At 35.6% G+C, this 72,089-nt stretch overlaps 2 protein-coding genes and 1 long non-coding RNA gene across 3 annotated transcripts; 2 read left to right on the plus strand and 1 right to left on the minus strand.

Annotated features, from left to right (window-relative positions):
* The first annotated feature begins 13,345 nt into the window (after positions 1-13,345).
* On the plus strand, positions 13,346-22,127 carry LOC125674291 (uncharacterized). The gene is made up of 3 exons (XM_048911457.2): positions 13,346-13,783; positions 18,128-18,506; positions 19,700-22,127. Exons 1-3 carry the CDS (start codon positions 13,628-13,630, stop codon positions 21,220-21,222), a joined length of 2,058 nt encoding a protein of 685 aa, XP_048767414.1. The 5' UTR covers positions 13,346-13,627; the 3' UTR covers positions 21,223-22,127.
* Positions 22,128-31,569: 9,442 nt separating this feature from the next.
* LOC125681327 (integrin-linked kinase-associated serine/threonine phosphatase 2C-like) lies at positions 31,570-51,402 on the minus strand. The gene is made up of 10 exons (XM_048921366.2): positions 51,327-51,402; positions 49,238-49,411; positions 48,927-49,044; positions 43,923-44,029; positions 43,614-43,707; positions 40,829-40,916; positions 34,163-34,281; positions 33,869-33,988; positions 33,263-33,344; positions 31,570-32,128 (listed from the first exon to the last, which is right to left on the minus strand). The coding sequence occupies exons 1-10, from the start codon at positions 51,376-51,378 to the stop codon at positions 31,985-31,987; spliced, it is 1,098 nt and encodes a 365-aa protein (XP_048777323.1). The 5' UTR covers positions 51,379-51,402; the 3' UTR covers positions 31,570-31,984.
* Positions 51,403-62,050: 10,648 nt separating this feature from the next.
* Positions 62,051-62,702, plus strand: LOC130053404 (uncharacterized). The gene is made up of 2 exons (XR_008801983.1): positions 62,051-62,309; positions 62,404-62,702. It is a non-coding gene; the product is annotated as an uncharacterized LOC130053404 (long non-coding RNA).
* Positions 62,703-72,089: the final 9,387 nt, after the last annotated feature.

Raw genomic sequence — 72,089 nt, forward strand, 5'->3', positions numbered from 1 at the left:
TACGCAAGCTTCACATACACCTCTGTCAACGCTTGGAATCATGTGACAATATAATCACATGATATAAACAATAATTCTCGGTTTCCTTTCTGTTTAAAAGTTCTGGTAACAGGTGATGACATCAGGTTTTTTTCATATAAATACATATTTACCATTTAGCTGTTTGTCTCTTATTTCACAAGTTTTATGGTATTTTTACAGCCTTTCTTACTTTTGATTCCATGTTTACATTCAAATCTTCACCACGTGGATGCCATACATTCATACGCATATTACGAAGTAGTTCCAAATTTAGGATCAGAAAACGGCGATTTTAAACAATTTACAGTAAGCATCAATTTAATTGCACCAAAAACATTTCATAGTATGACTAAATATTTAGTCGAAAACATAAATGTTGGATATTAGAAACTTTTACAAGATTTCTGTAAAAAGCCGTAGACAGAGGTGTAGTGCAAAGAGCGCACGGAGCTCTGGGTAGAGAACGTCAGATTTCAACACATCCATTTTACCCCGAATTTCCTCATCAAGTTTGAGGATATAATTAAGTCTATTAGCACAGAATTTATAAGCGTAACCACTGCTGTTAATGCGAATTCCATTCAATTAAAACTTATAAACTTTACTTGCTTCTATAAACAGGAATCTGTAGCCCTTTTTGTCAGTTATTACTTGTAAACAAATACTGCAAGTTTTAGTTGTAGGCGTAGACATTAAAGTATCAAAAATCTGTTATTGTGACTGTCATTGGTCAAAGATTATTGCGTCATTTTATCGTGCCACACCTGCTGTAAAACGGGACCTTTGGTTTTTGTGGTTTCATCCGAAGGACCGTCCCATTTAGTCGCCTCTTACGACAAGTTGTAGGCTACTGAGTACCAATTCTCTTTAGAGAAGTCGAGAGGCATAGCCTTCATCGACTTCTCTTCGCAAGCATTCATATTTTGATTCTGGAAAACGTGTAAATGCCGGAGTCGGTGGCGGTTTATGCTTTGACCGACGTTTCGACTCAGATGTGCCTGGATTTATGCTATAGACAAGTTGTTTTCAAACATTTAGCAGTAACGCACAAAACTGTCACAAGGAAATCAACACTTACTTGCTTTCAATCCATTTTCAACATGTTCCCTGTCCCGGGTTTACGTTAACTGGTCTTGGGAGCTGTCACAATAGGGAACCAGTTGAGAGAAAGCAGGCTGACGTAATCAGAGTTGTGATTTAAAACCGGGACAGGGTGCAATGTTGAAAATGTATTAAAAGCAAGTAAGTTTTGATTTCCTTGTTACGGTTTTGTGCATTGCTGTTAAATGTTTGAAAACAAGTTGTCTATTGCGTAAATCCAGGCACATCTGAGTCGATACGTCGGTCGAAGCACAAACCGTCACCGACTCCGGCATTTACACGTTTTCCAGAATCAAAACATGAATCCTTGCGAAGAGAAGTCGATGAAGGCTATGCCGCTCGACTTTTCTAAAGAGAATAATTCTAACCCAGATATCCACAGAATGATCAAGCTTAGATGACAGAGGCAAGCTACTGACAAACAAGTTGATGTCACAGGGGTTTCAACAGTCTCGATTAAAGTCAGCATTTCACAAATTCTATGGTTGTTATAACGATCTACATGTAGTTTGCCAACATTGGGTCAAATGCTGTCAGACGTGTTTCATACCGATTGTTAGACTGTTCTTGGCACACTGATTTTGAATACGGATAAACCCATTTACCTGATCACGGAAGGTGTGACCGGTGCACAGGGGATGCTTACTCCTCCTAGGCACCTGATCCCACCTCTGGTGTGTCCAGGGGTCTGTGTTTGCCCAACTATTTATTTAGTATTGCTTATAGGATTTATGAGATTGATCACTGTTCGTTATCTTCACCTTTCATACTTATCACCTGACATGCAGCATTTATTTCATGATTGTTTCTCACATCCTGCTTAGTACTCGGACCATTACAATATTCAACTATAACTGCAAAGACAATAACCTGAACAAAAACAAATGAAGGTATGTTTACATATTAGAAATATATAAGGAAAGGCCGAAGAATTTATTAAGACTTCAATTTTATCGTACATATCTATAATGAAAATTACCTATGTTTGGTGAGTTGACAAGATACCTTATGACATTAAGTTACCTATGTTTGGTGAGTTGATAAGATACCTTATGACATTAAGTTACCTATGTTTGGTGAGTTGATAAGATACCTTATGACAATAATTTACCTATGTTTGGTGAGTTGATAAGATACCTTATGACATTAAGTTACCTATGTTTGGTGAGTTGACAAGATACCTTATGACATTAAGTTACATATGTTTGTTGAGTTGATTGGAAAACATTAGGGACACTGATAAACTTATAAATACAGGATCAACATACTCATCAACTTTTAATGAACATGCATACATATACAAAATATTTTTTAAAATATATATTCATTAATTGGATTTTAAGTGGGATAACTCATAGTACTATGACAAATGTCTCCCCATGGGCGCCTGTAGCTCCGGTCAAATCTTTTAAAAACTCAGCAGCGCATTACAATTCTGAAGTTGAAATAAAAAATGTGCTACAGTTCCTCATTGACACTATTTTTGTTGACTTTGGTGATCAGGTCTTCCAACATTCTCCCGTAGGGATCCGGGTTAGAATACGTCCTTAGTACCCCTTGCTTGTCGTAGAAGGCGACTAAATGGAGCGGTCCTTCGGATGAGACCGCAAAATCCCGTGTCACAGCAGGTGTGGCACGGTAAAGATCCCTCCCTACTCAAAGGCCATAAGCGCCGAGCATAGGCCTAAATTTTGCAGCCCTTCACCGGCAGTTGTGACGTCTCCTTATGAGTGAAATGTTCTCGAGAGGGACGTTAAACAACATTCACTGATTTTGACTACGGATAACTCCGTTTACCTGAACAGGATATAGGGCTCACGGCGAGTGTGACCGGTTCGACCAGGGATGCTTACTCCTCCTATGCACCTGATCCCACCTCTGGTGTGTCCAGGGGTCCGTGTTTGCCCAACTCTCTATTTTGTATTGCTTGTAGGAGTTATGAGATTGATCGCTGTTCGTTATCTTCACCTTTCATTGCATACAATGCGACTATCTGATGTGTTTCATACCGATTGTTAGGCCGTTCTTGGCACACTGATTTTGACTACGGAAAACTCCGTTTATCTGAACAGGATATAGGGCTCACGGCGGGTTTGACCGGTCGACAGGGAATGCTTACTCCTCCTATGCACCTGAACCCACCTCTGGTGTGTCCAGGGGCCCGTGTTTGCCCAACTATCTATTTTGTATTGCTTATAGGAGTTGTGAGATTGATCACTGTTCGTTATCTTCGCCTTTCATACAGCTTAGGACATTATACTAAAACATATTTTGATAAAATAAGTATAGGTAGTCCGGTTACTTGGAAAGGGTGTATGGGCTTTAAATTCTCTCTTTTCCAGTCCCTGAAGATACGTATACATATAGCCATAAGGCATTACACATAATGGTTTTATATAAGTTACACATTTTAAGATAAGTATTCAGTATAAATTTTTTAAAATAAAAAAACCCCTGAATAAAACACCAGTTTACATAATACACAACTTCTAACGATAAACACAACGCGTTCAATAATCTCCGTACCAACTGTTTATATTAGCTTTAAAGTGGTCATGTTTCTGAATGATTAAGGAAGGGACTTCCAAAGTTTTGTAGACTCGCCTCTGAATTATTTCAAATCATATTTCGTTGTCTTAAGTTTTGGCAGAATTGCAGTTTTTGTATATCTGAACGAGTATGATGTTGCTTTGATTTGAATAAAATTCTGTAGGTAGGTTGGACTTTGATTGTTAAAAATCTTAAAATACTCTAATGCCATTGTTCTTATGCGTCTAAGTTTTAGACAAGGTAACTGATTTTTGAAGAAGGTAACTATATGAGTTGTTATAGTTTTCTTGTTAATTTTGTAATTTAAAGCACCTTAATTTTGCAGTCACAAATTTAACTTGTGTAATAGATATATTAAACTTCGATTGATATCCATTTCTTTTGAAAACTTCGTACACAATAACATACTGCAATCTTTATTTACAAAACAAATAATAAACTCTCTAAAATGAGTTTATCCTTAAGAAACCTTTAAAACATATCAAACAATAGATTTGTAGCATTAAAAGTGAAAAACAAAATTGGGGGGGGGGGGAGTCGTGAATCAGTCCCTTTTTATTAAATACACGAACGAGTATGGTGTTGCTTTGATTTGAATAAAATTATGTAGGTAGGTTGGACTTTTTGGACATTTAGATAAAGTACAAACATTCATCTATTACATAAGACGTTCATACACACATAATAATACTGGGAGTACAATTGTGTACACAACACACATTATACCATAAATTATGTTTACTAACATAAGCATATGTACACTGTACATATATATTGAACATACATTATATCATGGTATGCAATTGATTATGCGCTATGAGCATACACTGTTTCGATGGGCAGTAGCTTTTTGAAGAAATATACAAATATTGTGAAGTTGTTTTCTGTTTCTAGGACTAAGTAAAGGTAGATGACCTATTCATGGAAAATATTATCTATAATGTTTCATGCATATTTAGATTTTTTTTCCCATACATGAATTTTAATTGTGACTAACCTAAAATTGTTTGATTGTAGGTGAGAGTTTTTATCCTATTTTTTTTTTCGATGATTCCCCTATCTGTTTTATGGATGTTTATATTTTACAGTATACAGAAACAAAAATGAATACCATCATCATGAACAGACAATATTGTATTTTGTGCTATAAAGCTGATAATGTCTAAGTATTCAACAATGGTGAAAACTACCGGGGAGACCTACAGAATTCCTAGACAAATTGAATATGTCAAAAACTGTTCCGACTTTCAGAAGTGCATGTGAACAAGCTTCCCTCCAATTAGACAACAAGGCTTCTTCTCATGGTAAGGTTTAGCTGGGTTTGATGGATGTATAGAACTGTTAGATAGAGTGACAATGATGTAGAGGTGACGGGGAACAGAGACCAATGGAGTTTCTTATTTCCAAAAGAAAACAAGGCACCACATTTCCTGGCCTGAATGTAGCTGGACACAAAGAGGAGTTTTGCTGGTTATTAATTTCACTTTGGAATAGTTAAAGCTTTCTCATAAGTCCTTTAAGTACAAAGCGGCTTGTCGGATAGACTGTTTGTCTGTGTATATGCAGTAAAGGTGTCAACAGAAAATATTTACATATACATTGTGAGAAAATATATATCATTATTAATCGCGACCTTGTCAACATATGAATATTTATGAGGTCATTTCTAGAAACCCATAGCTTTATTTGTAACACGATATATATATATATATATATATATATATATATATATATATATATATATGATATTCGTCAATGAATGTGATGAATTTCAATTTTCAAACACCCCCGATTGACAAGTCTTTTTAACCATTGTAGGAAGTTTAGGTCATTTGAATTCCAACATTCTAGGAATAGTCTGTGGTGTAAAATTACATTTAAAATGAATACACAACTGTCTGAGGACCATACATCAAATGTTCTGACGTGAACAAACGTTTTGAGAACATACTTCAGTGATTGTGGATCAGGCGTATGAATATCGATAATCCTGTCAAACAGCGGTCTGACAAATCCGACAGCCTGTTTCCTGGTGACTGCTTATGCATTATGATATAAATCGACATAGAGATGTCCAAAAAAGGTAATAACGAGGCTAGTGTTTCTGATAATGTCAATTATCCTCTGTATGAATGCACGAACACTGACCTGTTTAAGTATGGTGTTGTCACTAGTGCGGTCATCGTAACATTAACACTATCCACGCTTCTCCCTCTCTGATTTGATATATATATATGGATTGTAGGCGTCCTGTGTGTGTTTTGACTGCATTTCTTACTAGCAGCTTTTATTATCGCCACACTTGTAAACAAGAATAAGTCCCCCCCCCCCTGATGTTTATGTATTAGGACTAGGAACACTGATGTCACATGTGTTAATTATATCATTTTGACACTCAGTAAATATTGGAAAATCACCTTGAGGCGGATAGTAATTCACAAAACGCAAATTTAGTACAAGTGGAAAATATTTTATTTTAGCTTTTCGCTCAGGCCTTGAATTAAAAGATAAGGTCGAAAATTAAAATTAACCGTGTTTCCGCTAACCCGACCGACTCTGAAGTATATCACCGTACCCATGAATTTTTTAAATATATTGTTCAAGAGATCATTGAACTCGTGTTAGGAGTGACACCTGTAATTAGATTTTCATTAAATATAACTGTGTGTTTAAAAGTTACATTGTTAGAGAACAATGAGCCCATCATGTTCAATATGTGAATGTACCGTCAATTTAATTAAGTGGATATTGTGATCAGAATATTTCTTTGTGAACTCATATGTACAAAATTAAGTTTGAAAAAAAAATTAATCCCTAACGACGGTCCTACCCTAACTTTTAGGCCTTATATTGGATGCTTATAGATTTTTCTTTTATTTGACAAGTTAATAAAATTCTTGTATCTGCCCATCCATCTATCTACATGTATCTATCTATCTATCTCTCTAGAGATAGATAAAGTTATGGAGAAAGCAATGAAGATCGATTGATTGTTTATTGTTTAAAGTCAATCTCGAGAATTTTTTACTCATGGATATGGCATCATTGTTGAACAAGGGCTGCAAAACTTAGGCTTATGTTCGGCGCGTACGAGCTTTGAGCAGGGAAGGATCTTTATCGTGCCACATCTGCTATGACACGGGACACAGACACTTGTTTCATACATGGGTCACCCCCCCCCCCCCTCTTACTAATGTCGTATAAGTAAGGAGGGGGTGACCCATGTATGAAACAAATGCCTGTGACACGGGACCTCGGTTTTTGTGGACTCCGAATGACCGGCCCATTTAGTCTCCTCTTACGACAAGCAAGAGGTACTGAGGACCTATTCTAACCTGGAAGATTGAAACTAAAACAATACATAAAAAATATAATTTGAAAGGTCCCCGCCCAATAAGAAAAACAGATATTTTGAAATAGCAAGCAGTGTTGTGCGTTTGTACCCCCCCCCCCCCCCCTAGTACGTTGTCTTAAAACAATTCCCTGCACAAGTGATAAAAACAAGGAAAATCTGACATCACAGAGCATGAGGAAGAGAATGACGTCGACGATAAGCTATAAATACATCCCACAGAATGTACAGGTTACGAAGAAAACTGTAACCTTTGCTACCAGGGCGGATATGGCTTTGATATTTCACATATAAATTTCTCATGAACAGGCCTTTCATTTAGTAAGACTTTTGACCTCTTTACCGTGGACTTTGACCTACTTTTCAAAAACTTTGACATTAACTATGTCTTTTGAACTAAAGGGGGTGAGGTAACTGGAGTCGGGCTTTACGGCGAGCAGTGTGGTCTTTTGAAAACTATTGTTAATCATTGTCTTCTAAGTAAGCTATCTTATCATGATAGTAATTTATGTGAAGTTTTCTTAGAATGCCCGTATTACAATGTGCAAAGAGACATGCTCACTGGTGAATCACTTAGACTAATAGTAATTCTCATGATTCTATAGGCTGTCTAAATCAAAGGTACTGAGAAGTTTGTATTTATAATTGTTAATGAATACAAATGTTTATGTATCAGTAAATAATATATATAGAAATATTTATCATGACACATATCAGCCCGTGTGGCCCCATATGAATCCGGGGTCCGATGGCTGATATGGGGTCCGAGGGCTGATATGGGGCCCGAGGGCTGATATGACGTATAAAATGGATTTTAGCATGCAATATTTCATTTATCATATACTGCACTTTTTCATACATATTAATAAATATTGTATACATACAGAATAGTGTGTTTGAGGGGGGTTGGGTTAAACAAAAAATATCTTGCATTGGGTTTGAGGGCTGATTTACATAATAGTATTCTTTTTATCACATATGGCTTAATTTATTGCATTGTAAAGGTAGATCAAGAAATATTTGATTCATTTATGATAATGGTATATATTAACAACGGTAAAAACTTGATTTGACAATGGTAAAAACTTTGATATATGATTTACTACAGTAGAAACTCTCATATATTCATATATACATTGTAAAAAAAAATATTGATACATTGATTGTTACGATCTAATACGTAATTTCCTGATTGATATGCATTTTTGCACACTGGTCTGATACATTATGGGTTTTCGGACCGGTCGTTGATATCGGCATAATTATTACCAAGTATATAATAAATGTGCATGTTTACCTACTCAATATTCCATTGTATAAATGTACATGTATATGTTTCTGAACCTAAACTATTGTATGTATTTTTTTTTCTATTTCATCAGGGCTGACATCCATTCATATTGTTTTTACTCCTTTTTTATTACTATATCTAAAACTATACGTATTTCCCCTGCTTTTCCAATCCTTTTACTTTCTATTGTTTCTTTTTCACGCCCTTTACTAGTCATGCTCCATTATAATTTACCTGTGACCAATGGAGAGGGCTTATGAAGTATTGCGCCTGCTGCCCAATCCCATTGATGCATAATCTATGTATATCATGGACAAAATGCTATTCAAAACAACAAAAAATTCTAAGACAAACATTTTTCCATACTTCAAATTAGGAAGCAATGACTTGATATATATGTGAGAAACATGACTTATAGTTACGAGTGCAAAATAAATATAGATTTAGGAAGGGGGCGGTTACTTTGTACATGTAAAAATAGTTAAAACCCCTTATTTCAGTTGCCAATGTTTTCTATGAAAGTTTTATAAGGATCCAAATTGTCAGACGTTTATTGATGTCCAACAAACCACACATCTGAGCCTTCACTTACATCCCACCGAAAGGGGGCATATATGTATGGGGGAGTGATAACTATGGGAAATCAGAATTGTCATCTATGCTCAGAGTTTTAAGCTACATTATAAAAGTGTCATTGAAAGAGAAATAGATGATTTGGGTCGTATGAATTCTTCTGGTTGACTGGTGTGAGAATAGTTAAGGGACAAACAAGCGAGGACAAAGGAGTAAAATAATATATTGTAATTCTACAGGGACAGTCCGATTGACTCACTTTGGTCTGTATTAGGGCGTTTCTGGAAGAAGGATCGTAGAAATTTAACGTCAACGACTTCAAAACACACTCCGACAACACCAATACATCTACACCAGAGTGCAGACACGCCCACAAACGTGAATACTCCAAAAGGACAACATAAAAAATATGATGACAGAAGAAATGCACAGGGTATAAATCACATCTAAATACTTTCATAGATAACGTATGTAGAGTTATATCTAATGTATTAAACGAATATACTGGTCAAATCAGATCGAAATACCTCTATAGAGTTATCTCCAATATATTCAGTGAATATACCGGTCACTAAGAGACGACAAACCCTGGCTTGCAACTGACAATGCATCGAAGTTTATACAAAGACTTAAAAACTTTGATATCATTGTTCGGTGTTTATAGCAATTACAGTTATGGTATTCACTATCTTCTTCCTCTTACATTTTAAGCAGTAGCCAGTTTATATATATGGATTATAATTTATGGTGTCCTATAGATGTGCGATAAGGATTCGGAGTTTTCATTTCAATCATCGGGGGGGGGGGGGGGGGGGGGGGGCAGCAAATACGGCGTTTTTCTACAAAAGTCATGTTTTCGAACTCCTCTCACACTTAAGCAGTAGTTAATTTAAATCATATTTTGGGGTATGATTGGTGGTGTGCTATAAATGTGGAATAACGTTGTTTTCGAAATTTTCATTTTATCCTGGGGATCAAAAAACGTTTTTCTACAAAAACCCGATACCCAGAGGTCCTCCTGAATTTGATGTAGTAGCCAAATCATAGTTTGGGATATGGTTGGCAGTGCTCTGTAGATGGGCAATAATGTATCGGAGTTTTCATTCTTTTAACTAAATTAGAGAATAATTATTGTCGCTTCTTTGCTAGTTACCCAGGTATGAATGAGAGTACATACAGAGACGAACTCTTACGTGTGCGTGCGAGTATTACTGTCTTAAGGTATTCAATGTATAATGACCATATCTCATATCTAATAAATGGATGGTGGAATATTTGTAATCATGGTATCATTTTGAAGGGTTCATCAAATAAAAATAATCCACCGTAGGAATTTTCAAAATTGTGTTTACTGCTTGATTTATTTCACCTAGAATTTAACATTGAAGTATATGGGAAAAGTATGTTTTATTACAATATTTTAAAAACAAATTATATTTTCATACTAATCTCTTGGTAGAAAGTTACATACACTTTCTTATTATGAAAATATGAAATAAAATTAATCATTGACCACACACATTTTTAGAAAATTAGATTTTTCTTATTCTTACAAAGGGCAGAACACTCTTCCAAAAAGTCTTAAGTGCAAAAAGGTTACCTTCTAATCATTTACCAGTCATGTGAATTTCATCTGCTTCACTTTCATCATTATTTAACAATAAACTTTTATGTTGATCTAAATCCTTCAAAATTGTTCATTATCCTTTCATTATACATGGAATACCTTAAGACAGCATCTCTATTTATAATGTGTGTTCCGCTAAAGCGCTAAAATACTGAAGTTCAACAAAAACTCTTGCACCGGAACAGCTTGTGGTGAATCGGGTCGATTTTCTTTAGAATCACACAGAGTACAAAGGATTTTGAAATATGGGTTAAAACTGATAAAAACCCTTTGATACCGTGCTATTAAGATCTGATTTAAAAAAAAAAAAATGAAGAATGGATCCAAAAATAATAATTAGAAATTGATTCTTTTAATCTTAGTATATTTATATACGGTGACTCAATGAATCAAAATGAATTATATATAATGTGTGATACAAATTGTAATATGAGACGTAGACATATATTTACTGCAGTGCTAATTTATAGTTGTCGGTCTTGTATCAGTTTGTGTAAGTAAACTGATAGAAATAAAATACATAGGAAAGTTTTTACTTGAGAATTACCGCTTTTAATGAGAGCGAGAAGGAGAGCGAATCGTGTGATCTAATAATAATGGCATGTCGATGAAATCGAAGATGAATTTGATTTTGTTCTGTTCAAAATATCGACGTATAAACATCAAAGAACTTCTGTAGACCATGATGGGTATCTAATAATTTTAGTACTGTAGTTTTAGGAAAACATTTCGATTTAGCCAATTGCAATATATTGAGAATTCTAATTTCTAAAAAATACATGGTTACATGTATGTTTGTGAAAACGTAATATATGCAAATTTGTTATAATTGATTGTACGTTTTAACATATATTGTATGTTTTTTAAAACATGGGCAAAATTAAGAACTAAAATTCACACAGGTCACGTAAGAAAAGATCGTAAAACGGCACATAAATCTTAAAATTTGGTGCTGCTATAATTTCGCGGAAAGATCGGTCTATGAATCAACAGATAAGGAGTTAAAACAGATTGTGAATTTAATCCATAACCAGCTTTATAAGTTTGATGTTAAGATAATGTGATAAAAATCACATTACATTGTACATTTACATATCCTTAGGCCTAGCAATGTCACTTTCATGTGTGTATTGATCCTCGTAATGACAGGGCTGTCCATCGTGATGGTCATTTCAATCCTTACCGGATATTCTCTCCATGTTGATTGATTCACAAGAGTTATTAAATAGACTTTTATAACTTCTTCTCTACACAGATTGATGTGAATTACAATTTATAGAGGTTTATCAATATCATGTAAATTTGAAAAATAGAATAGAAAGATAATGTATAAATGTTTTTGAAAAAAATACTTTTATTTGGAATTGATATCAATCACACCAGAAGCATTATAAATGAATGATTGAAAACTTCATTTACTGAATTGAATTGAACATATTTTATTGTCAAGATATTAAAGACGAAAGGATTGGGCACAAGTTCGCAAAACTTAGAAAGCCTTTACAAGATATGGTATATATCTCTAGAAACACACCGTAACATTTCACAAGACTTATAGTATCACGAGCTGCGATTTATCTACATGATGACACGTATCGGGTTAAAATCTACAACTTATTCATTACAGATTTATTATTACACTGATTAACAATATGAATTTGAGACTGGGTAAATATTGATGGAGAGACTCCCCAAACATTGAAAGTAACACAGTTTGTGAAAGATCAAACAATGTGCTTTTAAAAAAATGTCTGGTGTTAATAAAGGAATTCAACAGGGACTCAAAAACTTGTACTAAATGCACATAATTGGTCGAATACGCGATTCCAATTCACCTACTTTCTTTTATAATGCTGTGCATTAAATCGATAAAACAAAATGACACATAATTTGTTGGAAGGGGGTGTCTTTCAAAGCGATTTTCCCCATAAAAGTTATAATTTCAAATTCGCTATGAAAATGTAAATGTTCTCCATTGTAATATATGTTAAAATTGTCAATACATCCGTAACACTGAAGACTGGGCGGGACCGCGTCATGCGTTGGCGACTCGCTTCACCCACTCCACCGCAGAATTTCCTCCCTACGGTGATCGTGATATTTCACCACAGCATTAAAAAGATCATCACATAAATAACAAATGCAGTGTTGTAAGGGTTTTTTGTTGTTGTTAGTATAAAAATCAAGTATCAAATTGAATTACCCTGAAAAAAAATATCTCTACATCAAGACTTTGATATTTCTAAAGTTATGCAGTGTATTTGTAATCAGGGAGTTGCATAGATATTAAATCTGTATTTCTCTCCTTCGTTACATATCTTCTTTGATTTGATTTTTTTTAAGATCATAACGGTGGTGAATCACTTGTAAATGTAAAAATTCTGAATTCAAATACCTTGTTAAATATGTCTTACAGCAAATATAAAATCCTGAAATATATAGATGTTACGGTAATTTAAATCATTTTCTTTTGTTCATTATGATAGATACACATGTTGCTTTCTTTGTTCAACATGATGTATTTTTTTGTACAAAGCCTCATATAACATAAATATTAAGACAGATTTTCGTCTTCCTTTCTATTTCAGAGAACAGCACGACTGTGTACATAATTAGTGGCTAGGTCTAGGTCAAAGTCAAATATATAAGGTCTCCCCTCACACGTAATGGTCAACTTGTCAGACAACAAGTTTTACGACAACGCGCATTCAGACGACCCATTGGAGCGCGTGCAGACTAAATGGCATGACTGTGAAGTCGCGAGCTTCGGACAACCTTAGTGCCGCCTGCATTGCATGCCGGGGACAAAATTGGAATATTGTGTCCCGTTAATAGCAGAATTAGCACGTTTGGTGCATATGGACATAAGAAATCTGTGAGACGATGAAACACGTATTATGAACACGATTTTGATTTTTAATGCTCCATTTGTGACCGTAAGCATAACACTTTTCTGTAAGTCTACGAGGAAAAAATAAGAGTTGCTGATTTCGATATGGTGTTGTCCTCTCTTTTTGAAAAGTACTCTGAACTATAAAATTCACAAACTTTTAAATGGCTCAACCCCCTATTGTGTTTGGAGCTCTCTAGTGATTTACATTATACATTCACCATGTACTCTCTTTGGATTCTTTCATTACTTTGCATCGGGGAGGTTTCGGGACACGGAAAACTGTGGGAGCCCCCTAGCCGCTCCTCCATGTGGCGCCAGGGATTCCATACCCCAATGAATGCCAATGATAATGAATTGAACTGTGGCGGGTATGAGGTAAGGTATTGTGGAGAGAGAGAGTACAGATGAATAGCGCTTTTTTTTCTGTAGGACTATGTTTAAACTGTTTGAATCTTCTATCTAAAAATCTTACTATACTGGTATTAAATAACTCAAACGAAGAAAATAATTAATTCTAGTGTAATGTAGAGTCTGTGATAAAATACCTGTATATATCATTACCACCTTATAAATTACATAAAAATGCTAAATCGTGAATGCTTTAATTAATTATCAATTTTTATTTGGAAGACTCATGATATGGCAAACGTTCTGTAAACAGGTTTTCTTTCCAATTTTTATACTGATAATAAAATCTGAAACATATATGTATGCGGGGAAAAAAAAGAAGACTAAATACACTGTACACAGATTGTGATTTCTACGTACGCACATAAACGGGGAGGGGGGATCTGTTACATTTTGCCCAGTGCATTGTGAAAACTCACTAACCTATTGCACATTATTCGAGTAAAACTTCTAAACTTGGTACATTATTAAAGTTTCAATAAGACTGACGTTCTGACGCTGATGCGGTTGATCGGACTTATTCGGACGAATACAACTGCCGGGTAATTTGACATGCGAGATGTTTCTCTTATGATGAGAAATAAACAGGTGTGACTCGTTTTTTGAATTTTTTTGTTTTTAATATTTTCAGTACCTAAATATATATCAGCTTGATGCCATATCATCAAACATAGGTTTTGATAACCTTTCTGTATCCTTTGATAAACTTTTAAGCACTTCTTGAGTACATGTATCTCGGCCAAAACTCAGGTGGTACTCTACACCCAATCTAATTTGGCCAAAGGTACATGTAGATTATTACCCGCAGAGTGAATATTTCATTTTTGTTGTATTACGTGTATGTCACGATATTCATCTCTAAAGAAAACATATCCTTTACCGTCAACACCGTCCCTTGTTCTTTCCCAAAGGAATTTTTCATTTCCTGTAAGATTTCAAAATCCTGTTGAAAATCTGAATTATTTTTACTATATGATATTTGATTTCCCATAGGAAGTTATTTTTCAATAAGATTTTGGGATTTATTTTCCCATGATTTTTTTCAAATGTAGTTTTTCTCATCTTTTAGGTGAGGGTTCACCACGACAAGGGTGGTTTTTAAGTATGTTGGTATACTGGACGGTGCCGGTGTCACCCTATTGCTCCTGCTCCAACACCCTTTCCCCAATTCTTTCTTCTTTCGTTGTGAGATCCCGTGGGGGTCCGAGTTATAATAAGTCTTCAGTACCCCTTGCTTGTCGTAAGAGGCGACTAAATGGGGGCAGTCCTTCGGATGAGACCGCAATAACCGAAGTCCCTTGTCACAACAGGTGTGGCACGATAAAGATTCCTCCCTGCTCAATAGCCAAAAGCGCCGAGTTTAGGCCTAAATTTTGCACCCCTTCACCGGCAGTAGTGAGTTTTCATATTCATTAGTGAAATATTCTTGAGAGGGACGTTAAAAATTATTCAATCAATCAATCGTTGTGAGAGCCCCTAAACGCTAGGAAAACGTCAGATATTTCGGACTGGAGAGCCCCCAGCATTTATATCGCATTTAAGAATTTGTATACTTACAAGTACGTGCATCACCTGCACCAGAAGTATTGAGAGCTAACAACAAATCATGTGACTGAAGTGTGTACATTCAGAATAAAACGATGTTCCGACTCTCCTATCCATGAGAAATAATGGGTGTTTATTTACTGCATAAGATTTGAAAGATTTGTCCGCGAATATATTCATATAAAATTCTAAAAGTTCTGCTCTGGATCGAGCTCCGGATGAAAAAAGCACATTCATTTCGAACATCTGTGGTTTCTACCACGACACTAATACAAATCAATTCAACCGTTTGTTTACATCATGGTTTTAAAATTAAGATGTGTGCAGATCGAGAAAATTCGAAAATCGCTTAGGTTGCTGTGACGCACAATTATTCCTATTTCACATTAACGCAAATTAGTAGATCAGAATTTTACCAGACTTTCACCGGTCTTGGTGACGTTTCCACATGAGTGAAAAATTCTTGAGAGAGACGTTAAACAAGATACAATCAATCAATCAATAAATCATATGTGATTATAATATACATATATGTATGACACCGGTCGCGATTTTAGAATATGAGCATATCATTCAATCATACGATATTGTATTTTGATTATACGTGGAAAGGATTTCTAGTTTTAAATTTGTAAAGCTTCTGTTCGATGTAGAAATTCTCATTCCTACACTCAATAAAAATTTCCGTCTTATAAACTTGAGCTAAAATGCAATTATTCAAAGTAAAATAATCCTAGTATCGTAATTTAAGATTAAATCACTTGAAAATGTCCTAAGGATTAGCTATACGAGGGAGAGACCTCGCGTGCATGTGGGACCCCTATGATACAGTAAACCTAGTTTGATGAATTCCGCCCTCCGTCACAGACACTGTACATAGAAATATGATAGAATGTATGCAATGACCACATTAAAGAATTAAACAGGTGTTGAGGAGATTTCCTGCCAGCGCGAGCATTTTTATGACCAAACGGTCAGTGGAGTTTTTCGTCTTCACAGAATTGTTTGACTATATGTCAAACTCTGTACTCTCTAGTGCCACTGTGTGATCTCTGCTTGTAACCCAAAACAGAGACTAACAAAGAATATCAGTTATCGCCACAAACCACCAAAACCGCTAATTGTTAAAGCCAACACATAAATCACTGTGTGCTTCAGTTTGATTACCACGACATGGAGGATTTCAACTCCATCTGAACTCATAATCTATGAATGTTTCATGAAGTTGTATCTGAACTCATAATCTATGAATGTTTCATGAAGTTGTATCTGAACTCATAATCTATGAATGTTTCATGAAGTTGTCATATGAAAAACCAATCGTGCAGAGGAAGAGTGAATATTTTTACTAAGTTACTATTACTTTCCTAAGATGTGTTATAGTGACATCGAAAAATTCCATATTTTATCTGCAAACTGATATCAACTCACCAAGTTGGGCCCCCGCAGGATTACTTATATTTTTGGCATACTGTAAAATGATTAATTCTGACTTTTACGATGCAATGACTTCTTTTTACTACATAAGTTCTGTAAATAATTACCAAAAACCAATTACCTATCAGAGACACAAATGACAATTCCCCTTGAGCAAAGTGTGGCATGTCACAAGATTTAAAATGACAGGGGGTGTTTATTTAGACCTCGGATATTCAATGTATAACGGATATTTCATAAGATGTTATTTCTGTGTCTCCTTATGGTTTGCATACGTGGGAGAACTTTTCCAGACAATTTCATCAACCAGCGGTCTTCAAAATATTTTACATTTTGTTTAAATGAACACTTCGGAGCTTATGCACTTATGTCACTGTGTAAATATAAGGGACCATCAACTATTTTGCTTTTACAGGATTTGTACAATGTACATAGTATTCTGTAATCAAATACTGAAGAAATAGAGACTTGAAAAAACACAAAACAACATTGCTAAGAAAGATGTAAAACTAATTTTAATTACCTGGTAGATGGATTTATCTTTTTAAATATCAAAATCAAACATATCTCGAAGGCAAAATAAATTAATTGCATAAAAAATTAAATGTACTGAATATCTTTAAAATGCAGGCAATGTGTGTGAAAAATTTTTTTTCGCACATTAACAATATATATGTAAAATTAACAAGATTTACTGACAAAATTTTAAAAGTAAAAATAAAACCTCCCAAAATAATAGAAAATAAATTTCAAAGCAAACCTTTAACACCCCAATATGATATATCTGCGTCCTTCATTGATGAATTGGGTGCTCTAAGCGTCACCTACGCTGACCCGATCCGAATTTCCGATGAGTGGGTCCAATACTACCTCTAACTGACGTTGTGACTGGATGTGTTTTAACGCTGATTTACTGTATATGGCAAACTTCTTTTAAAAAGCCACAATATGGTGGTCTCCAAACTGATGTGAAATGAGGTCTTTTCTTCCAATCCCTGATTTTTTCTCTCCAGAAAGCATATTCTTACACACTTCTGATAATGTGTATCAGTTGTGTGACCCAGTTTCCCCCTGTAGTGAAACTAAAATTTATATTTTCCTATGTTCTTCACAACATGGTTTCATCAAAACAGTTTACAGGTACACGTCGTGTGCTGGGTAATACACATGTAGTTTGGAAACGTTCCTCGTTTTTTTCTCGCAATTTGTCCAAATCTAGACGTGTTTCTATAACATCCTCAACAATAACACATACTTTACTTTAAGGTAATTAAGCCTATGTAATTATATGAAAAAGATGCTTACGAACATGCCTTATGTTACTTTTAGAATCAATGGATTCATCAAGGAGGACGTTGCGGAGTTTGTGGAGACCCATATCAAGAAAATCCCAGATCAAACGAGGCCGGCGGCAGGTACGTGACAGGGGTCATCACTAGGAGTTACAAGGCTGGTGACGTCATAGAACTAGCAGCAGACCTCACGGCCAACCATGTTGGATTTTTCGAGTACCGTGTGTGTCCTATTCGTGATTTAAACATTCCAGCTACACAGGAGTGTTTTGACAAATACCCTGTGTTGATTACGGAGTCAATGGATGGCCGTTACCATGTAAACGCGACAGAAAATGGCGTGATTCACATGCAGGGACGCCTCCCTCCAAATCTGGCATGTGAGCATTGTGTGCTTCAGTGGCGTTATAATACAGGTATTTCTTACTTTTCATTATTGATAGCTTATCTTATATTAGGATCAACCCATTCATCGCATCTAAAGGTGGAATTTATGTATCTTTAAATTATACATAAACAGTGTCCATATTATGTTTGAATAATTCTGAGCTTTCTGATTGGCTGAGATCTAAGAAACGATATAGTTTGCCAATACAACCTACCACTGCCTCAAATGCTGTCTGACGTGTTTCATGCCGATTGTTAGGCCGTTCTTGGTACACTGATTTTGACTACGGATAACTTGCGTTTACCTGATCAAGATATAGGGCTCACGGCGGGTGTGACCGGTCGACAGGGGATGCTTACTCCTCCTCGGCACCTGATCCCACCTCTGGTATATCCAAGGGTCCGTGTTTGCCCAAAACTCTATTTTATATTGCTTATAGGAGTTATGAGATAGATCACTGTTCGTTATCTTCGTCTTTCATCCAACAAACTAGAAAAAAAAAAACCCGGTATGTTCACCTCCAAGTGCCTTCAATGTGAATACATGTATAGCTGTTACATTTAATTTTTCCACCATCGGACAAAAAAGAAATTGCAGTTTCCGAATTGATGCGATTAGTTGTTTTTTCTATCATTATTTTTGCCGTCCAGTGAGCATTTGCGTCTTTAATGACTTACGACGAAGTCTTGCACTCTAGCTGTAAACAAAATATGGCTGACTAGGTATCGTTTCGTAGGCTATTTTTAGCCGGTTTAAATTTTTTAAATTATTCAGTCATATAATGAAACAAGTATCCACATTTTCATGGTCAGTACGGTGATTTAGCTGCATCCGAAGTGCATTAAACAAAATCGCTGAATATATATCTTCTCAGATAGATAAAGCATCGTATTAACTAAGAGATGTCAATATCAGTACCATATTTACCCCTAAATTAACCAATATTTCAACACCATAAGACAGCTTGTTCGAGTTAGGTCCTTTTCTTTTCAATCTTACCTGAAAACTGGTTAATTCAATTTCATTGTTAATATACATGTAATGGTTGGAATTGAGATATCAATGTTTCTTATGTTATAAACATGTAATCGTTGGAATTGCGATATCAAAGTTTCAGATGTCATAAACATGTAATTGTTGGAATTGAGATATCAATGTTTCTTATGACATAAACATGTAATCGTTGGAATTAAGATATCTGTTTCTGATGTCAATATACAGGTAATCGTTGGAATTGCGACATCAACGACAAGTGTGGTCATGGTACAGGTCCACAAGAAGAATTTTACGGCTGCGCGGATATCTCGATCATGGAGAATCCGGACTTATCAAAGCACTACACTGAGAGACCTAAGCATCACTTTGAACCACTAGAATATCAACTTAGATATACATTGGAATATTTTCGATCAATTTCAAGAGATGACTTTAATTATTACCCTACAGAAAAGAAATCGGATTCCACTGATATTTATCAGACGTCTATCGTCACACATGCGTTTCCGGAAGTGACCACAGAGTTTCCGGTTAGATTTACAGAATCTAAAGTTTCGGCATTAACTGATGTTTCTGTGCCTGTTGAAATTCAGCCAGTGACTGTGAAATCTGCCATTCAGTCTTTATTGGCTGCTGAGAGTGCAAATTTGAATTATAAAAAGTCATCAAACATAGATCTCGATGCATTAGACATCAAAACAACAAAGCACAATGGGCAAAAAGTTGCCATTCTAGAGAAGATGTCCGACATGTTGTGGTCGATGATGAAATCACTCCTTGTACAATCAAACAAACGAAATGGACAAAACATGGCATCTGTAAAATGGGATCCCTTGAAGTCTTTAGGAAAATCACCGATTCCAAACACTAGCAGAAGGAACCGCTATCAATTTGAACTTAAATCAAAATGGCCGCCTACTCATCCTATGATTGTGAAAGCAGATTACGGCATTGATGACATCATAGAAGGTAATCCAATAACGCTCAGTGAAATTTCTCCCGAGGAATATATGGAAAGTCCAGTGATGTTAAATAACAATTTCAGATCGCCTTTTCAGAGAAGATTAAGCGAATTGGATAAATACCGAAAACATACGCAAAACCTTGATGCAAGGCTGTTGGAACTGAAGCATAAAAGAGACAAAATTACCACAACAGAAGAAATGGCAACATTAAAGACCTTGGTATGCTCAGGTGCAGAGAGTTTTATGTATGTAAACGGCATCAACACATGGTGCACACGGAATTGCAAGGCAGGGAATTGTCCGCGACATATGTGCAGATGTGTAAACAAAAGAGTCAAGCCCACTACTAGTTCAGTGTTCACAACGACTACCAGCACAACAACACCACAACCTTACGATGCGACAAAACCTCCAACACTACCGATATTATCAGAATTCACCCGACAAAAAACTTTGAAAGAAAAAATTTCGAAACAACCTACCAACGTAAATTTCTTGTCCAAAAAAGTATACATGGACCTTTACAAGCAAAATCCAGAGATATTTGGACAGAAAATAAAATATATTAATACCAAGAACAGAAGAAATCAGTCAAGAAATTCAAGACGCGGTGGTACCTCTTTTAGGACAATGCGCGCCAAAAAACCCGAAAGTCCCAAAAAATCTATCATTTGTCATGGTGCAGACCAATATGGACAACAGAGTGCTATCAAGGGCTGGTGTACCGAAAACTGCCGAAAAGGGTTCTGTCCCAAACGAGTATGTGTTTGTAAATATGGATAAACATCTCGAAAATAAAAAAAAGTGCTAAAACGAACAGTGACTTCTTGACATAAAGTAATTCACTACTGAAAAAGGTAGATCAGTACGCTTAGTTCATGCAGGGAATGGAGTAAAACATTTTCAGTAAGTTTCTTTGTATACGCTTAGTTTTCAGGGCAGTGATAAAGCCCACAAGGGGGCGGATATATTCCTTTGGGTTTATAGAAAATACGTTTTTATAACAGGATAGCATGCATGTCCGTCCGTATAGTTAAACATTTTCGTACTAAACATATGCTTTCAGCCTCACTTTCGCCACAAAAAAGTGTTTGATCTTACGCGTACCAAATCTCCCATTTGGTTGAAAGTTTACAGTACTGTATTAGAGGTAGTCCGTTCCACCCTAAAACGAAACCTTTCCTGAGGTTAGTTCGAAAGTACTTCATATTGATATACGGAATACTATGATTGTATTTTATCATTGTAATGTATATTCAACATTTGTTTGCACTGACACATTTGACCCAAACCCTATACCCTCGTTCACTTCATCACTTGGCAAAATCAAGTGCAGAATTTATTTTAAGGAATACGATAGGGGGAAAAGCCAGTAGAGAGAACAAGCGTTTTCTTGCTTTAGCAATATATTTTCGCGAGTCTCCCGTACTGGTGCGCCTGTTGTTCTTATGAGTCCATAATCAACAGAGTTGTGAAATTCACGATTTGATGCCATCAATTCCCTGAAGTTGTATTGTCGCAAAAAGATCCAAACTATACAGTACATGTCTCCAACAAACGCGTGTCATTTTTGACAATCTTACATTGATACGTACTGTGCTTTTTCTTGAACAATTGTTTGACCTTTTTATGAAGAATGGATTACATATGTAGATCTAATAAAAACGATGATTATCCAAGTTTCTAAATGATGTGTTATGTTGGCTGTATCATCCGTCTAGAAGCTTCAACTGTTACTTATTAGGTTTATTACTGACTGTCTACGATAATTAATATATTGGATTGATCAAGCCCATAGACGGCTAGGCGAAAGCTTCATCAACACGATATACAAATATATTTGTAGACGGTCAGTAACAAACTTAATAAGTTTTATTATGTGGAGAGTCATACTACAACGGAAGTAAAGAACACAAACCTTTTCGTACATGCCATTTTCTTATTCAGCAGACTCAATATAAAATGACATCAGAAATATTGATTGATTGTATGTTGTTTAACGTCGAGAATTTTTCACTCATACGGAGACGTTACCATTACCGGTGAAAGGCTGCAAAATTTAGGCCTATGCTCGGCGCTTACGGCTATTGAGCAGGGATGAATCTTTATCGTTATTGTTGGAGTGAAAACTTCTCGAAGGGACATAAAACACACAGAGAGAAACACACACAAAACACACATTTTGAGAAGTTGCCAGCTTGAGTTTTCACCAATCTTCACCTATAGATGTTTGGCGTTCAGGGCTGTAACAGTAACGGTTCTTTTTGAAATATGTCAACGGCTTCCGTTTAAATATGGTCATATCTGAAAGACCTGCGACTCTCACTTGTAAATGGCGAGCGTTTGGCCAAGGACAAGAGCTATCTATTTTTATATAAAATTTATGCGGCCATGGCATGAGCGGGGCTTGAACTCACGACCTCTTTGTGACGAAGCGAATACTCTAACCATTGAGCTACAATGACAGCGTGGTTCAATTATCCGATAGGTAACTACGAAACTATTATTCTGCAAAGGACGAAGCACCTCCTCTAGCCAAGTGTTCGAATGTCTTACTCCCGTCGGACACCTAGTCTGTGAAGAAGAGGATGGACATGCGAGTAACAGAACGGAACTACTATATATAGAAGTGAAGCTGAAATCGACATCCATCTTGATATAGGGGGGAAAAACCAACCCAAGTTAGTATTGCAATTTATTTCTTTAGTTTCCTCCCCGGAGTACTAATTCGGGATTTCTTTCCAATTGGCATTTCAATTCCATAAAAAATAAATGCATACCTATATCATCTAAAGCTTAAATATTTGTATTTTAAAAACATACAAGGGAGTCCTAATCAGGATGGCGCGATAGATGAGTCTCTTATTCCAATACATATGAATTTCCTTAGAGACGACTTAATTGAGCAGAGCAACCTGATATCCCCAGCTTAAACGATCACACGATGCAAGGGTATTTGCAAACTCGGAGATATACTGTACAGGAGGTAATGGCACACAGGTGACAGCGTGCCACTTCCCTTGATCGAGCGTGCAAATTTCAATCACTAATTGACCCTGTTGTTTCAATAAAAGTGAGTTTGGATGACCACGCTATGCCATTCTTTTAGAGTGATTGGTCACTGAGAACAAAAGTAAAACATGCTTTATTGAAATCTATGAGAAAGGTTAAGATAACGAACAGCGATCAATCTCATAACTCCTACAAGCAATACAAAATAGATAGTTGGGCAAACACGGACCCCTGGACACAACAGAGGTGGGATCAGGTGCCGAGGAGGAGTAAACATCCCCTGTCGACCGGTCACACCCACCGTGAGCCCTATATCCTGTTCAGGTAAACGGAGTTATCCGCAGTCAAAATCAGTGTGCCAAGAACGGCTTAACAATCGGTATGAAACACGTCAGACAGCATTTGACCCAATGTTAGGTTGTATTGACAAACTAGATCGTTATAACGACCATAGAATTTGCGAAATGCTGACTTCAATTGAAACTGTTGAAACCCCTGTTCCATCAACGTTTTTGTCAGTAGCTTACCTCGATTTAAAAACTGACTATACGCAGAACAAGCTCTTGCATATCGAATCAGTTGAGATATATAAACACCATATGCAGGTGATAATGGAATATTGCTACATAAATATGGGAAGTTGACGATGGAGAAGCTGAAATCATCCCGTTTGTCATACAGTTGAGTTGTCAGTTTGCTGTTAATGTCTACTTTCAATAAAATATCTAAGTATGAAGCAGAAGTGGACGACTTTGTGGTGTCCTTTATTTCGAGCTCACAGGGATATATCAAATCGACAGATGAATGAAAGTTCTTATTGTTAATAGACAAAACGTCATCGATATATCGAAATGTCGAATTGAAGGCCACAGCGAAAGATTTTTTCTTCTCACGTACAAGTTTTTAAATAAATTCTGCTTCATATGAATATAGAAACAGGTCAGCTAACAAAGGAACACAATTCGTGCCCATGGGAATTCCAACAGACTGTTGGAAGACCTGATCACCAAAGGTCACGGAGATATTGTCAATGAGAAACTCTAGCATATTTTTTATTTCAACTTCAGAGTACTTGTGCGTGGAATCAGAGTGGTGTTTAACAAAGTAAGTTTTTGAATGACTGATCACTAGATATGAATATTTCCGTTTTCCATTTTTGTTGAGGAAGCAACTGAGAAGCCTCGCCCAAACATTTTGCACTCCTGATCAAGTGAAGTGTCATGCTGTTATTGAGATGATAGTATTTCCAAACTGAGCCAGACAAAGAAACAAGGATGGCCATGCTAGCGTTTGGATAATGTTAATTATAGTGTTTTCAGCATATCTACAGAAAATACACATCAAGTAAATCCACACAGGTGTACGTAGTCCTTATATCAAATACTTTATCGGACAGTGTATGGAATGCCGATCCTTTGTGCGTAATAGATGCATGCTCTCCTATTGGATATATAAACTTTGCAATTCATTGATAAGTGTATTTGTGATTAGTCTGTCTTATAATGAAGGTATATAGGTCGTTTTATCATCGTACCTATTTGCTTTAAAGAACAACAACCGAAGACACACGACTCTGCACTCGTGTTCCATGTTACAGTACAATCACCCTATGATTTAACCGCAGTTAATAGCAGAACTTGTCGGAGTGGCAAATTGCACGATCATTTACATTATTTACGGAAAGAAAACACTGAGTCATATTTGATGAATATGAAGAACATTCACGAGATTTCATGTGCAATAGGTATTACGTATCGTGTTATAACAATAGAATTGGTCAGGTGCGATTTGGTTTTAACACTTCATCGAAACATTTTTTTAACATAGATTGGATCAAAAGTTATAATGAGCTACCAGATTCTAAAACGCATCACCCATAGAGCAATGCTTTCGGCTCCATAGCGGATTAAATGATATTGAAAATGCCTTAAATATTTACACAGCGTCTTTATTTTTTTAACAGACAGCATAAAAAGTGCATGGGTGCATAGTAAAAATAAATTTATAAGATTCTGCCAGGAACTGTGAAATTCAAGCCCTCTTGACGATTTCTTTGTATGTTCTACGTCCCATTCTAGAATTTTTTTTCGTTCACCAATAAGTGATGTGTATACATGCGTATGTATCAATATACACAGTAGAATCAACAATGTTTGTGGTAACTCAATGACTCATGAAAATTGGCCCCCATAAAAATCGATTACTCCCGATTAAAATCCACCTATGACGTCATCCTTTTGTTCGAACACTCCATTATTTTTCAGGAATGGAGTGTTCGGAAAGTAGGTCAACCTTTATACAAGTAGATATAAATGCATGCAACAAAAGAATGAAAAACGTAAGACATGATTAAAATGCACAAAGTTTAGTTTTTATTAATGTTTACATTACATTACAGTAGCTGCAAAGGTGGATTTTAAGTGGGTCAATGTACTTGTATCACTCCATTCCTTAAAAGCAACAGACCTCGGCCCCTTCGGGGCCTCGGTCCATTACTTTTAAGGAATGGAGCGATACTCGTACATTAACCCTTACGTATACTAGTACATGTATATTCTTTACATTATCAATACAAGCATTTGACATGCGCTTGTTCTTTAGAAATGTCGTACCCCGTGGATATCCAGGTTAGAATAGGTCCTCAATACCCCTTGCTTGTCGAAAGAGGCGACTAAATGGGGTGACTCTTTGGATAAGACCGGGAAAAACCGAGGCCCCGTCTCACAACAGGTGTGGCACGATAAAGATCCATCCCTGCTCAAAGGTCGTACGCGCCGAGCATACCTTCACCGGCAATAGTGACGTCTCCATAAGATTGATTGGTTGCTTTTACGTCCGTTCCTGAATTTTTCACTCATATCGAGAGGTACCACAAATGTAGACCCGGTCTCTGCTTAGCGCTCAGCGCCGTAATAGTGAGGGTTCTTTATCGTGCCAACGCATGCCGCGGCACAGAACCTCCGTTTTTAAGGTCATACCCGAACGACCCGTGATTCTCACTTCTAAATGCCGAGCGTTTGGCGAAGAAGCAACCATTACCTATTTTAACGTCTTAGTTTTGCCATATGAGTGAAACATTTTCGAGAGGGACGTTAAACAATATATACAACAACTGAATACGGTAAAGTCTTTGAATTTTGCAAATACCACTCCCAAATTTTCATATCAGTAGTTTGCCCCTTTAAATTGTTAAAATCACCGTCAATTATAAAAGTAAGCCTCTTCGTAAAACTCCTTAACTGTCATTTTGAGAAACGCACTAAAAACCTCAAATGCCTAAAACTTAAAAAAAAAAAGAAGGTAAAATGATATAAATGAAATAAAATAAACCAAAAAAATTAAGAAAGCCAAACAAAAATGTTCAATTTCCTTCTCTAGGTGTAATATCATAAGAATAATGTATTGATCAATCTTAAGGTATTTGAGATTGTAAGTATATCGGGTATTTGGTGCTTTCATTTAAAATGGCAGATCTTGTCAACATGCAGTTGATGCTGCTGAGGGAAAAAAATTAGTCGTGTAACATCTAAACGAAGAACAATATTAAAGTATGAGGAAGTACATGCAAGTAGCGTACATTTGATGTGAAATTTTAATTGATAGGTCCGAAATATTTCACACTAGTCTGAATTTCGCTGCTGTCATAAGCATAAACAGGTGAAATCGAGAGAACGATGACGTATATCTCTGTTATTCTAAGAACCCATGACTTGAAATTTGGCTTGCAAGTAGTTCAAACAATAATCTATAGAGAGATCGGCAAATTACGCATACCGCGCCTAGTTTTTTATTTTTTAGGTATTTGAAGTGAGTGGGTAGTTTTTTTTTTATTATCTTGGTCAGAGTTAGACCCCTTTCTATATTTATGGTATCACAGAGTTCTGGCCCAAAACGGGCTTAGCCCCTGTGAGGAAACACATTTGGACGGTGTTGTCGTAACGACTGACGGGACGGTTACAATTGATGGGCATTCTTAAAGTAACGCGACGCTTGATCAATGCCATTGTAGCGGAGACCTTCAGTAAAGTTACAGTATCTCGGTTTAGTCTTGTGGTATGCGTCCCTGTGGTCTCATTGCAGTCTTCTGTGCAGCTCTAAACCAGTTTCGTAAATGCTGCTACTTCATGAAACGATCATGACGAGGCGTCGTCACCCTCGGTCGGTCAGTTTGAGGACGGTCGTCATGCAGTTGTACCAGCCAGTGTATGGCGTTTGAAGAGAAGAGATATTGTGCCTTTGAGGACACCCAGTGCTCTTTTTACAGCATTTAAAAAAAAATGTTTCCAGCCAATATGCACAGCCCCATTGCATGCTTTGTTACATAGTCTAGGATATATTTTACGCAATATGAGAGACCACTATCTGACTATTCTTAATAGATACACGAAGAATAACAAACAGATCCGAGACGCATGAAATGAGGTTGCGTGCACGTGCTAATCGGGGTATGCATTGATGTATCGCAAACTCCAGCACGCATGAATTGCTAGAATTGTATATATCATGCTATTCAAATCTGATTGAAATTGAAAGTATTGATTTTTATATTAGGGTTGCGTTTCTTTTCTGTGTCAGTATACAAGAGGATTAAAACATTTTGTATAACAACTTAAACTGTAATGTACATATTCTCATTAAACATTTTGTATAGTAACTAAACTGTAACGTAATGTATTTTCTCATTAAACATTTTAATTTTCATACTAGAAATTGACCGTGGTTCACGTTGAAAATGGATTCCCTTTCCATTGGATGACAATACATGTCGATGCAACCCCAACCCTGACAAAATATTCAATGTTGAAATACTCTTGCACCTAGCATTGTGCCACTTTACAGCGGTCCTCGGTAATCCAGTTTGTCTCGGTGAACTTTACATCTTAAAAAAAAATAGCAGCACATCTGAAGGAATTACAGTTCTAATTAATTAAGCAAGTAATTAAGTACAGTCCTAATTAATTAAGCAAGTAATTCAGTGGAAATGGAGATCGACAGTCAGCTCTTCTACCCCATTATCTTATTTTGCAAACATAACTCTAACCTGGTCGAAAACAGAGCTCGCCATGGCTTTGTGTCACTAGGTAAATCCATTACACCCCGAATACCTATACAAAAGACCGATATTCAATACAAGAGAAGTGAAATGCATTTCCTCACTACCTAGGAAGTGAAAATCGAAAAATTGAATACTGCAAGTTACATGCTACTTTTGATGCAATTCTGTTTGAAACTGCACTACTAACAAACCCTACTTAGCATTTCGGCAATAATCAATAACCTTTATAGTCACGTAGAGCAGTGAAGATTTTAACAAGCGATAAATTTTGCAACTGTTAAATAACAACCCTGAAAGTCAATTTTTGATAAACTAAAGTAAAACGAGACATTTCGTAATTCATAAACTCTATCCAATAAGCAGAGGAAAGAAACACCGTCATTGGAACGCGTCTAATCTTCCCAAGCTCCTCCACATTTTGTGAGAAAATGTGGTGGACCACAAAATCTTGACTTGCGGAAAATAACCGCTTGGAGAACCACGTGAAAACCATGACAACGAAGAAATAAATAATGTACTTAAACTTAACCAAACAAAGTTTGCTTTACAACTGAAACTGAAACTGAATTGTTGGAAAATGTGTTTAAAAAGTTCTGTTTTACAGTTCCACTCTCACTTACAAGGTTTATATTTGATAGTACGTAAACAATCACTGTACATCTGTCGTATTAACGAAGGTGATTAACTGAAAACTGACTATGTCACTGTTTGAAAGTTTATTCTTATACAAAATTATTTAAACAAAAATTTAATTGAAGAAAAAAACACACTCGTCATTTAAACTAATACAGATGCGCAAGGATATCATCTGCACAAAATCGACTATGTTGCATCCGAGTTAGTCATCATCCAATGAAGACTCTCCATCCAGTCTACTCCACGTACATTGAACCATCTATTATAATGAAGTAAAAATAAATCTTTATATGCTTCAATATCGGTTATATTGAACTTTGGATAAGTGAATAATTCGGGTCGGTCCCCTGAATTTCAGTATATCCGGAGTAGACTGTATATACTTTGATCAATGAATCTACATGTATATATCGACCATATACAACCCAAAATATCGAATTCTATATGTAAACCCCCCACCCCCACCCCCTCAGTTTTCTCTTTTCATGAAGGGATTCTTTTACCTTGTGTTACACATGTTCCAGAAAATGACGATATATTTCTGCCTATAATAAATGTGACGATATATTTCTGCCTATAATAAGTGACGATATATTTCTGTATTTTCTGTTTACAATAAAAGTGACGATATATTTCTGTATTTTCTGCTTATATATATTTTTAGCATGTTTCGTAATATTGACTAAACAGAGAAAAATGTTACATGTACATTCACATCTAGACTTGGTCGGCTTAATTATTCTGACCCATGACGTGGACCCGTGCCAAAGCATTCATTCTTCCATTCAATCCACTGCATAACACGGGACCCCAGTTTATGGTCTCATTCGAAAGATCCGCGAGTTTCATGCATGTTGAGGAACGTGCAAGTCACCTCAAAGAATGTGGCAACATACTCTTGGGCATTTTTTCTCCATTTACTATTTGGATTTTAAAAACATTTCCAAAAAGTGTGGGGGTGGGTGGGGATCGAAACCTTATTTTGTTCCAGAGTACAACCACAATCTTAACCTTTCCATGAAAACCTTCGGCTTAAGAATACTTTATGAAACTCGCATGATCAAATACAATCATTATAGAAATGATTTTGGAAATACAATGTATATGCATCATAAATACAATTCATTAATTTGAATACATGATAACATTTCACCACCTTTATGGTGATTCTTGGTAAACTGTAATATTTTCTTCGATGTACATATTGCGTGTTACTACTTACAGTAGAAAATGAAGAAACCATGAATATGAAACTAGAATTAAGTGATGACAAATAATGTATATTTGACCGCATGATTTTGTTTTACAATTATCATAAAAAAGTTCTTTGATTGAAAACAGGCACCATCATAAACTTGTTCACGAGTTAAAACCAGTTCACTATTTGTTTGCAAACGTTTTTAAATCCGTACATTACAAGTTTGAAATCTGTGAAAAGTTTAGCAAGTGATGTATTTCAGAAACAGATAAAAAGACCAAAAACAAAAAAATAATGAATGAATGAAACAATGTGCATGTATGATGAGTTGGTGTCGAACATGGCATATACTGAAGAATAATTTAGTTTTATATAAGGGTCCATACAATATAATCAGGATTCCATAAACGAATACACACTTTGTGCTTCCACATCTCATTCAGTATAAAAAAAATTAGCTGTTGGTCTTTCGATTTTATCTTTCATTCAAAATAAAGAAAATATATCAGCTGTTGATGATTTGATCTTATCTTCAAACAAAATCATGAAAAAATATTCCTCATTCAAAATAATACCAGAATTAGTACCAAACGGCTGTATGTCTCGGATTTCCTTGAAGTCTGTTTACTAATGCTAGTATTAATCACTGCTCGTAAGTCACTTCCATACACATGACAGACCGGACATAAGTTATGTGGTCAGAGACCTGTTTTATATCAAATGTGTTAAAAGGTCACAGCATCAAAATATACCTGTCAGGGCTCAGCTGTTAAAACTACAGATATAAAGCAAATTCATTCACTGTGACCCTCTACTGTCAATCAACAATGTTTTCATTTTTGAAGATTTTTCAGAATTAGGTTAACATAATTTGCTTTACATAAACATAAAAATCATATATAGATCTACCAGGTATCTTTAAATAGTTATCTGATTTCAAAGTTAGGCATCATTTTTACACATAAATCATATACGATAAAAGTATGCTGAAATTAACAGTTATCATTTGCTCATTTGATTTTGGCATCCAATTTTTACAATACAAATTGTATACATATTTTTTTCCAGTTCTGAAAATATTTCTGAATTAAGCATTCTAATGCAACTGTTTTATTATCTGCATTTTGATTGGCTAATGCATTGTCAGAGGTTTGAGGCAGTGGAACAAGCATCAATGGGACAGAAAGTTTCTGATTCTGATGTCACAATAGAGTAACACAAAAACATATCATTTTGTGACATATTTTATAAAACAAACACATTTCAATGAAATGTGACATAAACATCAAGCAAATACGAAATTCCATTTGAATGGGAACAAGTATCTTCTCATTTGTTTAATGTTATCTAGCTGCTACCCACTAAGCAGATAAAACGATCACAAACATCCATCATGATTTTTATCGGCTCTGCTAACACATTGCAGGTAAAACTCAGCTTGTGAACAAGGAATCAGCATTAACCATTGCAAATAACAAATGAGAAAATAGTCATTTCCTAATTTTGCATGTTTTCTCTTCAATACAATTCTCCTAGGTTATGCTGCATTCATTCAACATTTGGGCCTCCCTGCATTTCCAAATGAACAAAATATGTCAAAAGCTGCATCAATCGAAATCCTGAAACACTTTCCTAAAGCTGCCTCATGTTTTGGCAATTGAGATTAAAACCACAGTCACATTATCTGCACTGAGTCGAAGCACAGCTTCGTTAGCCAATTTCTGACAGGCTGCCACACAACGAATCTCTGTTGCAGTCTTCTCATCTGTCTCCTGAATGCTCTCATCCTGTTAATTTAGTGTCATAATTAATTACTTTATTCATTCATCATCAAGCTGAAATGATTATTGTAGTGAAATATAAAATACAGGACCCAGTAGTCCCAGTTGCACAAAGGTTAGTTAAGTTTAACTGACAGTTATATTCAAGCTAACACTATATAAATGTTCAATTTAATGGCAGGTTAACTGTCACTTAAAGTTGACTAAACTTCATCAAAACTGGGTCCAGATCTTCTGCATTTCTGATTTTTCAACGGTCTGCTTGTGAATATGAAGAGGTTTATTTGGGATACACTTTTATGAAAGTAAACCAATACTGGACAAGAATTAAAGTAAATTTAATTTTCTCCCTACTTAGGGCTTAAGGGGTGGGTGCCAGAAGTAATTTTTAAATATTCTCCACCTTACCTCTCTACATCTAGCAAGCAAACGATGTGTGTATGTGTAGTATTAATCAATTTAGGGACCTCAACAAAAAATAAGTAATTGATGTCCTAAACAAAATCTTTAAGTTCATCACCTCAACCAAAATTATGTTATTCATGACCTCAATCAAAATTATGTTATTCATGACCTCAACCAAAATTATGTTATTCATGACCTCAATCAAAATTATGCTATTCATCACCTCAACCAAAATTATGCAATAATCCATGACCTAGTATTGCAAGGTTCAGATACCAAATGGGTTATATGGATTAAATACTGATAATGCATATAATTATTATGTCTTTCCAATCTAATATCTTTTAGACAAAGTAAATACATGTAGTTGTATTGAGCAAGGAGGTCTTTATCCAAATTATGAAATTCAGGACCCATTAGTCGAGAGTTTGGGGCCCCAGATGGGGCTATATAAATAATGTATTGAAAATGTATTAAAATGTATCTTCACTGAAGCCTTAGATTAAAAAAAAAAAGGGTAGTCATGTCTGTAACATTGAAAATTTCTAGCAAAGAAGAGTTTTAAAAAAAAATCTGATAGTACATATACCATAGGATTGAGTTACCAAATGCAAAAAATCAAAATGTCTACTTTAGATTCCTTGTTAAATGGTACTCAGGACGCAGTTATGACCCACTGGCCTCTTGAATATTTATCATATTTTCAAAGTTATCAAACATTGTAAAATTTCATACCTCTAAAATGCTGTTCGTGAAACGGGTGCATTCGCTGAATGAAAAACACTTCCACAGTCCGTCGCATGCCAAAACAATAAACCTGAGGAAATAAATCATGCACGGTAAATTGCTCATATTTTGCGAGCCTTTTATACTTGCCTTGATGTATTTATCTGTAAGACATAATTTCAGTGAACATCCAATTTTTTCATTACTACATGCATATACATTGTATACACAAAATTATTTACAAGTACGTTATTTTCGCATCCTGAAAACCTCGTAAATTTATGTGAAAATGAAATTTCTTGTGAATATAGTAATTTACATTATGGTGGGTACAATATGATTATAACATGTGACCACTTTGAAAAGTATGCACTAAAATGTAATACAGGGGCATCAGAGTTTCACAAACACATCTTGTTGGTGTAACAGAGATCACACCCTTTAACCCCAGACAAGCTTTTGATGACAACTCATGGTGTAAATATTAACATCCATTTCCTAGTTATTACTGCAAAAAAAAAATATCTAGTTTTGGTAACCTTTCACCCCCATGACCCCAGAGTCAATAAAAGCCAAGCTTTTCATTAGATCTACCCAGTACACAGTAATAGTTACCTATCTTGGTCCGTCAACTGACATTTCTTCACATCAGGTATACACGACACGCCAAGTTTCTTATACTGACCATCTCCAATGGAGCGTGACACCTCCAGCACCCCCAGCACTCGACCATCCCTATCAAACAAGATTTTGAGCTAATTTCTGTCTTATCATCACTTCTGTGAAAAGTTGAACACACATAAAGCTACATTCTAGATAAGATTCTGTATGGGAAAAAAATCAAGAAAGAAAAATTTAAGTAAAATTCAGAATGAAGATATTGATAAGTTGGTGTTAGAATTTTCTTACTTTACATGACCGCCCGCTTTCTGTATTCTGATTCTCTCCTCATACACAGAGGGACTGTGCTCTGTTGTCAAGGGAATTGGAATGTAGGAGTTATCTTCCTTTCCTCTACACAGTACCGCCTACAGTGTGTACAATGTACATGTGAAAATTTAAAACCATTCAAAGCAATAAAAACAACATTATGTTTGAAGATGTCCATAAAAAATGCCTTTTTTAAAAATAAGTTCAACTGTCCAGATATATTTCAATATACCCTTCTAAAAGAAAGTAGCTAAGTATGCAATGGCCCCTGCTTGCAACCCCCCCCCCCCCCCCTCCCCAACAAAAATATTTAAGATAAATCATGATCACTTGTTTAGACCAAAAAAAAAAACAAAAAAAAAACGATAAGAGAAGCAATCATTTTTACCACTCTCAGAGAAATAAATGACAAAATCTTTTGATTTATTAATTGTTACTTTTATTGGGAGAACGTATTTTTTATTTTTAAAAAACCCTTAAAATTTGTATCAATTTATTAATTTTGCCTCATTAAAAATGTTAATTAATTTAGCCTCATTAAAAATGACAGAAAATAATAAAAATGACTATATAGAAAATATATTTCAAGCTCTGTGAATTCCAGGAGCTTCGCCCCCCTTGGGCCCATCCAGGGCAAAGCCTTGATCCCACTAGTGGCCCTCACACTCCCTGCCTGATGAAGTTGTGCATCCCCTAATTTAAATTCCTGGATCTGCTCCTGGAACACTGTACAGGTGTCTAGTATGACTCTTTGAATTATAACAAGAGGCCTACAGGCTTTATTAGTCACCTGAGTACTAGTGAATTGTATCACTAGTCCCAAGGGCTATGAAATCTAGAAAAAAAATCCTGTTCTGAATACCTATTAAAGCTGAATTCTAATATTCAGCAACGGAGTAAACATGATGAAACAAGATGTATTCTTAAAACTTTAAAAATATTCTCAAAAGTGCATATTCTGATGAAAAGCTAAATTACATAATATATGAATAACATTAAACAATATTATTAGTTTGGACCCACCCTAGAGTTGGGTTGCAAGATTTTATACTGTATCAGCAAACTTAAAGAAGTCTTTCAAATGATAAAGACAATAATCACTATAATAATTTTGGTTCCACCTTAAAACCAAACTCTTACCCACTAGGATCATGAAATTTACAATTTTGGTAAAGGACTACCTACTGGTACTCCTTTTAAATTTCCATTTAGTTTCAATTTAGTATCAATAGCATTAAAGCAGATATCATTTGCATGTTTTATACATATACACTATATATACCAAGTTTGGCTCTGCCCTGGAGTCAGAACCTATACCACGGGGATCATGAAATTTACAATTTTGGTAGAGGCCTTCCTGCTATAAACCGGTAAGCAATTAGTTTTTATTAAAGATATACAGTTGTAGAGAAGATGTTTGAGAATTTGTCAATTTTTGAGTCTTTGCCCCAAACCTAGGGCTCCAGGAGTGCAAAAGTACTAAAAACAATTTATGTCACTTTTGTTTCAAAGATGCTTCATACCAAATCTGACAAGAATTGGAATGATAGTTATCAAGAAGAATTAGAAATGTTCACTTCTTAACACATTTAGTCACTGACAATTTTGGCCCCACCCTGACACCAAAACCCTCACCCCTGGGATCATGAAATTTAGTACTGAGATTTAAAATTTATGTCCCCCTTGTCCCAAAGATGCTTCATGCCAGATTTGAAAAGAATTGTATTAATTGTAGTTATCAAGAAGTAAAAAATGTTCAATTTTTTACGCTCACCGGATGATGCAGACCAATAGCAATATGTTACCTAAGGGACTTGGGTGACCTAATAATAAAGTTCTCACTTGAACAACAGAATTTACTCAGTCCAAAAAAGGCAAATGAAGAATGAATGCACAATGGAAATGTCATAACATCACCAATCAATTCTCTTTCTACTAATAATGAAGATCCACTGACATCCTAATGCAGAATCCATTAGCAAAGCAGATAGTTTTTTCCTGGATTCTTTTAAGTGAGAAAAACAGCACTGATGCAACATATCCACTGTAAACCAAAATAATGTAAAACCAATGATTAAAATAAAAGGCTTTCAGTCGCACTGAACAATGGCTGTATAGGTGAATTTCTATTTAGTCATCAAGGACACAACTTATCAAGTGACATTAGACATACTGACACGGAGCTGAATTGATTTACAATCATTTATCTCTTCAAGTGCAATGGACTCTGTTAGAGATGATAGATACTATCTATGGCTGCCTTTTAAAAATTATCAGGATAAATTTCCAACAAATCTGAAGTCATGAAGGCCATGTTGAATTACAAGATATGCAGTTGTTTGATGAATAGACAATGGTGATACACATGATAAATAAACCTGAAATAGAAACACTCATGCATTGAGCATGTAGCATTTAATTTAGAAATTAAATTGAAACACTTTTCCAACCTCTCAATGTTACCTGTTCTACAGGAGTAACTGAATCATAGTGTGAAATTTCATTGAGAGGACAAGATTTACGGCCCAGGATGAGGTGTTTTGCTTCACCATGTAATGTAAATCATAGAAAATATATGATGTCACAATCGATGACAATGTAGCAGTGCAAGACCGCAGGCAATCCTATCACACAAGTTCAAATTTACTAATAAAGAATACTCATTAATCGTGAGTACGAACCCAAGCGATGTAATTACCAGTGTGTACGACAGAACAGGAAATGTTACAGAAACATGCCCCACCATCCAGGATCAACATTAACCGTTTGTCCGATTGTCTGAAGCAAATGAAAACCCAGTTCAGACAAGTGGAACTCAATACACATCAGCCCGATGGGGCAGGTTATTATTTCAGTAGGACATGTGATTATTTTGATTGCATTAAGGTTGATAAATAAAAAAATATTAGAAAATAAAGTCCAGCTCTGTATTTTTTGTTTTCTTTACAGAATCATCAATTTATTTACGGTTGATCGATCCTCATGTGATATCATAGGTTTTTGCAAAAATATTTATTAAATTAAAATGAGCGCATACTAGAAATACATCATTCAGAGGAATTCTATTCACTGCATAAAATAAAAAATCTGGTAAACTATTGATACTGAAAAGGTTTATATTTTCCATAGATAATCAAGTATCTATGATTTAAAAAATGTTGTCAAGGGCAATAACTCCTATGCTGGTATTTCTTTTACAGCATGTTTATTATACATGATTTCCTCAAAATCCACAAATAGTTTATACATATTTATGAATTAGCAGTTTTTTTTATAAACTGTTGACATTTAAAATTTGTCATTTCAACAAGTTTTTATCTATTATAAATATTCTTTATAACGAAAATGTGTGATTTCCTGATGTTAACATATACTTCTGTTTCTGTATGTCTGACAGCTTTAAAAATGTGGCAACATACACATTTTCTTTGGTTATTAATTAAATTTAACTATATTGAGTGGAAATTAATACAGTTTGTCCACATTCAATCATTAATATTGATAAAAGCTGTAAGAGGAGTTGATTGCAAAAAATGTCTGATCACTTTTAAAAAGACACATGCACATCTTCAATGTGTCATCAGGGTGTGACATACTTTCTTTGCATTGAAAAAAACAAGACAAATCATGTACTCTCTATGTAATATTTTCACTTGGCATAAGATGTACATGTATGTGTACCAAGTTTAATGGTCCTTGCACCAACGAATCGGTCTGCATCCTGCTACTACGACCTTGACCTTAAGAAACAATAGGCATCCTCCACTTGGCATAAAGTGTATGTGTACAAAGTTTGATGGTCCTATCCCTAACAGTTCGGTTTGTATACTGCCTTACAGTTCAGTTTGTATACTGCCTTCAAGGTTTTCCTACTAAGTGATACTGTGACCTTGACCTTTAACCTTGAAAAATAATAGGCATCTTCCTCTCATCATGGTGATCAAATGTACCAAGTTTCAATATCCTGGAGCTTATGGTTCGGTTTGTATCCTGCCTACAAGGTTTTCTAACTAAGTGATACAGTGACCTTGACCTTTGACCTATAACATTGAAAAACAATAGGCATCTTCCTCTCATCATAGTGATCGAAGGTACCAATTTGCAATATCCTGGAGCTTACGGTTCAGTTTGTATCCTGCCTACAAGGTTTTCCTACTAATTAATACTATGACCTTGACCTTTGACTTCGACCTTGAAAAATAATAGACATCTTCCCCTCATCATGGTGATCAATAAAACAAGTTGTAATATCCTGGAGCTTACAATTGGGTTTGTATCCTGCCTACAAGGGTTTCCTACTAGGTTTTCCTACTAAGTGATACAACCTTGACTTTTGACCTCAAAAAACAATAGGCATCTTCCTCCCATCATGGTGATCAAATGTACAAGTTGAAAAATCCTGGAGCTTACGGTTCGGTCTATATCCTGCCCACAAGGTTTGGACGGACGGACGCCGCCATATCATAATACGTCCTGTCTTCGACGGGCGTATAAAAATGTATATACACAAGACATTTAGTAATATACTTCATTTGGCGGTAGCTGCTTCCTACGAAAGGCATTGAATAGAATACACAGCTAAATGTAATACGTTTACAGTTATACTCTGGACAATGAAAACAAATGCCCCTTTCTCAAAATGAAACAAGATTGCTATGCGTAGACATGTCCCCTACTTCCACAAAACAAGTTGAAGCACAAAAGTCCCATAACTCCTGTAAAATTTGTAGAATCAAAATTGCGGTGGACTATGATCAACTACATATTGTGACTAACAATCCTACAAAACTTGAATACAATCTGTGCAGTGGCCTCTGAGGAGTTGCGTCCACAGTGTTCCTATAGTGTAGCATGTACAAATTCAACAAAGTCCCATAACTCCAGTAAAAGTGATCAAATCAAAATGGTGGTGCAATATGATCAACTTCACACGGTGGCTAACAATCCTACAAAATTTGAACAAAATCCATTGAGCTGTTTCTTAGGAGTTACATCCACAAAGTGTTCCTTTAGTGTAGCATGTACAAATTCAATAAAGTCCCATAACTCCTGTAAAATTTATCAAATCAAAATGGCAGCGCAATATGATCAACTACATATTCTGCGTTGCGGTACAAAAATATTTATAACTTCCTTGAATGTTAAAAAGTCTCAATCAAAACAGCAGGTGCACAACTTCATTATTGATATAAAATATACACAAAGGTTTTAATTAATCAAATTATGTCTACATACAAACAGACTCACGAACAATGTGATTCCAGCATAACCTCCTAAAGTTTGTTTATGGAGGTATAATCAAAGTATTATAATACGAGTTAGTATGGCTAACACATTCATCACTATGACTATGCCATTCTCTGTGGTCGTATTGATATAGAACTATTAATTCGATATAATGAATCATCCTTATAATGAATTACAATAACCTGTCCCTTTGCTATAACTGTGTTTCACTGTAGGGAGTTTGCTATAACTGTGTTTTACTATAGGGAGTTTGCTATAACTGTATTTTACTGTAGGAAGTTTGCTATAACCGTGTTTTACCGTAGGAGTTTGCTATAACTGTGTTTTACTGTAAGGAGTTTGCTATAACCGTGTTTTACTGTAGGGAGTTTGCTATAACTGTGTTTTACTGTAGGGAGTTTGCTATAACCGTGTTTTACTGTAGGGAGTTTGCTATAACCGTGTTTTACCGTAGGAGTTTGCTACAACTGTGTTTTCCCTTCAGTAAGACACAGTTATAGCAAACTCCCTACAGTAAAACACGGTTTTAACTGTGTCTTACTGTAGGGAGTTTGCTATAACCGTGTTTTATTGTAGGGAGATTGCTATAACCGTGTTTTACTGTAGGGAGTTTGGTATAACTGTGTTTTACTGTAAGGAGTTTGCTATAACCGTGTTTTACTGTAGGGAGTTTGCTATAACTGTGTCTTACTGTAGGAAGTTTGCTATAACCGTGTTTTATTGTAGGGAAATTGCTATAACTGTGTTTTACTGTAGGGAGATTGCTATAACCGTGTTTTACTGTAGGGAGACTGTAATAACTGTGTTTTACTGTAGGGAGTTTGCTATAACTGTGTTTTACTGAAGGGAGTTTGCTATAACCGTGTTTTACTGTAGGGAGATTGCAATAACTGTGTTATACTGTAGGGAGATTGTAATAACTGTGTTTTACTGTAGGGAGTTTGCTATAACTGTGTTTTACTGAAGGGAGTTTGCTATAACCGTGTTTTACTGTAGGGAGATTGCAATAACTGTGTTATACTGTAGGGAGTTTGCTATAACCGTGTTTTACTGTAGGGAGTTTGCTATAACTGTGTTTTACTGTAGGGAATTTGCTATAACTGTGTTTTACTGTAGGGAGTTTGCTATAACCGTGTTTTACCGTAGGGAGTTTGCTATAACCGTGTTTTACCATAGGAGTTTGCTATAACTGTGTTTTACTGTAGGGAGTTTGCTATAACCGTGTTTTACCGTAGGGAGTTTGCTATAACCGTGTTTTACTGTAGGGAGTTTGCTATAACTGTGTGTTACTGAAGGGAGTTTGCTATAACTGTGTTTTACTGTAGGGAGTTTGCTACAACTGTGTTTTACTGTAGGGAGTTTGCTATAACTGTGTTTTACTGTAGGGAGTTGCCTTACCTGGCTGTCCCCGAGACAGGCTATGAAGGCGGTCTCATTGACAATAACTATAACTGTAGCTGTTGTTCCATCCTTCCAGGAAGGCTTTCTGAAAGAACATAAAACTTCCTCAGTCAAATTGACAACTTTCTTAATACATATACTGATAGAAAAAAGCATGGGACAATTTCTTAAGACATGAGAAATACTGTATTTAATTGATTTATTGATAACACAAAATTATGTAAACAATGGGCAGTCTATGCGAATGTTTTTTTGACCAAACAGGACATTCGGTCCTGTGTAATCAATGAACACATTGGACTGAACCAAATTTTGTCAGACCGAAAAACCTAATGTAAAAAAGCGAAACATGTGAAAATGCAAAACCAAGGAAATCTTATTTATCATACTAGTAATACTATACCAGGGATCCCTCCCGCATAATACTTTAGACAGTCCATGCGGTTTTAATCACATTCATTTACGTATTTGGATTTGTGTGATATTTTTACTTAAAACAAACATTTAAATGACCATGCGTCAAAATAGTAAAGCTCAAAACCGGACACTGAGACATCGGACATTCCGGTCTGGTGTAAAAAATGACGCATCGGACCTGCGGCACTGTACATTGGTCAGGTCCGATGGTCCGATGTCTTTCGCATAGACTGAATGGGTTAACAATCAAAGAATCACACCACTAATGATAATTACAGACATTAACAAAATCAAGGTCAATCCAAGTTCAATATCTAGTGTGCCCCCCATAAGCACCAATGACTGCCTGACAATGCCTTCCCATGGACACAATTAAGTCTCTAAAAACTATCTAAGGATGTTGTTCCACTCGAACTGCAGAGTATGGGCCAGTTGTTACACAGTCTGAGGCTGCGGTTGTCTTTGGCAGATGTGACTATCCAGTTCGTCCCATGCATGTTCAATAGGGTTTAAATCTGGTGATTTGGATGAACAAGAAAGAACCTGGATATTGTATCTTTGGAGAACATCACGTACATGAGCAGAGTGTGGTCTAACATTGTTATATTGGAATACTGCTCCAGTGTGCTGCATTATTGGAACCACGCGTGGCTGTACGACTTCATCAATACACCGTTGAGCTGTCAAAGTACCCTGTATGTGAATAAATGCTGTCCTGCCTGTATAGGATATTGCTGCCCGCATCCTAACACTACCCCTTCCAAACCTGTCAGAATTCTGGATGCAGTTTTGCACAACACGTTTATTTGGCGCCTATACACTCTGAGTCTTCCATCAGGCCTCTGCAGTCAAAATTGAATTTTATTGCTGAACCAGACTGTCTGTCAGTGTTGCTGTAGTCCCATAGTCCATTGCAAACAGTCTGATCTGATATTCTGTAAATCCCAGGAATGGCAGGTGTTCTAGTTGATGCTGTTTAGAATTGTTGTGGCAATCACATGAAGCAATCCCGTGCTGCTGACATCACACGTGGTCTACCTGCTCTATGACGATCATTTGTTGAACCATGCTATTAATATCTGGGGAGATGAGGTACTTTGTGTAACATCTCTTTCAACTGTAAATTGTGACACACCTGCTTCCAGTCTTCCAGTTGCAATGTGCACCATTCAGATGATGCATTTCTCAAAAAATGGTTACATTCAAGGACGATGCAATCAAATATCGAGAACCTGTGCATTTGATAGACTGCTGGTGCCTGAATCACATGTGATAGACTACTGGTGCCTGAATCATGTGTGATAAACTACTGGTGCCTGAATCACATGTGATAGACTACTGGTGACTGAATCACATGTGAAAGACTACTGGTGACTGAATCACATGTGATAGACTACTACTGGTGTCTGAATCATGTGTGATAAACTACTGGTGTCTGAATCACGTGTGATAGACTACTGGTGCCTGAATCATGTGTGATAGATTACTGCTGCCTGAATCACGTGTGATAGACTACTGATGCCTGAATCACATGTGATAGATTAATGATTCTTAAATCACACGTGATAGACTACTGGTACCTGAATCACATGTGATAGAATACTGCTGCCTGAATCACATGTGATAGACTACTTGTGCCTGAATCACATGTGATAGACTACTGGTGCCTGAATCACATGTGATAGACTACTGGTGTCTGAATCACGTGCATTTGGAACTTATAACATTCACGAGTAACAGAGACTGATTTTAGGATTTTATGAAAACTTGTCTTATTGTCCTTAAATTATAATACAATATCTATCCAGTAAACAATAGCGTTAGCTGTAACAAGGAGTAATCAGGCAATTCATTCTACACCAAAGCAAAAGCATAAAAATACTATTTGAAAAGATTCAGCAAAAATTACTCCTATGCATTTCTTTTTATTGATCAGATAATTAAAGAATATTCCACATTTCTTTTCATTGATCAGATAAGTATAGAATATTCCACATTTCTTTTCATTGATCAGATAAGTATAGAATATTCCACATTTCTTTTTATTGATCAGATAAGTATAGAATATTCTACATTTCTTTTCATTGATCAGATAAGTATAGAATATTCCACATTTCTTTTCATTGATCAGATAAGTATAGAATATTCCACATTTCTGCAAAACAAAATTTCTTTTCCTAGATTTTTACAAATGGAGCATTTGTATACTGCATCTCTAAAACACTCAGGAAAATTTAAATCTTAAAATGACAGATTAAACAATATGGCTTACATGAATGAATTAGCAAAGAAATATTAAACATTTGATTTAATTCATGCATCGTAACCAACGATTAATGAAGGTGAGGAGTCTGACTGTACATACATTTTTGTTGCCTCTTTCAAAAATTCATCATCTGTCTTCTTGAATGTTTCCACTAAAGTTTTCTTCATTTCTTTTTCAACTTGTGATACTTCACCTATAAATCAAAGCCACAAGTGAATGAAAACAAAGGAATAGTTCTGGGATTCAAACAGTTTTACAATATGATAATCCAACTGTTCTGATAAGTCCATGATAGAAAGCAGAAGGGTATAAGGTACAGTATCTGATTATTAATGAATTCCTACTGATATTGCATTCATGAAGACTAGTACAGAACATAAGATTGAACACGGGGGTGGGGAACATTACCCTTTGGGAACTTATCCAGAAGAAATTTATGCAAATTCTTGGATGCAAACCTAGAAGCCCTTGCCCCACCATGTCCATCGTAGACTGCAAAAAAGGCAACCCGATACCTGTGGATATCAAAACCATCAGTCAATACATTCTGTGTAAATATTAAGATAGTTATACCATATATAGAGTAGGTATGCATTGATGCACTTAGCCTAAAATCTGACAAAGGTATTCTTTTAAATAAATGAACAATATTATTTCTTAGATAAGAATACTAAACAGGATGTGTTCGTGAAACACTATGCCCTAATGGCGACAACTAAACAAATGAATTGTCTTCTTATAGGGAATCTTCATTCAAAAAGAGATATTGCCTACATCATCTTTATTGAAAGTACAACTAACTCCAAGGTCAAAAACTTTGGTACCAAAAGAAGAACAGATGAAATATGAGAACCATATCACTCAAATTCGAAAGTTCTGAGCAATGCTACAGTTCTGATATTTGAGCTAAACCTCAAGGTCACAAGGTGAAAGATCTTCGTATCACAAGAAAGGCTGTCTTAAAGAAATCTATATACCAAATATGAAAGCCCTACCCTAAATAAGTAGATATTGCTTTGATTAACTCTTCTTAAAAGTTGGTCAAACTCCAAGGTCAAGATCACTTGATCAAAAACTTTGGTACCAAAAGAAAGTTCTTATCACAAGGCATATCACTTACCCTTCAAAAGATTAAAGTTATACTTAAATTTTTAAAATTTGAGTCAAACTTCAAAGTTATGAGCAAGGTTATAAAGCTTTGGACAGAATGACAAACATATGGCAAAAAAAATATGCCCCCCCCTCCCCCCAAATCTTCGATCTAGGGAATAAATTTTTTTATAAACAAGCATTCTGTATGACCCCTGCACCCGAAGTCAAGTCATTTGTATAATATTTTGGATGCAGTCCCCTTGAAATGTCAATGCTATTGCTTTTTGCATTTTCATTAATTTTAATATTCCAAACATGTCAAGGATATCTGCAAACAAAGATGTCTTTGTCGTAACATAAAACAATTCGTTATTTTCTCCTCAGCCTCTAGTTTTGTTGCTGTGAGGGGAACTTCACTGTATCGTCCTCCAGTATTCTGTACAATGAAGCATATAAAGATCCGCATTTTCAATTCTACCCAATGTCTTCATTCACAACTTTCTACCCGCATTGTTGTCGGCACATGATGTCTAGATCTCTCGTGTGTTTAAAAATAAAATTGAAAAATCTATAATTTAAAAGTTTTGCCCATCAAGCATTTTTGATATCAGAATAAATATATCATTAATTCGATCTCCTGTAATACAGACACGGCGAATCAGGCGATATGGATTACATATTGGTATGCCATTGATTATACAGATCTCACACAATAAAACGAAAATCAAAGAGAACTAAGCAGAGTACAAAAATTAATTCTGTCAACCATTAGACTACGTTTTACAGTTGTTGTTAAAGGCCGGCAATTTGGTATAAAAGCAGCCAATCGGTGAAAATGGTGGAATATATGAATTTTCTGGTCACATTCAGGTTGCAGCACTTATTTTGCAAAAATAAAGATTAAGCTGTTGTACTGAAATTTTAAAATGGGTATGCTTGTTCCCTTCATAACTGTGCATATATTGGCCATATCTATTTTAGATATAAATTCTCATGAAGTTTTAATTTTGGCCTAAAAAATCTGAAGCAGGGCTAAATTTGTATTTCAAACTAGAGATTGGCAGTTTGTGGGTGTGATTATCTTTTGTTATTGTTTACACCGGATGTTGACTCACATATTGCACGAGCATGCTTGTCTAGTTCTAGATAAGAGGGGTTGCACCAAAGGAAACATGTAATCAAATCACTGTATAACGTGGAAAAAAAGTACTTACTCATATATCATTGGTAAATCCAGATTTTATTTTTTAATTATATATAATCACATTCCTTTAAAAAATTTGTTAACTTTATAAAAATAACTCATTAGGACTGTTCAGTCTGATCGCTGTTTCAGAGTTTAGCAGGATTGCTGGTACCTTTTCTAGAATAATGTCAAGCATGATGTTTGTCTGATTAAGCAACAATCTCCTAGGCCAGTTGTGTAACTCCCATTGTCTCTCACCAATGATGACAAATGTCCAATTGATCAACCATCACTTTAAAATTACTCTCAATCTGGACTCTTATGTGTGAACATTACAATGTCAAAAGAGACAATCACAGATAGTAGGTCTCCAAATATCATAATGGACAAAGTGTTTCTTAATAATCCTTCAATGCACATGTCCTCCATTGCACAGTTACAATTTCCCTCCAAATTCTTCTCATAATTGAAAGGTACCAAGAGGAAAATCATAAGTATTATTATATCATATATACCAATATTTTGTGTATATTATCGAAAAACTACATGTTTTAAAAGACATGGATAAAACAATGATGAATTCATTTTGTAATTCCTAGGGTGAAGTTTTGTTAAAGTAAAAACCTATCTTTTCAGTGCCTCACAGATCCAGCAGAGTGGTAGAAAAATGCGGGAAAACTTTAGTTTATTTTGATAAATCATGCCAGTCTCCCTGTTCAAAATATCGTCTGCTATAGAGCACGTGTAGAGTCAAGCATCAAACTGCTGCTTATTCTGATAACACTGCTAAGCCCTGCCCTCTTGCCATATATGCTTAATTGCTGTAGGGGTGTAAATTTTTCTAGGTTACTCCCGGCCTTTAAAATAATTCAACTGTAGCAAAAGTGAAACCTAATTTACATGGCAGCTTCCTGACATAGTGCAGATTCGAGGTTGTTAAAACCATGGCTCCCAGGAATAGGGTGGGACAACAGTACTAAGGGGATCAAAGTTTTACATGCGGATACACAGGGAAGATCTTTAAATATGGGCCAAGGTGACTCAAATGAGTGATGTGGCCCATGGGCCTCTTCTTAAAAAACAATTCTGGTCTGAATGATGAAAATCATTCAATATTTCATAACAGGAGGGGCAGATTCTGGCAACAGGATATATAGACACGATTACTTTCTATTGGAAGTTTAAGCACAGGATACTATTTGAACTAATCAAATGTATACTCATCTGATATTTACTCAAAATACTAATGACGCAATATAAGAGGCCCATGGGCCACATCGTTCACCTGAGAAGCAGTGCCTAGCAATAAACAAGCTTGAGCAAAACTATCATTATACAAGCAGCTTGGTTCAGAAAAAACTTTTCAAAAATAATGACTAAAAATTTACCAATTTTCAAACTTAATTATTGAACTTGACTACAAATTCATCAATTATCATATGCCCTTGTAGACAGATATTGCCTTTCATATTAACAAATTTCATCTAAGGATGCTTTGTGCTAAGTTTGTTTCCCTATACATTCGCATGTAAAACTTTAATCACTTATTGAGGCTCTTTCCTACACTCAGCCTAGTAGTCAGGGGTCATGATTTCTACAAACTTAAATCTGTACATGTCGGGAAGCTTTCATGTGATTTTCAGCTCTTCTGGCCCAGTGGTTCAGATTGCTGCTGAGAAATTGTCACATTTTGTAATGTTTATGGGCATAAATTGTTGTTGTGAAAAGTGTTTTGTAATTCATTTTTATGGTATACCTTCCCACCATCATGTCAATGCAGTTTGCAAAAGTTTCCATTATGATATGATTGTGATTTCTTATTGGCATTTTGAAATTTGTAACAGGAAGGACATATTATGATAAGTGGTGTCTTTTTCATATTATAGTATCCCAAAATTATGCTGTTTCTAGGTCATAGTTGTGTTTTTTACAGTCATTATTGTGTTTTTTAAAGCATTCAACCTAAAAAAAAAAAAAAACAAGATTTAGGAAACATAAAAATGTAGTTTATCAGAAAGGTAAAAGTCTACGGATTTTGATAATGACTCAGATATGTTTTTTTTTACTAGAATCAATCAAAAAAGAACATTAGATGATGGGAATGAGATACAAGCTGGTACACAGTATATATTTTCATACTGGAATATTGTTACTAAAAGTTAGTCATTGCATAATATTTTAGAAAGTTTTAGCACAACAACTGTACAAGGATCAGTCTGACAAGCCCTGTACCCTGTATGCACTTTTTATTAAATTGAAGAAAATTAATTAACATTACATTGTATGATATAATGAAAATTTCTAGAGAAAAATAAAAAAAATTAAGTCAATACATTTTTTAAGGTCCTTGTCAAACAAAGAAAGGTAATTCATGTGGCATCCTGCTTACAGCTAGGTAAAAATAAATACAAATACATGCAATATGTTTAAGAAATCAAAACCTGTTTCCACATCAAATATTGAAAAATTTGGACGAAGAATCAAAATATTACTTTTTCCAAGGAAAAATATCGTCTGTTCTAATTTTTTTTAAAATGTCATTATGAAATAAACACTATATAGTGTTTCATGAATATAACATCCATATACATGTATTAATCTTTTGAGCCAAGAAATTTAATAAGAACTAGTTTTTCTCACATAGTGAAGAATACGAGCCCAATATCACCCATGTGAGATTTTTCTGTCTTATACTGCTATAACATCATTGATATGACATCATATTTTCTCCGATTTACGTTAAATGATGATGAAAAATATATACTATTCTCTTGATGCAGCTTTCTGGGAGACAGTCTTGGGGTTTTCTTTGTTTACATGTGAAATGTTAACCATTTTTGAGCTATGCTTTTTCTGACTGTCCAATTAATTTTGAAATTAAGTTTAAAAGTGGAGTTTAATATACTTTGAATTTTCTCAAAGATCCAAAATTAATGCACTAAACTATGGATAAAATATGAGAAAAATAATCCTTCATTAATTACTTATGTGGAACGGAAATTCCACCTCTAGGACAACCTTTAGCTGTCGAGGACTCGACAAAGCATAAAGCATCGTCCAACACTGAATCTTTGTCCCCCTCAGTGGAATTTCCCACACTATTATCAATGAAGGCGATTCTGATCTTGACTTACACAGACGGATGAAGGTTTGGAATCTGCTGTGTCATGTCTTCTATCAATACATGCTCATCCTGCATCTCATCTCTCTCGCCTTGTCGCTCAGCAAAGAAGGGAGACAATCTATATCTAACTGCAATGGAAAAGACATTTGTGAAGTACTCCAATATTCTATCATGCAGTAAAATCAAATAAATTTTAAACCTATGGGTTTTACACTGCATATCAACTAAAAACAAAACATTTAAAATGTATTTGCAAATGCACTCTTATCAATGCGAATATCAAATAAAAATTGAACTGCTATTAAAAGGTGTACATCTCACCAGAAGTTTTTAACTTTGCATGTTTCTCTTCAGAAAGCTTGGGGTCTCCCTCCACTTTTCTTTTGTGATCATTCTCAGTCTCTGTTCTCTTTAACACTGGAGCACAAGTGCAGTCATTTTTATCAGGAACATCGTCATAGAGACTTACTGTAGAAGTTTTACTGGGTGTGGTTTCTGCAATATTTTAAAACTTCGTTATGCTAATTGGTAAATTGTGGAAAGAATTAATATTGTTAACAACAATAAAGAATTATAAAAATTTTAATCTTTCTCGTTTACAAAACTTTAAAGCAATTTTACTCGACATAAAAATTAATATCATCCAGCTTCTCCCTTCTGACTTGTCCAATATTGAAACTTCATAATTTTGTTTAGAGTGTACCTTTAACCATTTCTTCGGAGCACCTATGAGGTATTCGAACCTTTACTGCAAACTAATATATTAAGAGAAAACAGTTCATTGGTTGTCTATTTTTATTCACACAACTCGAGTTGCAATCGAATGGAGTAAGTTTCAACTCTCATGACATATTGTGACATTTGAACTCTACCCAACTAACCCTGCCTTCTATGAGGTTTAGTGTAGTAGCAATGTGGCAGTTTTTTTTAATGATACTCTGCATTTGTAGATGATCAGATGGATGCAATATTGGTTGGAGTATTGTACATAGAAGTACAAAAGAACATTGGAGTATCTACCCTACTAACTAGGTAAGTACCTGGGTATGACCCAAAGTCACCCCAATATGAAAGACGATTATACAAGTCATGTTCAATGTATTTCCAATGAACCATAACTTGTTGCAGGAGAATAATTGAAAAATTTATTTAATGCACCACTTTCAACTTCCATCTGATTGTGGTGCAGTCACTTCCCAATCACTGATGCTGGGTAATGTCTCTGTGAGTGAAAACTTCTAAAATGGGACATAAAACATGCAACAATACAAAAACCATTTTGTAAAATACGAAAGATCTTAGTATGTTGAAAACTTTTTGTGTCACATAGTAAATTTAAAGATTGACGGTCTAATCTAAAGTTGTCTTTCTTTAATGATCAACTAACTTAGTAAATATTGTACAGTATAAAAGCTTAACGTTAAACTATTCAAGATACATGTATCATCTCACAATGAAAGTGATGGACAATGTGATTATTAGACTTCCCCCTATAGCGAGACATTCCCGCAAAAACACGATTATCCCTCTTTAGCAAGAGTAAATATATCCTGTAATATATCCTGTACAACCAAGAAAAACACTCATGGAGTACATTTCTCCGTGTTTCACACTAAAATGTCCGATACTTCTGCAAATAATTTATATATTAATAAAAACCAAAAACATCCATGATCTGCATTGGATTTCAGCCCCCTTCCCTCTTATGCAGCAACACTGATACGAACTTTCTTGACTGTGTTGTAAAATCGTGTCATGTTGAGTGTTTTTTGCTCTTATTCAGCATTGCACGGAATTTGCCATTATTTTCAATAAAGACACCAAAACACCTGTTTGGTAATGTTTACTTTCTCCCTAAAGATGGATAATCACGTTTTAGTAAGGAGATCTCACTATAGGGGAAGTGTTCCCAACCTGTCAGAGGGCTCCCAAATTTTTTGATTTATTTTCTATAAAATAGAAGCAACCCACGGCATATCCAAGGTAAATTATTTACCATTCAGCATTCATTTAAGATATTATTATCTTGAAATTCACTTTCATTTGTGTTGTTAGTTTGATCTGATCTTGGAAAATGTATTTGGTCTTCAATACAAACAAGTTCTCTTGCATCATGTGCCTTGACTTATGTTCTTCCCATTTTAACCCCTTAGTAACTAAGCAAAAAAAATATTTAAAATTATTGTAGCGAAGGTGAGCTGATAAGACATCTAATAGATGCAATTATTGGCAAATTTCTCCACGAGTCATTGAAGTTAAAGGATATAGGCCTAGATAGATCTACCATGGTGGCGATTCAAACCTTGTATTTGTAACCTATATGCACGATTAACATTTAACATAACGAAGTACTTGTTTGAATTTGTTTTAAATCAGGAGCAATATTGTAGCAATTATTTTTTTCATCAACCTGGTTCAGGTAAGTCGCCAAACAAATCCATCTTCGAGCGCTCCGTGAGCATACAAATCAACACCGGATATATTAATTTGAAATGGCATTAATAAAACGGACTGGATAACATAGAAATGTCCGGAAAGAAAACCAAAATTTTAAACACAGGTGCTTGGGTCATAATATATGAATACACATATAACTTTACACATCTGTAAATAATATTCATAATATGCGAATACACATCTTACCTTATACATGTGTAAATATGTGTAAGGTTAGATGTGCATTCATATGATTATTATGACCCAAGCACCTGTGGATAGGGCCACATTGTTCACGCAGGGTTTGTCAGATATTTAAAAGATTTGTATTATTTGTTCTCGAATAATAAATTGAAGTTTTGTATTATTTGTTCCCGAATAATAAATTTAATTTTTTTAATTATTTGTTCCCGAATAAAAGATTGAAGTTTTGTATTATTTGTTCCCAAACCACCAAATTCCGCTTTTATCAGAGTTTTAAAAAATGGTGTATCAGATGTATATTTTTAAAAAAAAAATTAATGTACATCTGGTACACCTATTTTAAAACGCCGGAAAAAGTGGATTTTGGTGGTGGATTTTCTTCCTGTAATTCATTAATACAAAACTTCAATTTATTATTCGCTATGCATTCCGTGCAAACCGTTCACATATCGTGCAAGAATCAAAATAAAAAACACCACAGAGTCGTCTACTTCTGCTTCATACTTAGATATTTTATCATAAATAGATATTTACGGCAAAATAACAACTGTATGACAAACGGGATGATTTCAGCTTCTACATCGGACGTCACTTTCCCATATCTACATGTATGTAGCAAAATTTCATTATCACTTACATATGGTGTTTATATCTCTTAACTGATTCAATACGCAAGAGCTTGTTCTGCTTATTATAAGTTGTTGTTTTTTAAACATCGAGGCAGGCTACTGACAAACAAGTTAATTAATGATGCAGGGGTTTCAACAGTCTCGTTTGGAGTCAGCATTTCAAAAATTCTGTTGTCGTTATAACGATCTAGTTCGTCAATACGCCCTATCATTGGGTCAAATGCTGTCTGATGTGTTTCATACCGATTGTTAGGGCGTTCCTGTCACACTAATTTTGACTACGGATTACTCCGTTTACCTGATCAAGATAAAAGGTTCACGGCGAGTGTGACAGGTCGACAGGGGATGCTTACTCCTTCTAGACACCTGATTCCAACACTGCTATATCCTGTGCTCCGTGTTTTCCCAACTCACTATTTTGTATTGCTTATAGGTTAATAGAGATTGATGATGTCAGATGATCTAACGCTGTATATGTATACTCGATTGGGAAATTCCCAAACGTCTACCAATCAAACTGTGAGACAGAACGTCCATTAGCCATGCCAAAGCACACACCCTCTCCTCATTTCCGTCGCGGCGTGTGAATGAGGGATGCATTTCCGTCGTGACATGTGAGTGAGGGATGCATTTCGGAAAGTAATCTGAACACGCTAACACCAAGTTGAAAACGTATAGTAAATTGTAATGTTTTAGCTGTAATGAGTGTGTTCGACCCCCCCCCCCCCCTCTACATTTCTTCACGAAAATAAAATATACAAATAAAGAATACAGTACCAGGAAAGTTACGGATGGTTGATTTTTGTGGCCAGTATTAATACAGAGTTACGGATGGTTGATTTTTGTGGCCAGTATCAATACAGTTACGGATGGTTGATTTTTGTGGCCAGCATCAATACAGAGTTACGGATGGTTAATTTTTGTGGTCAGTATCAATGGTTACGGATGGTTGATTTTTGTGGCCAGTATCAATACAGTTACGGATGGTTGATTTTTGTGGCCAGTATCAATACTGAGTTACGGATGGTTGATTTTTGTGGTCAGTATCAATAGTTACGAATGGTTGATTTTTGTGGCCAGTATCAATACAGAGACCATAGTAGACGCACGCCTTAATTTTATCAAAAGTTAATTTGTATGCTTCAATTGATTTCTACCGATAATTAAGAACATGCGTTTCTTTATCCATTCAGTATAAATGATATTTTTTTTGGAGAAATCAAAACCCGATGCCAGATTTTTGTTCAACTTACTTCTGCGTTGGTTGGGGGGGGGGGGGGTACATAAATTCATCATGCAAGGTGAAGATGACGAACAGTGATCAATCTCATAACTCCTATAAGCAATATAAAATAGATAGTTGGGCAAACACAGACCCCTGGACACATCTAAAGCCTTCAGCTTAAACTGGGGCAAGTGCACAAAGTATCAAAGAAATAATCTGTGACTACGTACATCTATGGGCAATTTATTTTCTATGTCCAATCTAAAGATCTAGACAAATTGAAAAATGTGTGAATGTTGGAGTTCACAACAAAATATTACAAGTTCTAGTCATGTCGAGGCCTCCAAACCTATGAAACCATTTCTTTTCATGTGATGTCATAAGTTTTGCAAAAATCTTGATCATGTATGAAACTTTGCGCATGGTAGAAATATACCATTCAGGGGAATTTTATTTACTGGATAAGATAAAAAAAAATTGGTAAACTATTGATAGTGAAAAAGGTTATATTTTCCATGGATGATAAAAAAAAAAAATGTTATCAAAGGAAATAACTTTATGCTGGTATTTCCTCTACTGTATGTCTATTATACAATGATTTCCCTATACTAATGTACTAATATTCACAAATGATTTACACATATCCATAATTAAGCAGTTTTTCTAAAATAGTTTTTATCTATTTTTGTTATTCTGTTTTGATAAAATGTGTGATTTTCTGATGTTGACCTATACTTTTGTTTTGGTATGTCTGACATCTTAAGAAAGGTGGCTACATACACATTTTCTTTGGTTATCAATTAAATCAAACTATATTCAGTGGAAATTAATACAGTTTTTCCACTTTCAACCATTGATATTGATAAGTCACATGAGGATGGAACTACCCTAAATCTTTTCAAATGGCATTCGCCCTTTAAAGGGGCATGGATACAATTTGTGCTGAAATTTTTCAAATTCAATTTTTTAATTTTTAATGTTTAAAATGCTTCAATAAGGTATTTTAAATGGTCAGCAAAATTTTGAATGTCATTTGTTGAGGTACACAGGAGATACGGAGCTCATAGTTCTTTGTTATGTAAACAAGGCTCGTGTCTTGCTTTTGTTTACATAGGTTAAATATACTAATAAAAGTTTCGTTTAAAGCAGATATTTTCCATTCTGAACACAATTAAATAGTTCTAATGTTTGAACATCTCATTTTGTTTCAAACATGCTATTCTCTATTAATCAATCTATATGTAAACAAAAACATGACTCGAGTCTTGCTTACATAACAAAGAATTGCGAGTGCTGTATCTCACTTGTAACTCAACAACTAATATCAAAATTTTGGTTGACCATTAGAAAGGTTTTAGTTAAGCTTTGGAAACAGTAACAATGAAAACAAGAGGTATTGTGAGCAATACTCACTAAGAATACCCCCCGCTTACCCCAATCTCCCAAAGGGTGTTGTTAATAGGTATAAATTACCTCTTTCCTGAGTGTAAAAATATCGTATGCCTTTGTAGAAGAAAATGGAAGATATAGTCCGAACACAAATCCATGGTATAAACCTATAATTTTGACCTTGAGATCAAATGTCAAGGTCATAAAGAGGTCATGAAAGTACATGACACACAGTTTCATGGTGATACACCCATGTCTTATGGTATGACTATGTCAAAACCCAATAATCAATTTTGACCTTGAGGTCAAAGTTCAAGGTCATATAGAGGTCATGAAGGTACCCGACACATCGTCTCATGGTGATACACTCATGTGTCAAATATGGTATGCCTATGTCAAAGAACAAAGAAGTCATGGCCCTGACACGAATCCATTGTAAAAAAACCCTTTAATTTTGACCTTGAGGTCAAGGTCATATGGAAGTCATGAAGGTACCCGACACATTGTCTCATGATGATACACTCATGTGTCAAATATGGTATGCCTATGTCAAAGAACAAAGAAGTTAAGGCCCGGATACGAATCCATTGTATAAAAAAAAAACAAAAAAAAACCCTTTAATTTTGACCTTGAGGTCAAGGGTTAATGTCATATAGAGGTCATGAAGGTACTCGACACATCGTCTCATGGTGATTCACCTGTGTGCCAAATATGGTATGCCAATGTCAAAGAACAAAGAAGTTATGGCCCGGACACGAATCTGCAGACAGACAGACAGGGTGATTATACCCCCCTGAACTTCGTTCGCAGGGGTATAAAAATAGAATTTGAACATTTTCATCCCAAATCGTGTCCATGCCCCTTTAAATAATATCTTCTTTAATTTTGGGGGGCAATATTTTTTCATAGACGTACGTCTTTAATGGCACTATCCAATGTGCATCGGCGTTAGGGCTGAAAATCGTTTTTCATGCCGCGCATATTTAGCCTTTAATTTGTGTCAGATCCAGAAAAGTTCTCTCCGCCTCACTAGAAATAACCGATAACGTATAACTAATATGAAGGACTGCCTTAATAAAGTCTGGAGAAAACGTCTTCATCTACAAGTTTGTTTGTTTCCAATAAAGTAATAGGGTTGCAACCTCTTTCCGATCATGTTAATTCAGCCATTGATTCGCCTGATGGTAAAATTATTATTATTTTTTTGCCTGTGAACAATCGAGACCAATGTATTACACGTACCACCTGTAAATGTATTAGCGAGCAAACTCAATACGCAGCTGCTCCATCTTCTTGCAATCTTATAGTCAATTCTTCCAGCAAATAACCATGGAAGGGTGATGTAGTGTTGACTTGAAATAACCTTAAGAATTGGGACGTAGCGTTGGCTCTTTGTGTTTTCCTCTAATTGCAAGTTCTTGAAGTTCTTATACATTTATCTATATGTATAATTTTCAAACCAAACATTGAAATATGTTTCTGTTTCAGTTCGCATTTTTTTTTAAACTTAAGTTGTTCATTTCGACCACTCCATGCTCTGTTTTCTTTGTCACATCAAGGCTGGGATCTAGAATGCTTGCAATCATTTAACAATGGCAGCATACATATACTGTAATATTTACATTTCCATTTTTCTTTACCTTTTCAAATTGTACTGGTAGCCATTTTCTCATTAATAGACTGCAGTTGTGAACATAGTGCGAGTAAATCCTGATAAATACGATACGTCTATTCTAACAATTGGGAATTCCGACAGAAATGAAAGTAAGCTATACATATGATACTTGTGGGTATACACTACAACCTTCACACTGGCATACTTCATGAAGCGACATAGTTCACACCTTCATGTATTTTCAGAATTCTGAAGAAAGTGTTGTACACACACATACTTTCTGCCCACCGTGTTTTACACAACCCAAGTATGCGCAGTATGTACTTGCCTCTAGACGACTCATCCAGGAAAATATGTGTTGCACCATCGATCATTTTTTTTTCTGACTGCAAGGAGTTTACATTTATGTGCAATACTTAGATTTGAGAACGTGGCTTTTACAACAAGTATAAACCACTGCCTTGTCGAGAGTTTTCATTTTGTTCTGGTGTCCATTTCCCCCCAGATAAATAGCCTTCTCATTAAATCAATGTGTATATCACTACTACTAGTACTTCTACGATTTTCTCTTGTATTGCTATACCGGTACCCATCGTTAGTTCTAAGTGAATGAAGAAAAATATTCATCACGAATGGTCATCTCATTTTTGTGATATCAAGGACTCTCATTTGTCGGTCACTGAGTTTGGGGTTGGAGATTTGTCATCAAAAGCCCGTTGTTCCTCTACCAAGTTTTCGAAGTTGTGACTTGAAACAAACTGGTTTGGACTGAAAGGTGAAGATAATGAACAACGACCAATCTCATACTAATACAAAATAAAGATTTGGGCAAACATGACCCCCCCCCCCTCCCCCATGTACCAGAGGTGGGATCGGTTGCCGAGGAGGAGTAAGAATTCCTCGTCGACTGGTCACACTCCAGTACTATGAATCAGCATTCACTGTGTGGGTCCATACAATGTACTTAATAGGAGCGCAATTTGCAATGAAGATGAAAAACGAAAGTTTGATTGCACACTTGTCGTTGATTGCAACATGTTGACTTCATGGATAGATCTGATATCTGCTTATCTGGTATCATCATACCTAACATACATTTATAACAATATTGCATATTTTTTATTCCGTGGGGATCCGCGTCAGAATAGGTCCTCAGTACCTCTTGCTTGTCGTAAGAGGCGACTAAATGGGGAAGTCCTTCGGATGAGACCGCAAAAACTGAGGTCCCGTGTCACAGCAGGTGTGGCACGATAAAGATTCCTCCCTGCTCAATGGCCATAAGCGCCGAGCATATACCTAGATTTCACAGCCCTTCACCAGGAATGGTAACGTCTCCATAGAAGTGAAATATTCTCGAGAGGGACGTTAAACAATATACAATCAATCGATCATACTTTTTATAGGCGCACATACGAATAAGTGAAGACAAATAACCACTACTTATTAGCTTCGATATTTCATTTTGCTGAGATTGTAATTTGTCGTTAGAAATAGAATGATGCATTGCTAGTTAGATGTGATGACAAAAAAGCAATCCCAATCAGCTTATATGGATGCGTGGAATGAAATCCTAAGTGAGACTATTCAACAACACCTACGTTTGGTAGATTCCACGGACTGAAGTCCAGAGTCCACGAGATGAAATATGAAATGAAAAAATTTAAACTGCACGTGACACAACACTCTGACGACACTTCTATGTTTAACCTGCCCCGATACTAAGATTCACAGCTTTGTAACAATTGTAAATCTATCTACAATTCCTTCCCTCCGGTTTTGATCAAAATACTTGTCCAGAATATCAACTTATCCTAAACTAGCCTGCGGACATTATGATATAGTTAACAAATACCTATAGAATAAACATTACCATTTTTATTTAATTACTCTTTCTTCTATGCGTATGTAGTTTGATATTTTTTGAAATACCTATATATTGAATAATGAATTGATTTCTATAAGGATTTTAAACACTAGTATCATGAGTATGATGCTATTAACAAAAATAGAGCGATTGAGTACATTTGATAGAGTTCTGTGTCCGACATCCCAAATCTGTAATAGCAACAATATGAGGGAAAAGTCATTGTCCTCGAATACCATCCCAGTCTGAATATAGATGAAATGTCTACTGCTTTCTTCTTCAAAGACTTGTTCTTCAAGAAAGCCATATTCGCCTGTAGATTGACAGCTATTTTTATTTTGTTGAAAGCAGAATCAAATCGACAGAAGCTATTCAACACTACAACCTTTTCTGTAAGTGATATTTGTCTTATAGAAGTTCTGAATGCAAAATATTATATATTGTTATGATCTTTATGGAATACATAGGAGATCACATGAATGGTTTTGGTATGAACTATGGAAGGAATGTGACGAGGGCCCATAAAAGTATTGCCCAAGCTGTTTGGAAGATTCTGCTTTCCAGCTTTTTGTTATACATCACTAACAAAACTAACCCCCATTCACAAATATTGAACGTCATAACAAACAAACATATATACAGTACATAAACTCCAGTTTAGGGCACCTGTAGGGTCTTGAGTTCCATGAATAGTTGACAAATTCCAGGAAAGAAATGGGTAAAATCAGATTGAAGTATACACCCTGTATTTCCTACAAATATACATGTACTTCTACTATTGCATCCAAACTTTTTAATTGCAAAGAAACTTTTCAATGCATAGATATAGACCATCTTATACTTAATCCACCTACGTGTTCTTGTTCTTAACCTCTTACAACTATAGTCCACTTGAACATGTCATTACTGTTGATGTTGATATAGATGAAAATGAGGACCTCAAATCACTTATTCGAAAAGGTCCTAAATACAGAGAACCTCGGTCTTCCAATTAGCTATAGAACTTATGAGATTGACCACTGCTCGTTATCTTCACCGTTCATGATGCCAGACGATGGGCTAAATATAAAAAAAGAGGAACTCGATACATTGTCAGAATGGATTAAAAGTATAAGAAGAATATCAAAATCCCGTATTAGACATTGTAAAACAAAAGTACGTACCATCTATCCTTCTGTGTTTAGTAAACCAGAAGTGATAAAATAATTAGATAGGTTATATGAAGAGTATGTTGTGCATGGTTCCAGCTGACAAAGCTTGTAACAACATTGTCTTTGTTTGTAAGGCTCATTATTACAACTGTATTCTAAACGAACTTTGCATTAATTCCACTTCTTATACTCTAACGGCCCTTCCAAAAGATGAAATTCTTTAAAACCATGTTTCAGTTTTAGACATATTTAATATCCCAGTCAATGGGTCGGATGAATATGAGTTACCGTACCTATACTGGATTCCTAAACTTCATAAAAACCCTTACAAAGATACATTGCTGGATCCAGTAAGTGTTCTACCAAGCCCCTATCTTTGCTCCTCACGAAAATATTAACAGCTGTGAAGGAGAAACTTCAAACGTAGCGTGTCACTACATATGCCAGAAGTGGTGTAAATCATATGTGGATTCTAAAAAAAAAATGAAATCGCAAAACTTTTCTCAAATCAACAACATAAAAACGTATGACTTTTCAACACTTTACACGACCATTCCTCATGATAAATTAAAAACTAGATTTTTATGACATCATAGACAGTTGCTTCTTCAACAAAAATGAAAAACGCAAATATTCATATCTAGTGATCAGTCAACCAAAAAATTACTTTGTTAAACACAACTCTGATTCCACGCTCGAGTACTCTGAAGTTGAAATAAAAAATATGCTGGAGTTCCTCATTGACAATATCTTCGTGGTCTTTGGTGATCAGGTCTTCTGAAAGTCTGTTGGAATTCCCATGGGGACGAATTGTGCTCCTCCTTTGTTGGCTGACCTGTTTTTATATTCCTATTAAGCAGAATTTATTAAAAAACTTCTACGTGAGAAGAAAAATCTCATGCTATGGCCTTCAATTCGACAATATCGACGACGTTTTATCTATTAGCAATAATAATTTTCACCCATATGTCGATTCGATATATCCCTGTTAACTCGAAATAAAACACCACAGAGTCGTTCACTTCTGCTTCATACTTAGATATTTTATTGAAAGTCGATATTAACGGCAAACTAACAATTCAACTTCATGACAAATGGAGTTCCGTGGGGATCCGGGTCAGAATAGGTCCTCAGTACCCCTTGCTTGTCGTAAAAGGCGACTAAATGGGAAGGTCCTTCGAATGAGACCGCAAAAACCGAGGTCCCGTGTCACAGCAGGTGTGACACGATAAAGATCCCTCCCTGCTCAAAGGCCATAAGCGCCGAGCAAGGCCTAAATTTTGCAGTCCTTCACCGGCAATGGTGACGTCTCCATATGAGTGAAATATTCTCGAGATGGACGTTAAAAATATTCAATCAATCAATCGTGACAAATGGGATGATTTCAGCTTCTCCATCGTCAAAATCCCATATTTATGTACATGTAGCACTATTCCATTATCACCTGCATATGGGGTTTACATCTCTCAACTGATTCTATACGCAAGAGGATGTTCTGCGTATGGTCAGAGACAGGCTACTAACAAATAAGTTGATGGTACAGGAGTTTCAACAGTCTCGTTTAAAATCAGCATTTCGCAAATTCTATGGTCGTTATAACGATTTAGTTGGCAATACAACCTATCATTGGGTCAAATTCTGTCTGACGTTTCATACCGATTGTTTGGCCGTTCTTGGCACACTGATTTTGACTACGGATAACTCCGTTTGCCCAATTAAGATATAGGGCTCGCGGCGGGTGTGACCGGTCGACAGGGGATGCTTACCCCTCCTAGGCACCTAATCTCACCTCTGATATGTCCAGGGGTCCGTGTTTGCCCAACTCTCTATTCTGTATTGCTTATAGAAGTTGAGATTGATCACTGTTCGTTATCTTCACCTTGCATTGATCACTGTCCGTTATCTTCACCTTTCAATTACCCTTTTGGTGGTCATATAATATGGATTTTTTCTCCATTCTTTAGACAAAATTAAGATAGGTTATGCGAGTTATATTTAAATACTCTATGTTCGATGTTTCCATGTTTGTTTTTATAAGATCATACAAACTGTGTTATATGTGTAGTGTGTGGTCGGGCTGTTAAAGGGGCATGAACACAATTGTGTTGAAAATTTTATTTTTCCATTTTTATTGTTAACAGTGCTTAACTAACGTTTTCCTATTGGTCAACCAAAATTTGAATATCAGTTGTTGAGTTACTTAAGAAATAAGATATCATTTTTGAATGTTGTTGGGATATGACATGAATTTGGTCACGTGATCAAATCCTATAACGCCCGAAGGGCGTTATAGTAGATTTGATCACGTACCAACTTCATGTCATATCCCAATAACATTCAAAAATGATATTTTATTTCTTATATTTATATTTTCTATTTTGATTTGTGTTCTTACCGAGCTTCCATGATTATGTAGCAGATGACCAAAATAACGATCGTAGAACACAAAATATAGTTCGTTAGAGTTTTATCGAATAAAAAATTAGGAACAATATAAAAGAGAATATAAAATAGAGATATTTAATTGAAAATGTTAAAAAAAGACGAAACATGTGTAAAATAAAGGTAATTTAGAGCGTAAAGTTAACTGAAATGACGACAAGAAGAGCGGAGTAAACTACATCCGTGATGTGATTTGGTCGCGAACTGCTGTCGACCGGTCTAGCTTACTAAGTTGAAAACGCTTGTTGATCACAGATTTCGACAGAAATTCAAAGGATCTGAGAGAATTGATGGTGGATATGATGGGTCAAGTTAACGTTAAGATCTTAGTCGGGTTTTTGGAAAGAAACAACGGTATGTTCATCGTTAGGACTCGCGGTAAACGTAGCCATGCAGGAGACGATTCAAGACAGTAGGACAGATTTAGACAAAGTGCAGGTAGGTTGCGTCTTTTATTTACCTTCAATGTGTGTAAAAGAAAATTAAAACGAACTGATGGAGTTTTTGTTCACTTGAGAAATTTCTGTTGTAGGATTTTAATGAAGACTCGCACCGGTACCCTGACATGAACATGAGTCATAGCCGTGATGGAAGTTGCCAGGAAACAACAGGTTAACTTATCATCATAAAGTAAATAGGCTTATAACTCTGTCTACATGTCTTCGCTTCCAATATCATAGAACTTTATAAAATCGCCATGCAGAAGTTGAAGACGGTACAGTATTATTAAAACTGTATAAAATGAAACAACAGAATGATATGTTTAATGTTTCTCTTTTATAAATTGATGAAATTCTTGTTTGTTTACAAAATAAAATCTGTAGAAATATCCTGCTGCGTTTGTTTTTGTTATGATATCATTGCAGTGGCGGATCCAGGTTTTACGAAGGGGGGTGGGGGTGAAAGTCAAGTATTAGCCAAAATACTCAGCCATTTTGGGTGCCAATCTGGAATTTTACTCGCACTATTTCTATTATTTAAATTTGTGGAGGGGGGTGTGTCTAAATCCCCCACTGCATTGCATAAGCAAGAACCCAGGTGAAAATACAGGAACTGACTTTTGAAGCGGTGATTGTATTCATACGCAAGAACAAACTGATCACGTGACCAAATTCATGTCATACGAAATTGAACATCGATTTCATTAGTACTGTCATATAAGGAAGTGCATTGGCAAATGTAAATATAAGTGAGATACAGCACTCAGAATTCTTTGTTATGTAAACAAGGCTCGTGCCATATTTTTGTTTACGTATAGATTGCTTGGTAGAAAATAGCATGTTTAAAACAAAATGAGATGTGCTAAACACTAGAAACTATTAAATTATGTTCAGAATTAACTTGAAAATTGAAAAATCTGTTTTAAACGAACTTTTACTGGTATATCTAGCTTATAGGTAAACAGAAACATGGCACGAGCTTTGTGTACATAACACAGATTTGTGAGCTCTGTATCTCCAATGTACCTCGACAACTGACATTCAAATTTTTACTGACCATTAGTAATACCTTATTTTAAACATTAAAAATGGAAAAATAAAATTTGAAAAGTTTTAGCTCAAATCGTATCCAAGCCCCTTTAATAAGATCATACAAACTATGTTACATATGTAGTGCGTGGTAGGGCTGTTAATAAGATCATACAAACTGTGTTAGGTGTGTAGTGTGTGGTCGGCCTGTCAATAAGATCATACAAACTGTTAGGTGTGTAGTGTGTGGTCGGGCTGTTAATTGAAATTTTGAGGCTTTTGGATTTGAGGAGGAAGAACGTATACTAGAAAGTGTCAGAATGATCTGAGAACTTTAGTCAGCATTATTTTTAATGCAGAATTTGAAAAATGACTTGGCTTTGATGTTTCCGTATATCGACATAATGGCAATATTAAGGGGTGGAGGCAACGTGCCCATCTATTGACCTTGTAAGATGCAAAATCCAGAACAAAGTAAAATGTAGAGGTTACTAGATTGTACAAAACAGAGAAAATTAAAACATTTGGGGAACAACTTAATTTTATGAACACTGAAAGAAATTTCTAGTCAACTTGACAAGGTAAAATTGTCAGGTTGACTGTCCACTCAATAACCATGCAGTTAGTCAGTTGACTGTTCACTCAATAACCATGCAGTTAGTCAGTCGACTGTCCACTCAATAACCATGCAGTTAGTCAGTTGACTGTCCACTCAATAACCATGCAGTTAGTCAGTTGACTGTCCACTCAATAACCATGCAGTTAGTCAGTTGACTGTCCACTCAATAACCATGCAGTTAGTCAGTCGACTGTCCACTCAATAACCATGCAGTTAGTCAAGTTGACTGTCCACTCAATAACCATGCAGTTAGTCAGTTGACTGTCCACTCAATAACCATGCAGTTAGTCAGTTGACTGTCCACTCAATAACCATGCAGTTAGTCAGTCGACTGTCCACTCAATAACCATGCAGTTAGTCAGTTAACTGTCCACTCAATAACCATGCAGTTAGTCAGTCGACTGTCCACTCAATAACCATGCAGTTAGTCAGTTAACTGTCCACTCAATAACCATACAGTTAGTCAGTTGACTGTTCACTCAATAACCATGCAGTTAGTCAGTTGACTGTTCACTCAATAACCATGCAGTTAGTCAGTTGACTGTCCACTCAATAACCATGCAGTTAGTCAGTTGGACTAGGATTGTTTATCAATGGTACTAACTGGTTTAGTCAAATTGACTTTTTCTATTATCAATATGAACTTTGTGTATTGTGAAGTTGACTTTAATAAATAGTAAATTTGATGCACGTCTTCGTCTCAAGGACTAACGATCTTAGTCACATTGACTATTCCAGATTAATTAGTGTTTCATTTGTATGTGTAAGTTATACTATTGTAATACTATACATGCAATTACTGATGTACGGTTTTAACCACATTAAAAGAAAATTAAAAAATTAGGATGTTCACCTTTTGAACTATTTAACGCTAATTTCTTTACGGCTAGACTATTATTTTTTTTCCAGACTCATCATACATTGTACTCGAATTAGGTTAAACAGCTATGCTTGACCAAATAATGATTTGTCGTTACAGTATAATGGGCCAGACTCTCATGAATATTGATTTTCAAGAGTCAAGACCTCCAGACATGAAAATCCCCCCATATCTTTTGTATCATCCAAAGAAACATTTTAACTACATATGAACTAATGGAAACGAAGTTCTGGGGTTACGAATTAAAGATATTCTAAGCAAGCTATGCTTAAAATACACTGTAGCAATGATTTAGAACCCATAATAATTGACATTTGCTAATCACATCTCAAAAGTTAATATTTTGGATTTATTTGTTTGTTTGATTTGAACCAAGTACAAACAAGTACCTACATGTAGATATATATATAACAGAAGATTTCCGTGTGTTTTGTTCTATATATGATATATATCAGCTATTACCAAATGAATAAAACGTTGCACTCTCTAACCCCCACTTACACACATTTTAAGTCACCATTCTTCTAATGATAAGAATAGCACAACACAAATTTACTAGGTTACACAGTTCTTCTGTATTTCTTGCACTCATTATGATTGAACTAGTTTGAACATTTATGGGCTTTTTAAAAAAATAATGATCTTGGTTTACCACATCAAGGACATTTTAGGACAAAGAAAAAGTCGTTCTCTATCTCGTCTGAATACATAACTCAATTTTTCTATCTGTTTTCTTCGTTGATTTACACGTACATTCCCCTTTCTGTATTAGAATCATCAGCTGAAAGTCTTAGACGCGGATAGGTATTCTATATTCAAAATACATTGATTTTCTTAAATAAGACTGCAGCGCAACATTATTCACTAGGTGTTGATATAAAAAGTATAAAGCCTTGACACAGTATTTTATTTTTACCCGCCTTATATTCTTTGAAGTACAATGTACACAAAATATCATTATCAATACATAATTACGATCATACGAGTCGATTAAGACAAGCGTCTGAAATTCGTTTCCTTCTAGGCTATCTACAATTTATTTTTCATTATTTGCAACTGTATCTTGAAAATATGCGTATCAATATTTCTTAATGTCACCCATGTTTCAATTTTTCTTACCTTGGTCCACCAATGGGCAACTACTACACGTGTTATAGTAAACTATAGTTGAAATGATGATTATGGATTATATTTTTATATACACGTATCTTTAAGGAGATATACTACTACACGTGTTATAGTACACTATAGTTGAAATGATGATTATGGATTATATTTTTATATACACGTATCTTTAAGGAGGTATACTACATCGTCATAATGGCCGACTTTTTAAAACATGACTTAAAATATAGATACCAGCAGTATTTGTATGTTATTTTTTAATTCGATTGCCTAGCTGAGTAGTTCAGTAGGTTGCCATGTCGATTACTGATCTGTAGATCACGTGTTCGAGACTAGCAGGAATTTTAATCTCCTCCCAAGATTACTTTCTACGAAAACTGCATTCTTTGATTAAATAAAGGTTTGAAAGTATTCACTTTCAAAATATTGTTGCACATTCATCCATATCAAATTTCTTTGGTGTAGCATGCCTCCTTCAATCCCTGCTCTATAGTAGAACCTGATTCTGTGTTTAACATTTCTAAAATATACTTAATAATCGTATATATATTGATCAATATGGTATCGGGATCAAAATCGTATTTCAATCTATTGTTGAATATATTTATAGGACATTAATGAAGTATTACGATTTTTTCCAAAACAGCTTCATGTACGTTAAATTCTCTTAAAACAAACCATTTCCACCTTGACATAGAAGGCAAGAGCAACATTAAACGAACCAAAACGAGATTTATTTGACCCACAAACATAAAATCAGAATCAATATCCTGAAAATCTGCTCCTTTACATAAGTTAATCCAAATAAGATAACTTCGACATAACAGCGATAGATCCTCACGTACACGATTTCCGGAGAGATCGAAAAGTTATTATTGCAATAAGCCTTTTATTGGTCTTCGTGGTGACGAATGCCTCAATTATGTTTCCCCTGTCTCGGGAAAAAATGTATAGTTAGTCCTCGAAATGACTGAGAAATTGTCACGTTCGAACCGCAAGCAACGTACAGTGATTTGTATCCCATGGTGTTGCAAAAAGATTTTTCAGCCGAGAGTAAAATTAATTGCTTTCTTGACATTTTAGGCTAAAGACAGTTCTGATCAGTTCTTCCCACTTTTGATCCAATGTTCCTCGCAGGTGGCAATTCTTTAACCGGTATACATGAAGGTTTTCTACAAAGCCCAATGTAGGAGACAATGGTTTTATTTTTTTTTTTTATTAATATGCATGACAATTCTTTTCTTTGATCCAAACATATGATGAACCCTATTGACTGATAATTTTAAAACATGGTTTTATCTTCGAATACACGATGTGAAATAAAAGAGACTTTTCTGGAGGCTGGTTTTTTTTTTTTTAAGAAAAAGAAGTCCCCATTGCACATACTTTAAAAAAAAAATCGTTCAACTCTTATAGACATTTATTTTAGCATTTAGCACAGATTCCTGGTATTCACATTAAAAAACATGGCAGGTCAACGAAGTATTTTTCATTTGAACTTAGTGTCCATGCAGCGTATTACATAAAAGTATCGAACGAAGGGGATGGGGGTTAACGGGGTCGTGGAAAGATATTTTGGTATATCGGTCACATTAATATTACATGACTTTATAATCTAATTAGACCCTTTCGTGTTTTATTGTATTTAACCTTTTCGTACTTTATCTAAACGAATTGTTACCAACAGTCATACTTGTGCCTATATAAACGCAGATTTAGGTATCGAAGGATTGCCCAGAAACACCTACATAGAAGTATTATATATCAACATCCTTTTTCAAACAATGGATAATTCAATAGAACAATGCCGTCCTTTCCAGAGATATCGAGGTCAACCCGAGACCCACTTCAGAAAACGTTATTGACATACTACATTTGATAACCAGAGTTATTAGGAAGGAAACAGCCCACATGCAATAGTACGAGATCTCGGTATACGGATCCTCACCGCGACACACTTAGATAATACCGATTCTTCAGACGTGTTAAACGCTAAGACAGAAATTGCTTTGGTGGCGGTGGTATGATATTTCCATCAAATCTAATACATGCCAACAGACGTCGTGGTATTTTAGACCGGCTGATATTAAATGGATTGGAACAGAGAATCATACGCAAAAGCTTGTTCTGCACATGGTCAGTTTTTAAATCGAGGCAGGCTACTGACAAACAACTTGATGGCGCAGGGGTTTTAACAGTCTCGTTTAAAGTCAACATTTCGCAAATTCTATCATCGTTATAACGCTTAAATTTGCCAATACAACCTATCATGGGGTCAAATGCTGTCTGACGTGTTTCATACCGATTGTTAGGCCGTTCTTGGTACACTGATTTTGACTACGAATAACTCCGTTTACCTGATCAAAATATAGGATTCACGGCGGGTGTGACCGTTCGACAGGTGATGCTTACTCCTCCTAGACACCTGATCCACCTCTGGTATATTCAGGGGTCCGCGTTTGCCCAACTCTCTATTTTGTATTCCTTATAGGAGTTATGAGGTTGATCACTGTTCGTCATCTTCACCTTTCATACCTGTAGTTAATGTTCTTAAACAGAATCATACCTGTAATTAATTCAGTTTGCTGTATTTACCATCCTCCTAATCTGATTGCTGGCTTTGGTCAAATCGATCTCTCAGTGGTGAGTTGAAAACAAGGATTAAATATCGGATAAAATCATATTAGCAAGTAACATCAATATATATCTCCGGAATATCATACCCAACAATTATCCATGAGCCCAAGAGGATCTCGAACATTGTCCGCACTTTGATTGGCCCAATTTTTACAACAGGAAGATTTAATTAAAAATACGAATCGGGAACTAGATAAGTAGGAAACCTTCATTCCATCATAATCGTGTATACACGTGTAAAAGTTTGACACATTACGAAAACTCAAATTAATTACATTGTAGTCGAAAATGTGATTTTGAAACGTCAGCAAATACACACGAAGAATGAACATCCTTTACTGCATGCATGTATGTACAGAGATGCACGTAATAAACCAGGGTTCGATTTAGAAAACGTGTGCGAATTCAGGATCATTTCCACAATAACACCTTATAGGCCTATACAAAAATAGATGTGTTTGTGAAACACTGATGCCCTGTAGGGCAACTAAGTAATTCAACCAAAAAGAAAGGCCATGTCACAAAAAATACACATGTGAAATATGAAAACCTTACAACTAAGCGTTCAAGAGTTTTGACCAAGGTTAACAAATTTGCGGACAAACAGACGGGCAAACTAAAGACTAAATACCTCCAAATCTCTGACTACAAGGGCATGAAAATACACAAAGTAGGCGCGGATCTAGAAATTTCTCAAAGGGGTGGGTGGGTTGAAGAGGATATCTTAATGAGAGTTGTTATAACGTACGTTAACATAGTTAAAAGACAACTTAACAGGAATGCTATCAATTTGTATTTCTAAATTCAAATTTGGATTAATGTTATTGTATAATTATCAGACGTAGATCTGTCCCCTTTGATTTTAAAACGAATTCTATTTTAAAATGCATTCCGATTTACTCCCAGTAATTCATTCTTTAAAAAATGAAATGAAATATTACAGATACAAACTATATAAAAGATAATTTGAATTATCATCACCTGATAGAAATGTTGACGCACAATTGTATAAACAATTTCTACCGCCTAGGATTTTAATAACTCTATAGTCATTCTCTCTCTTCTTTTTTTTAGCGAATCCAAAGGGGGGTTGGGTTGCAACCCCCGTAACCCCCCTCTAGATCCACCACTGTAAAGTAATTTGATTGCATATAATTATTACAAGCAAATTCGGTGTCAACAATAGGATAAACAATAGGATAAACATGCTGTAAGTATTTAAACTGATAACAAACGACTCAGGTAATAATGGTAATTATATCGCAAATTCTAAATATCTGTTGAAATGGAAAGTGTAAAAAAAAAAATCATTCCTATGATATTCAGAAATCGGGAACCCAAGGCCGGCCTGTTAGATATTTAAAACATGAAAGGTTTTGACAAGCATGGTCAAATTTTCAACTGCTTGCAACAACTTCGATCTCACAACAAGTACTAAGAAGACCGAAGTCATGTACCAGTTTCTCCCAGCAGTTCCATATACTCGTACTGAACAAAATGTTGAGGTCAAAGACACAAACCTACATGCAACCGACAACTTCACATATCTTGGCAGTTCCCTATCACGTTTTGTGCATACTGACGAAGAAATCAAACACAAATGAAAGACCAGCACTGTGTGAGATAGTACGTATCTTGGCTACAGTTAAACTGTACAAAGCGGTGGTCCTCAGCACACTTCTGTACAGCATTGAAACCTGGACTGTCTAAAGCAGACATGCAAGGGAGGTGAACCATGTTCACACCAGAAGCTTCAGAAAGATTCTCAATATCAGACAGCAAGAGAGAATCCCCGATACAGAAGTACCAAAGAGAGCCTCAATATCAGACAGCAAGAGAGAATCCCCGATACAGAAGTACCAAAGAGAGCCAATCTTCGCTCAATTCACGAAGACCCTTACAAACAAAGATACATTGCTGGATCCAGTAAATGTTCTACCAAGCCCTTATCCTTCCTCCTCACAAAATATCTGCTGAGGAGAAGGAAAAACTTCACTCGTATTGTGTCACAATATATGCCAGAAGTGGTGTAAATCAAATGTGGACTCTAAAATAAATATAAGGAACCTTTAGTAAATTTGAAATCACAAAACTGTTCTCAAGTCACCAACATCAAAACACATTACATTCAACACTTTACACAAACATTCTTCACGATGAATTAAAGATTAGACTTTTTCCACATAATAAATAGTTGCTTCTTCAATAAAAATGGGAAATGAAAATATATCTTGTGATCCTCATCCAAAACATTGCTTCGTTAAACACCACTCTGATTCTATGCACAAGTACTCTGCGGTTGATATTAAAAGGATGGTGGAGTTCGTCATTGACAAACACCTTCGTAGTCTTTGGTAATCAGTACTTCCAACAGTCTGTTGGAATTCCCATGGGCGTGCATTGTGCTCCTTTGTAAGTTAATATGTTTTATATTCGTAGGAGGCAGAATTTGTTCATGAGCTACGTCATGAGAAGAAAAATAATATCTTGCTGTCGCCTTCTACTTGACATTTAGATTATCGACAACGTTTTATCTATCAACAATACTTATGTTTATTCATATGTCGATTTGATACATCCAAGTGAACTCGAAACAAGACACCTACGTGCTTTTTTGATCACCTGGTTAATAGTTAAAAGTATCGCTAGGTATAAGGACTATGGAATCTCAGCTAAATTCATAATATTCAGCAATAGTATAACACTAGATGTGTCCCCGAAAGTGCCTATGCTGATGAAAAACTTTACATAGTATGATATATGTAACATTAATTTAATATGACTAATTCGAACCTGCCTTAAAGTAAAAACACTGTGGTTGCGAAATTCACAATTTTCATATATTCTTTTCTTCTTTTCCAAAATATGCATATGGTTTTTATATCGTATCAGCAAACTTAAAATTTTTCAAATGATAAAATTTCAGCATCACCCTGGAACCAAATTCTTTACCCCCGGGATCATGAAATTTACAATTATGGTAAAATTAATAGCAGCAAAAATATTATCTAAATGGTTTACATATATACACCAAGTTTGGCACCGTCCAGGAGTCAGAGCCCCTACAAGCCCGTGGGGATCCAGAAGGTATCCACAGTACCCCATGCTTGTTGCTAGAGGCGACTGAATGGGGCGGTCCTTCGGATGAGACCGTAAAAACCGAGTCCCGTTCGTGTCACAGCAGGTGTGGCACGATAAAGATCTATCCCTGCTCAAGGACGATAAGCGCCGAGCATAGGCCTAAATTTTGCAGCCCTTCACCGACAATGGTGACGTCTCCATATTAGGGGGAAAAACACCTCGAGCGGGAAGTTAAAACAATATATAATCAACCAACCAGAACCCCTATTCCGGGGATCGTGGACTTTATAATTTTGGTTGAGGCCTTCCCTGCATTTAGTTTTTCTTACAGGTGTGCTGTTGTGGAAAAGATGTTTAATATTGCTCAATATTTGGAAGATTTTACTCCACTGGTCGCAGTTACTGGC

Source organism: Ostrea edulis, chromosome 1 (assembly GCF_947568905.1).
Source record: "Ostrea edulis chromosome 1, xbOstEdul1.1, whole genome shotgun sequence".
Lineage (NCBI taxonomy): Eukaryota > Metazoa > Mollusca > Bivalvia > Ostreida > Ostreidae > Ostrea > Ostrea edulis.

Bases quoted from the DNA above. Each gene is read 5' to 3' on its own strand.
- LOC125681327 (XM_048921366.2), bottom strand. From the start codon at position 51,378: ATGCTCACGGAGCGCTCGAAGATGGATTTGTTTGGCGACTTACCTGAA. The intron at 49,412-51,326 runs GTTGATGAAAAA...AAAATATTGCAG, and splicing joins TGGCGACTTACCTGAACCAG to AAACCACACCCAGTAAAACT. The intron at 33,989-34,162 runs GTAAGAAAATTC...CTTGTTTGATAG, and splicing joins AAAGCGGGCGGTCATGTAAA to GGATGGTCGAGTGCTGGGGG.
- LOC125674291 (XM_048911457.2), top strand. From the start codon at position 13,628: ATGTACTCTCTTTGGATTCTTTCATTACTTTGCATCGGGGAGGTTTCG. The intron at 13,784-18,127 runs GTAAGGTATTGT...TGTTACTTTTAG, and splicing joins TGAACTGTGGCGGGTATGAG to AATCAATGGATTCATCAAGG. The intron at 18,507-19,699 runs GTATTTCTTACT...GTCAATATACAG, and splicing joins TCAGTGGCGTTATAATACAG to GTAATCGTTGGAATTGCGAC.